This window comes from Apium graveolens, chromosome 7 (genome assembly GCF_009905375.1).
Source record: "Apium graveolens cultivar Ventura chromosome 7, ASM990537v1, whole genome shotgun sequence".
NCBI classification, from domain to species: domain Eukaryota; kingdom Viridiplantae; phylum Streptophyta; class Magnoliopsida; order Apiales; family Apiaceae; genus Apium; species Apium graveolens.
In genome coordinates, this window is record NC_133653.1 from 13,803,574 (window position 1) to 13,875,662 (window position 72,089).

At 34.8% G+C, this 72,089-nt stretch overlaps 1 non-coding gene across 1 annotated transcript; it reads left to right on the forward strand.

Annotated features, from left to right (window-relative positions):
- Window positions 1-70,472: 70,472 nt before the first annotated feature.
- Window positions 70,473-70,579, forward strand: LOC141676384 (small nucleolar RNA R71). Its single transcript, XR_012556977.1, has one exon. It is a non-coding gene; the product is annotated as a small nucleolar RNA R71 (small nucleolar RNA).
- Window positions 70,580-72,089: the final 1,510 nt, after the last annotated feature.

A 72,089-nucleotide genomic window follows, 5' to 3' on the forward strand; every position in this document is an offset into this window, starting at 1 on the left:
TGAGGCAAGATCTGAAGAATCTGGGCTACTGCTAGGTCTATAGGTCCTGGGTTTGCATTCTAGTTGGTATTATCTTGGTTGTTGTTGTTGGTTTCTTCATTCTGGGTGTTGAAAAGGTTATTTCTTCTGGGAGGCATTTTCTATAAAGAATCATACAACTTATTTAGCCTTTAAATCAAATTTTTTGCATAAAAGAAAAGTTTTGTAAAACAGAAATATCTATTTTTGAAAACAGTTGTAATAGTTGAACTAAGTAAATTGCATGCTTCTTTACAAGATGTAAACAATTAAGGGGTTAGGGTACATGGTATCACAAGAGGTATAACTGGTGCAATAAGTAAAGTAAAGTAAGACAGGTGCAGTAATGTAAATGACAATGCTGGAAAGGAAAAGGTAATGATATATATAGATCAAAAGTTTTAGGTAGTACAAGCGTAAAAATGCTTCAGAAGTAAAAGCAAAAGGGTACAATAAACCTAATCACTAGTTAGTAGATCTAGTCTATAAATACAACCCAAAAGTCTACTGATACATACTACACACTACTGTACATAATAAACAACCACAACAACATCGCTTAGCATCTCCATCACTGTATCTCTGTCTCTCTGGCTCAATGCAAGTTTGGACCTCCAATCTCCTCAAGCTCCTCTAGAACCCACTTAGCCCACTCCACAAGAAAGTCAGGGGTGATATCCTCATGAGTAGCCTCAGCAATCCTCACAGCAGCTGCTTTCTGAAACACCTGAAGCCTCTATCTGAGTCTCCTCTCTCCATACCCAATATCTCTGGTGCGCATAATATGCAATAACTCCTGAATCCGACCCTGTAGGTGTCGCTGCTTCATAAGGCAAGCCTCAAACTGATGATACGAAACATGATATGAAGAGAACTGAAAAGATATACCCGTAACTGAATGACCAGCAGACGCTGAACCAGCAGGTGGTGGTCCTCTGATAGGTGGCCTCATACCCAGAGGTGGAATGGCCTGCAGTGGTAGGGCTGCAACACAACTGGGGGTAGAATAACCAACACTGGCGGAGCAACAGGACGTGGATCTGAAGATGGACCTCCAACTGAGGGCTTAGAGTGGTCAGCTGGTACTGGGATGAAAGAGTCGGCCATCGCTGTTATCTGAAATCATATCGCAAAATAAGAATCTCGAACCACAACGCGAATCATACTAATACCTGTTATACCATTGCACTAAACCTCTTGACGTTCTATCTTTCTACTTCCTTACTTCTAATCTTAACCCTCTACCCATTCCCGTCAATCTAGGCTTGTGTCAGTGAGTTATAACTTGTAGCTCTGATACCAAAACCTGTGGTGCCCTCCAAACCCGGGTTAGAAGTTTGGGGTCCACACACACACACGCCTTATTTATAACTTGCTTATAACAATAATAAAGATAATAATAATAATATGCAGTGACCCTACTTACCAACTACCACAGACCGCAACAGGTTAAAGTATGCATGCAAGCCATACACACTTATATTACAAACGCCTCAATCCTAACTATTTAAACTTACAACTGAATATTAAACATTATTACAAACTACACAAACTTAAACTATTCCAAAAGTAGTTAGCTAGCTTATTCCGATCAACCCGAAATCCTAGCTCTCGCACTGGATTGGGGATCCTCGCTACCAACCGGTTCCTTCTTAAGTGGAAAAGAGTATAAACAAAATCGCACAACTGAGCTAACTAGCTCAACAAGTATTATTGACAATACTGAGAATAAATAATGATCAAGTAAAATGAGTTAAGGTATCAAATGAACAATAAATCATAATTTAGAAATGTTAATTACATTTTCATTTTAAAAACCAAGGTTAGGCTGCTGATCAGTCACGCACTAACCCCGAGCAAGGCACACAGCTCTGCTCTAATTATTGGATCCAAGGCACACATTGGCCTAACTTGACCACAAATCTGGTCTAAACACGAATTTGGTCCACAATTTTATAAAACAATCTAATTCTATCACAATAACAGAATAAACAATATAAAGCAATAAACTGATTCATAAACAACATTGGATTTCCAAGCATGAGATGGTTTCAATCTTCACAAGAAAACAATATGGCAATCACAAAGAATGGCTATCAGGTGGTGAAAGAATTGTATAATAAAAGAATCAAAGTTTCAGAGTTACAAGGATTTGGTCTTTCAATGTATAAGGTACAATGGTTTGAGTATGTAAGTAATCCTAGTTCAGTGTTCAGTATTTAGTTTCTATGTATTTGTGGAGTAGTATCGTATATCTGTGGTTCGTATTCGGGTAGTCAATAATCAATGGTTCAGAACTAATAAGGTTTACGGCTCAAAGATCAATAACTAGAATTAATGTTTAGGGTTCAGTGCTTCAAAGCATTTACAATATAAAACAGAACTATCAACTATTCACAGTATATCTCGAGAAAGTTCAGAACACTAGCCTTGTATTAGTTTGCTACACTCTACTAGCTTTCAATCACAACCTCTTACTCCTCGACTACTTGCTTCCCTTTCCTACGCCTTGCCTCTTCTACTCACATAGCATAAGTATCTATCAATACTCAACTCATATGATTCTACTCGATATAAGTTTCTATCTACCCTTCGTTTTACCCAAATCCGATTTACAGATTGAAAGATACGATCAAACCAGTCATATAACGTACACAACGCATTTAACACGTTAATCAATGCACATATAATGCATAACACGTAAGATGTTTGATTGAAAATACTTTTCAAAGAAGGTTTAATGTTAAAAGGATTTTTCAGATACTTAATATGGATTTTTAAACATTTTTCAGAATTTAAACGGGCCGTTGAACCATTTTTGAAACAATAAACAGGATTCGGTTGGCCGATTCTGGCTTCAAAATAATTTTGTAATAATTATCGAGCCTTGAAAACAATTTAGAATAATATTTTAAAGCTCGAAACTATTTTTCAGCATTTTAAATCAAAAATAAATAATTAAATCTAATTAAATAATTAATTAAAATCAATTAATAATTAATTAAATCAATTAATCAATTAATTTTCAAATTAATTGACTAATTAACTAATTATTTATTAACTAAAATTAATTAACTAGTTAATTCAAATTTATTTTTGAATTAAAAATAATTTTTGGAATTTAAATAATAATTTTTAGAATTTTTAATAATTAAAAATGAATTTATGTAATTAAAATAAATGGAAAATATGATTTTAAAATAATTTATAAGCAACAATCCTATTTTTACAAATTCTGGAAAGTTCAGGAACCAAACTTCATCGTTTTCAAAAGTACAGGGACTAAAGTGCAATTTTACAACCCCGTCGCCGAAAAACCCCCTGTCTCGCCGGAGACGGCGTTCCCGGGATCCTCACACCTCCACAAGCTCCAGATCACTTCTCCTAATCACCAGGAACACAAACCAACAATCAAATCCTTCTAATAACCCCGGAGTTGGCCATAAATTGGCCGAGAAGTTCGCTGGTTCCGGCGAACTTTGTTTGCTTTGATTCGAGCAAACCAGAAATCGTCAGTTGTTGTAATATACATAAATCGATTGCAAATTCAACAAGGAACACGATACAATCAACAAAAACATCTAATAACCCCTAGAATAAAAAGCCCCAAATTTCAATTAAAAACATTCATACGGGTTATAAACCCTAATTTTGAAATTCGAAAATTAAACCCAATTTTGAAATGTTATTGAACTCCAAATCAGTCATATAATATATCAAAATCATCAGGAAGAAAAGATCTACAACATGCAATCATCAAATCATCCAAACAATCATCCGAACAAAAATTCATAATTTTAATAAAATAATTCGAAAATAAATAAAAATATATAAAATAAAGTTTAATTTCTGCAGTTCTGAAACTTGAAGAATCTGATAGTACTCCTTAAATCCTTCGTTTTGGTTACTAGATCTTCCCGAGCAGATTTCAATAACACCTCGAAATTATAGTTTGATTCTTAGAAGGGTATAAGTAATTAGGGTTTTTCTCTATAAAATTATATAATTACTGGCTACAAATGATTTTCTGTACAAAATAAAATACGGTAAGGGCTATTTATATTTACGGAATATCGGTACCTCGTTGAATCATACCATATATAAAATAGTACGTTTATTTATAAAAACAGATCCAAAATGGTACCGGTTTCAGGATAATTATCCAAATCTGTACAATTTATACTGCGGTCTTGGTCTCAGCGCCTGGTTACACATATTATGAGGTGATATTTATAATAGTTTAATAAAAAGATCTCGTTTATCGAAAATACGAGTTTTATTGATTTACCGAAACAAATTTTGTATCGAAAATATTGTGCCGGGACCCGCACAGGACAAACCGTATGCCGGATCGAAAAAGTCAAAACATGGAATATGCTCAGAATATTGCAATTAGATTAGGAAGGAGTTCTCGGAAGAGTTTCGGGTTATAAAAACGTAAAAACGGGTGAAGTCAGCTGGTTCCCGATTATATAAAATGATTTAAGAATACTCAGAAAAAGAATTTATTAAATCCATAAATTTTTTATAAAATCATAAATCAACATAAAAATAAATAGAAAGATATGACAATTATCTATATTTTATTTTGGACATATAAAAATTAAAATACTCAATTTATATTATTTTTAATCACCCAAACACATATACCACTTAAAAAATAATTCACAGAATACATATTGAACATGCATAATATTTATTTATTAACCAAAATAATTTCACGATATATCCCAGATATTACACTTAAGAGAGTCACTTCCAAACCAACAACCAGTACTACATCTTCAATGACAACATTTCCAGAAATTAACTTTCCATATCCCATTGTAAAACCTTTGTTGTTGTCTCCAAAACTCACAAATGGGCCAGCCATCTCCTCAAACTGTGATAGCAGGGCCTTATCACATGTCATATGTCTTGAGCATCCACTGTCTATGATTCATATGACTTTCTTAATTTTGTCCGGCACAAAATGAGGATTAAGTGTGTTTAGCTACCCAAGCAGTGTTGTGACGGCCTCAACCCGGGGTCAGGAGTTGATGTCACTAAAATATAAAAAACCACAATTTAAACTGCTAATTTAACATTATTATAACAACACGACCCCAATACCAAGATCCGATATAGGTTCAAGTATTGTTTAGGATACAAAACTATAACTAACTTATTCAACAAGCCTGAGACTCTAACTTATTACATAAACTCTTCAGACCTCATAGTCTGATACAAACTACCTCAGAGGAGTCGGGACCGGAAGAGGCTGAACCCTATTCTGCCAAGGTCTGATAGGTCTTCTAGGCATCTGCAATATATAAATACAAAACAAGCTGCAAGGGTGAGAAATCAATTGCTCAATAGTACCACTATATGAATAACAAGTAAAGCAGTTTATAAAAACAGTTATATGAACAGAAATCATAACTTGTTTACGAAAACAAGTTAAAAAAGGTATAAAGTGGATATCAACAACTAGCATGCTCTATAAAAATATATCATCAGTTGTGTGTTGTGTGAATACCAGAGTCCAATTTTAGTATGTCATTTTCATTTATAAATCCACTGTTCCATTACAGGAAACACAAAGTCATCTGTTCCGTTACGGGAACCACTAAACCAAAATCAGATATATAATTGGACGAATCCTAAGGATAGCTGATCAGTCCATCCCACCACAAACATATTCTGGAACTCAGAGACTAGCTAGGTCTCTGTCACGCCGGGACTAAGCGGTTCAAATAGGGCGCGCAACCGACTTAGCCTCTTACGCAAACCCTCTGGGCCGTTACGGGCTTCTTACGCAACAATCCAATATCTGATCCGTTTTATCTAGTTTCCAAAATTACTTATACCTATCAATTTTAAATCAATTATATCACAACACACTTCCCAAAACCTTTCTAATTTTAATCACAATTTAGATATAAGCATTTTCAGAAGTTACTTTCCCCAAAACATAATTTAAACGAATATTTTTAAATACAGGGGATACATAACTTAAAACATTTTATGCCACTACGATATAAAACAACAGTATATTCATATATGCTAACCTATAAAAGAATGGTCATGGGTACTTGCCTTGTGAAGCTTTTCAACGAACCCTAGCTCGACTTTAATCTGACTTCAAATCTCGAGTCCTTCGACTGGAACCTACGGAATAAAAATATCCTATGTTAAACGACCAATTATGCTTGACATATCCTCGCTAGACACTTTATCCAGACAATAATAATCCCCGACTCGCACTTATATGTAATAATATAGTACACGTAGCAATCCGGGTTCATTTAGTATTTATTTACAAATATGTACGCTCGACTCGTATTTTGTATTTAAAATAATTTTCAAAAAAATTGGACAGCGACTCCTCTATTTCTAAGCCTACCCGTCGAAATATAATCGACGTCAAATTCCCAACAAATCACAATCCACAATTCACGACTCGTAACACATATATTCATTTTCATTCGAAAAATAATTTATACAAGGCATTTTATTTATTTAGGACTCACATAAAAATCATCATTGTTCACCTTCCGCTCGTCGAAATTCATCGCGGACGGCGGCAAAATTTTCGGGGCACCCGCATATTCGGGTTCCAACTCAAAAATTCCACCGATTATTAAATTGAATTCTTGCACGAAATTATATTTAATTACGAATAGTAATCATTTAATTCCTGCATAATACCAAAATTCCAAATTAAATAAGCCCCAATATGCTGCAATTCGAACAACAGTGACAACAAAACAACATCACACACTCGCACACATGCGTGCGACACGAGTGCAACACATACAGCCCAAAAACACACACACGAGCACAGTATACACACACACACAAGAATTACACACACATTACATGCATATATACACGAATATGTATATATATAGATATCAACAGAAGCAATAAATCGAATCACTCAGGCCATAAATCGGAAAGAGAAACGGGGCCGGAAAATTACCACAGCGGCAGCAGAATCGCCGGAGAACGGGAAAACCAGGGAAGAAAGAACGAAAACAAAGAAGAACGGGAAGGAAGAAGAAGGGGAAAGCAGAACAGAGGGAAATTAAGGGAGTGAGAGAGAGCAGGAGATCGAGAAGAGAGAGACGAGAGGTAGAGATGAGAAAGTGAACAGGAGTAGGGTGGGTGGTGGGTTTAGGGTATTTTAATATTTTTTTTGTTTTATGAGATGCTGGCACGTGGAAACAAAATTACTGAAAAACTGCCAAGTATCAAACTTTAATTTTATAAACCCGATTCTGTCATAGAACTGCAATGAAAGACGTAAAGCTGCGCACGAAAATTGATCAGAAAAATTTTGAAATAGCTTAAAAATATCATAAATAATTTGAAGTTACTAAAATAAAATTTTCAAAATTCTTAAGCTATTTTTGAAACGCAACTCATACCTGTATTTAACGATTAAACGAAACAACGCGCTGGTGAATTTAATCCCAAAAATTTCCAAAATAATTTTAAAATTCTCAGAATATTAAAAACTTAATAAAATATGAGTTTCATAATTTTTGAAGAATTCTGAAATTAAATATTGATTTTGCAAATAAATACAATCAGGAAATCATTTAAGGATAAATAATTAATGAAATATTGATCTCTAAATTTTAGAGACAATCCAATATTTATGAAAAATAAATTTGCCATAAAAATCAATATAAAAAGTAAAACAAAAATAATACAGTTCAACAAATAATTATATGGATAATCCTCACAGACCAACAATCACATATAAATAATAATTAACAAAACACAGCTTTCAGAATCCATTTACACATTTTATTTATTAACTATCCAATAAATACACATTTAAATAATACAAAAAAATGTACGAGTCATTATATCCTTCCCCCTCAAAAAGATCATGTCCTCAAAATCTTAACTAATTAAACAAATGAGGATTGTCAAGAATATCTGACTCTAACTCCCAGGTAGACTCTTCTACTCGAGGATTTCTCCAAAGTACTTAACTATATGAATAGACCTATTATTAAGGACTCGCTCCTTACGATCTAAAATCTGGATTGGCTGTTCCACATAAGACAAATCTGACTGAAGCTCGATTGGTTCGTACTCAATTACTTGATTCGAATTCGGAGTATACGGCTTCAACATGGATACGAGGAACACATTATGAATATGCTGCAATTGTGGCGACAATGCTATCTTGTAAGTGACCTTTCCTATTTGCTTCAAAACTTCAAATAGCCCTATATACCTTGGGCTGAGCTTACCCTTCTGTCCAAATCAAACTAACCCCTTCCAAGGTGATACTTTCAACCAGTGATCCCACTTCGAAGTTCTATCTTTTCGATGCAAATCCGTATTCTTCCTTTGTCTATCGTGGGCTGCTTCTAACCTTTTATGAATCAATGTCACTGCATCTTTTATTTGCTGAACTAGTTCAGGTCGTAGCACTTTCTTTTCTCCTAGTTCATCCCAATACAATGACGATCTACACTTACGTTCATACAAGGCTTCGTAGGGTGGAATTTCGATGCTAGCATGGTAACTGTTATTATAAGAAAACTCAATCAACGGTAGGTGATCATCCCAGTTTCCCTTGAAATCCAAAACACAAACCCTTAACATATCTTTTATTGTCTGAATCTCACTTTGACCATCTGTCTGAGGATCATAAGCGGTGCTCATATTTAGCTTGGTTCCTAGACATTCCTGGAACTTAATCCAAAACCTTGAATTGAATCTTGGGTCTCGGTCTGATACGATGGACACATGAACTCCATGTTTGGTTACTATTTCATCCAGATACATCTTAACTAACTTTTCCAGAGAATATCTTTCGTTGATAGGGAGGAAATGTGCTGACTTTGTCAATCTGTCGATGATTACCCAAATAGCTTCATGATTAGCTCTCGTCCTTGGCAATCCCACTATGAAATCCAATACAATCTCTTCCTATTTCCACTGTGGAATCTCCAAGGGTTGGAGCAATCCACTTGGCCTTTGATGTTTTGCTTTTACCGTCTGGCACACATGACATTTGCTAACCCAATTTGCAATTTCCTTCTTCATTCCTGGCCACCAGAAATTCTGCTTCAAGTCCTGGTACATCTTGGTACTTCCTGGGTAAATAGAATACCTATTATTATGAGCTTCTCGTAAAATCTCATTCTTCAATTCAGTCACATTGGGAATCCATATTCTTGAAGAAAACCGGAACATACCTTTGCTATCCTTTTGAGTATAAACTTCTTCTCTAGTCAAATTATCCAATTCTTCATTCATAACTTCCTCTTAACACTTTCTTATTCTTTCCATCAATTCTGGCTGAAAAGTGATTTTATACAATTGCTCTTTATTATCTTCTGGCACTCGAACTTCAATTTCCAGCTTTTCTAAATCTTTGACTAGCTCCTCAAAAGCTTTGATCACATTCAATCTTTCCTTCCTTCTTAAGGCATCTGCTACCACATTGGCTTTGCCCGGGTGATAGTTGATGGAACAATCGTAATCCTTGATCAGCTCCAACCATCTTCGCTGTCTCATATTTAAGTCCTTCTGGGTAAATATGTACTTTAAAATTTTATGGTCCGTATAGATTTCTCACTTTTCTTCGTACAAGTAGTGTCTTCATAGTTTCAACGCGAACACTATTGCTGCTAGTTCCAAATCATGCACTGGATACTTATGCTCATAGGGTTTTAACTGCATTGATGAATAAGCAATAACTTTATCATGTTGCATTAACACACAACCTAAACCTTTCAAAGAAGCATCAATGTAGATCACAAAATTTCCTGTTTCATCTGGCAATGTTAGCATTGGTGCTGACACTAATCTCTTCTTCAACTCCTGGAAGCTCTCTTCACATTTCTCAGTCCAAACAAACTTTTCATTCTTCCTGGTCAGCTTGGTCAATGGAGTTGTAATCTTAGCAAAGTCTTTTACAAATCTCCGGTAATAACCAGCTAGTCCAAGAAAGCTTCTAACTTCTGTCGGGGTCTTTGGTTGCTCCCATCTGGATACAGCTTCAATCTTTACTGGATACAGCTTCAATCTTTATAGGATCCACTTTGATACCATCTTTACCTACTATATGACCCAAAAACTGGACTTCATCTAACAAAAATTCATATTTTGAAAACTTAGCGTACAACTACTTCTCTCTCAGCCTTTGCAAGGCAACCCTCAAATGTTCGGCATGGTCGTCTTTAGTCTTCGAATAGATGAGGATGTCATCAATAAATACAATAACAAAATTATCCAAGTACTTCTTATACACCCGGTTCATTAAATCCATAAAAGCTGTTGGTGCATTGGTTAATCTAAATGACATCACCAAGAACTCATAATGTCCATACCTGGTTCTGAATGCGGTCTTTGGTATGTCTTCAGGATTAATCTTCAACTGATGATAGCCCGATCTTAAATCAATCTTTGAGAAATAGCTCGCTCCTTTAAGCTTGTCAAACAAGTCATCAATCCTGATTCCTGAGTAGGGGATACTTATTCTTGATGGTTAACTGTTATTCCCTAACAATACAACAAGAATTACAGAAGGGGGGTTGAATGTAAATCTGGCTACATTTTCAATTTAAAGAATGTTCTAACTTGACAAATATAACAGTGTTTGATTAGCAAAGGTGCGGAATAAAAGAGTGATGGAAATCAAAATACTAGGTAATAAAAACACAAGCTTTTAAAACTTTCTGATGGATTTGAAAGTATCCACCATATATATATATATATATCAAATTGAGAACTATGTGAAGCTTTGAATAGCTCACAGCTGCTTACAAGTTTGAACAACTAAACTACAGAGAAATGCTTATAGAATACAGCTTGGTATGTTTCTCTGAAAATAAGCTTGCTTAGTTAATTGTTCTACTTGCTACACTTGGTTTATATATCACCAAGTTTACATGATAATAAAACAAGATAATAAAACAAAACATATCTAGTCTAACTCCATGCTGCTTCACTACTCTATTCCACCATTTTTGAATATCTTCACAATTGCATGGAAATGGTAATGCTCCTTTGTTCGTAAATTTCTGCTTAACAGGCTGCCACATTCCTTTTGCAAACACCCAACGCATGTGACTGTGTTGTCACTGTCAACAGCTATTTGAATTTGATCATCCGTCGGGACTATGCTTGTCATCCGTCGGGAGCTTTGTTGATCATCCGTCGGGAGTCTTGTAGGTCATCCGTCGGGAGTCTATATGCCACTTGACTCTATTTCACTTATATAGAATTACAAGACATCTCATATTTACAATTAATCAACCTATTCTGTATATCAATCTAGTAGTCAACATGACTTACAGAACCCTCAACAATCTACTTGACTAATACAAGTTATTTGCAGAATGTGCTGCAGTTCTTATTTGTTACATAAGCTACTCACTCGATGGATGTCAATTTGTCATCCATCAGGACTATAAAGATCATCCGTCGGGACCATATTTGATTATCCATCGAGTGCTACAAATTTCACTAAGTTAAATCTACTAAGGTGTTTTGTTTAGCTTATCATCAAGCTCACAACATATTCCTAACATTAACTTATTTAGTTCCCGATAATCGATACACAACCTCATGCTTCCGTCTTTATTCTTTACAAATAACACTGGTGCGCCCCACGGAGATACACTTGATCTAATTACTCCCTTATCCAAAAGTTCTTGAAGTTGCTTAGCTAATTTTTTCATTTTCACGGGGGCCATACGATAGGGAGCCTTTGAAACTAGTTCTGCTCCAGGAATTAAATCAATAAAAAACTTGATCTCACGATCTGGTGGCAATCCTGGCAACTGATCTGGAAAAACATCTGGAAATTCACTAACTATAGGAATCTCGTCCATATTAGGTGCATCTTTCTCAGTGTCTACAATATGGGCTAAGTAGGCTTCGCATCCTTGTCTCAACAATTTATTTGCTTCCAATATCGAGAGAAATTTCTTTTCTTACTTCTATCCTTGATAACTTATCATGTCATCATTTTCTGTATACATCACAATTTTCTTTTTCTTATAATCAATATTTGCCTTATGCTGGGATAACCAATCCATTCCTAGAATCATATCAAACTCTCCTAACTCGAATGGTATTAGGTCCGCTGAAAAGGAATGCCCGCGGATTTATAGTTGACACTTAGGGAAAAATTGGCTTACTGAAACTCTATCCTAATTAGCCACTTCTATGGTCAAGGGCTCAGTTAAGTCTTCCAACATTAAATCCATTTTACTTACACATTCTTTTAATATAAAGGTTAGACGCTCTCGAATCAAACAAAACTTTAACAGATACAGAATTTAGAGAGAGCGTGCCTACAACTACATCTGAGTCCTGAGCATTAGATCTCTTGGTCATCTTGAAGGTTCTGGCTCTAGCTGTGCTGATTGCTGGTCCTTGGGATGCACTACCTCCTACGCTGCTCTGAGTAGCGACCTTACAGTTTTTGGCAATATGTCCAATCTTACCACACTTGAAGCAGGTAACTCTGGGATTCCCTGAACTATACTCTGACGCGTAATGGCCTTTCTGATCACATTTAAAACATTGGACGTCCTTTCTGTATTGGCCACTATTCTTCTTTCCACACGACTTACATTTCACTACTGGTTTGGTTGACTGAGCTGGGGTAGAAGCAACTGAGGTGACACTTGGTCTCACCTGGGGAAAACCTTATCTTCTGAATCTCTTGTTCCTATTTCGGCCAAACCGCCTCGAAAACTTTTGACTGGATTCTTCTTGATCCGCCTTGTCAATAACACTGTCAAACTTTCTCTTCTTGTCGCTCTTTTTCTTGGAGACAACCTTCTGATCACTCTCAATCACTAGAGCGGCTTGAACTACGGAATGGTACGTCTTGAGTTGTAACGCCATAACTCCGCTACGAACTTCAGGCTTCAATCCTTGTTGAAACCTTCTTGCTTTCTAAATCTCTGTGCTCACATATCCAGGAGCTAATCGGGCCAATTATGTAAATTTGGCCTCATATTCTGACACACTCTTTCCACCTTGTTTCAATTCCAAAACCTCAACTTCCAATTGATTCTGTAAAAAATCGGGAAAGTACTTCTCCAAGAATAATACCGTAAATCTGGTCCAAGAAATAGGACCCTCTCCTTCCAATGCACGCGTGGATTCCCACCAAAAATTTGCTTCACCCTTGAGAAAATAAGTAGCATAATCTGTTTTAGAATCATCACTTACTTGAATAAGGGTAAAAGCCTTCTCCATTTCTTTAAGCCGGGTTCTAGCGGCAACCGGGTCTACTTCACCCTTAAACTCTGGAGGTTTGACAGACTGGAAGGATTTGAAACTAACGGTTTGGTTAGGCTCTCTTGGCTGGTGTTGCTGCTGAAGCTGCAGCTGTTGTTGTTGGATTTATTGGTGTTGTTGTTGTATGAATTGATGATGTTGTTGCTGCTATTGCAGAAATTGCTGTTGCTACTGCTGGAATTGTTCTTGCTGCTGAGCCATCTGATTAGACTGTTGGCACAGCAAATCTAGCAATTCACCCATGGCTGGGCTCCCAACAAAATCTCTACTAGAGGAATTGGACGGGATATTCTTCTTGGGAGGCATTCTCCTGAAACACAACAAAAAGTTTTATATGAAAATTGTGCCCCCGGGTAGCAACATTTTTAAGCATCAAGAGAACGCTGCCACAATAAAATATTCCCCTCCTTATTTAATTGGGGTCCGTGATGCATAGCTAAATTTAACAAAACCAACAACAAATACAACAATAACAGTAACAGTAATAACAATGGTGCAAAAATAAAAACCAACAACAACTTTTATATGAAAGAACTACAATACAACAGAAGTATAAATATCCAACCAACAGCTACAGTACAACACTAATAATAGAACTGAATATACAACAAAATTGGCTGTCATAACAGCCTCCGCTTAAAACATGCTACCACAACATTATATACATATAAAACAACAACAGAATTCCTGAAAACCAACTCTGAGCTCTGTCGATCACTGCTGCCCCTCTGCTCTAACCACTGCCACTACTAGCTACCACCAATAGTGCCTAACTCGAATACTAACCAGTTAACCAGGTCCTGATACTGAATAACCCTGAACTCGGAGCTAATAAAATGGTCAATAGACCTAGCTCTCTCAATAGCAGTCTGAGTCAAAAACCTCACTCGGGCCTGAATATCAGGTGAAGGGACAGGGATGCCCTGAAAAGGTCCAACTCGTACCCGGTCAATATGCACGGCCAGCTCCGGGCTCTGCTCTCTAATAAAGGACATGTTACCGCCCGCTGACACGATATGGAATCGGGGAGGAAGCACCTGTAGGAGCAGATGGAGGGACTGGAGGTCTAGAGGAAGAAGAGCCGGGTCTACAACCTGGTGGAAAGTCCCTAACAACAGATATTAATCTCTGTACCCAGCGAGGACGGGCACTAGGTCCTGACATGTCTTTCGATACAAACGGAGGAACTGGTGGGGGAGGAAAAGTAGTCTCCTCAGCTACAACATCTAAGGTCCTCTTTAAGTCTGAGCTGTCTGAGTCTGATCTGTTCTCCCGGGATGGAGAACTAGAGATCACTATAGGCCACTGTTAACAATATAAATATACAGAAAAGACACAATAAGGTTAAGACAGTTCTATCAAAACATCAATAGATGCCAGGGTAACGCCTTCGGAACCCTCGACTGACTCTTAGGTTTTCTCCGCTACATGAGTTGTTGACTCACACCGAAGGACACAATTTCTATACCTTTTAACTCAATCCCTAACCTAAATCAGGGACTTAAACCTGCAGCTCTGATACCAATTGTGACGGCCTCAACCCCGGGGTCAGGAGTTGACGTCACTAAAATATAGCAAACCATAATTTAAACTGCTAATTTAACATTATTATACTAACACGACCCCAAAACCAAGATCCGATACAGGTTCAAGTATTATTTAGGTTACAAACTACAACTAACTTATTCAACAAGCCTGACACTCTAACTTATTACAGCAACTCATCAGACCTCATGGTCTGATACAAACTACCTCAGAGGAGTCGGGACCGGAGGAGGCTGAAACCCTATTCTGCCAAGGTCTGATAGGTCTTCTAGGCATCTGCAATATATAAATATAAAATAAGCTGCAAGGTTGAGCAATCAATTGCTCAACAGTACCACTATATGAATAACAAATAAAGCAGTTTATAAAAATAGTTATAGGAACAGAAATCATAACTCGTTTACGAAAACAAGTAAAACAGGTATAAACTGGATATCAATAACTAGCATGCTCTATAAAAATGTATCATCAGTTGTGTGTTATGTGAATACCAGATTCCAATTTTAGCATGTTATTTTCATTTATAAATCCACTGTTCCATTACACGAAACATAAAGTCATCTTTTCCGTAACGGGAACCATTATATCAAAATCAGATATATAATTGGACGAATCCTAGGGACAACTGATCAGTCTATCCCACCAAAAACCTGTTCCGGAACTCAAAGAGTATTTAGGTCTCTGTCACACTGTACTAAGCGGTTCAAATAGGGCGCACAACCGACTTAGCCTCTTACGCAAACCCGATGGGCCGTTACGGGCCTCTTACGCAACCATCCAATATCTGATCCGTTTTATCCAGTTTCCAAAATTACTTATACCTATCTCTTTTAAATTAATTATATCACAACACACTTTCCAAAACCTTTCCAATTTTAATTATAAGTTAGAGATAGGCATTTTCAGAAGTTACTTTTCCCTAAAACATAATTTAAATGAATATTTTTAAATACAGGGGATACATAACTTAAAACGTTCTATTCAACTACGATATAAAACAACATTATATTCTTATATGTTGACCCATAAAAAGAATGGTCAGGTTTACTTGCCTTGCGAAGCTTTTCAACTAACCCTAGATCGAATTTAATCTGACTTCAACGCACGAGTCCTTCGACTAGAACCTATATAATCAAAATATCATATGTTAGATGACTAGTTATGCTTGACATATCCTCGCTAGACACTTTACCCTGACGATAACAATCCCCGACTCGCACTTATACGTAATAATATAGTACACGTAGCAATCAGGGTTCATTTAGTATTTATTTACAACTATGTACGCTCGACTCGTATTTCGTATATAAAATAATTTTCAGAAAATTTGGACAGCGACTACTCTATTTATAAGCCTACCCGTTGAAACATAATCGACGTCAAATTCCCAACAAATCACAGTCCACATTTCACGACTTGTAACACAAATATTTATTTACATTCGAAAATAATTTATACAAGTCATTTTATTTATTTTATTTGTTTAGGACTCAGATAAAAATCATCACTGTCCACCGTCCGCTCGTCGAAATTCATCACGGACGGCAGCAAAATTTTCGGGACACCAGCTTATTCGAGTTCCAACTAAAAAATTCCACCGATTATTAAATCGAATTCCCGCACGAAATTATATTTAATTATGAATAGTAATCATTTAATTCCTGCATAATACCAAAATTCCAAATTAAACAAGCCCCCATATGCTGCAATTCGAACAACAGAGACAACCAAACAACATCACACACTCGCACACACGCGCGCGGCATGCGTGCAACACACACAGCTCAAAAACACACACACGAGCACAGTATACATACACACAAGAATCATACACACATCACATGCATATATACACAAATATGTATATATATATATATACATATCAACCGAAGCAAAAATTGAATCACTCAGGCCATAAATCAGAAAAAGAAACGGGGCAGGAAAATTACCACGGCGGCAGCAAAATTGCCGAAGAACGGGCAAACCGAGGAAGAAAGAATGGAAACAAAGAAGAACTGGAAGGAAAAAGAAGGGGAAAGCAGAACAGAGGGAAAGTAAGGGAGTGAGAGAGAGCAGAAGATCGAGAAGAGAGAGAGGAGAGGTAGAAATGAGAGAGTGAACAGGGGTACGGGTGGGGGTGGGTTTAGGGTGGTTTAGTATATATATTTTTTTTGTTTTATGAGATGCTAGCACGTGGAAACAAAAGTATTGAAAAAGTACCATGTATCAAACTTTTATTTTATAAACCCGATTTTGTCATAGAACCGCAATTAAAGACGTAAAACTGCGCACGAAAATTGATCAGAAATTTTTTGAAATAGCCTTAAAATATCACAAATAATTTGAAGTTACTAAAATAAAATTTTCATAATTCTTAAGCTATTTTTGAAACGCAACTCATACCCGTATTTAACGCTTAAACGAAACAACACGCGGGTCAATTTAATCCAAAAAATTCCAAAATAATTTTAAAATTCTAAGAATATTAAAAATTTGATAAAATATGAGTTTCATAATTTTTGAATAATTCTGGAATTAAATACTGATTTTACAAATAAATGCAATCAAAAAATTGTTTAAGAATAAATATTTATGAAATATTGATCTCTAAATTTTATAAAATCTCAAAAAGAAATACTGAATTTATAAAATCATAAAAATACTTTTAGAGACAATCCAATATTTATGAAAAATAAATTTGCCATAAAAATCACTTTTAAAAGTTAAACAAAAATAATACAATTCAGCAAACAATTATACGGATAATCCTCACAGACCAACAATCACATATAAATAATAATAAACAAAACACAGCTATCAGAATCCATTTACACATTTTATTTAATTAATCATCCAATAATTACACATTTAAATAATATAAAAAAATGTACGAGTCGTTATAAGTGTTGGATACTTTCTTCTTGTTAACAAAATTTGCAGAATTAGAATGAGTTGAATTGACTTCTTTGAGGTCTACTCTCAGCTTGTGGCAACTTGTCATCACTTTCTTGTTGTAAGGGATGTAATCAAATTTATTACACAAGGAATAGGGATCTTAGTATTTGCTTCATTATATTTGCATGCTCCCAATCTTGACTCACTAACAGCCTTTTTATAAAGGTGAGTTAGATGATTTGTAGAGACACATTTCTGACACTGCTTCCTAGGAGCATCTGCAACAAATGCAAAATTATTGCTCTTGTTTATCCCAATCTTTCCATTTCTGTTTTTCTTCTTCTTTCCTGTATTCTCAGTCTTGACCTCCTTTTTTGGCTTCTAGGGGCTTTGATCCACCATGGGCTTCTTCTCAGTTTTAGGAATTGTAGTTGTTTCTGTGCATTTCTTCTCATTTTCCTCATCATCAAGTTCTTGCTTTATCACCAACTCCTCTTCACTGAAACTGACTTCACATGCCTTGAACAAAGGTAAATCGACCTTTCTTAGCATAGCTGGGACATTTTCTTTTACAGTTGCTTTGCCCTTGTCACCTTCATTCTTTTTTGTTGTTATTTAAGGCATCATAGTCAAGGCCAATGGCTATATTGGCACATGGATTGTTCTTCGCATGGTACTAACCCACTAACTGAGAAGCATTCCTAAATGATTTCAATTTCACCTCATTCTTTTCTATCTTTTCCCTCAACACAGCTTCTATCTCACTAGCACACTTCAGCTTGTTCTTTAGATAGTCATTTTCTTGCTTGACAATCTCAAGTTCAATAAGCTGTTGTTCCAAATTTTGCATCTCAACTTTAAATTTCTCATTAGCTTTTAACAGCCTACTAACCTCCTTAGTAGCTGCCACCATGCTAGTGTATGTGGAACATCTTTATGCTCATTTTTTCAATAGTCTCTTTATATTGACTTGTATTTAAATCAATAGTAGTAAGGGTTGGTACCTCTGTTTTTGATGAGGATGACTCTCCTTGCTCCAAGGCTATGAGTGCATAATTTCCAACCTCCTCATCTTCATCATTTTCAGAATCATCCCAACTCTTTCTTTCTGCAATGTAAGCTTTACCCTGTTGCTTTTTCAAGAGAGCTTCATACTTTGCCTCCAACTCACGATAGGCTTATCTTTCTTCACCTTTTTAGGCTTCCTGCATTCAATAACAAATTGGCCCAATTCATCACAACTGAAGCACCTTATTTTTAATATGTCAACAGATTCAGTCTTGTATCCACTTTTACCACCAGGAGTGTACCATCCCTTTCCATTCCAGTTGCTGTCCTTGTTAAATGTATGTGCTTTACTCTTGAAGAACTTTGGCTTTTACACTCTAATATTAGAGAATTTCTTAGCTAGATAAGCCATGGATTGATCTAACTCATCCAGTTCATCCAATGTATAAAACTCATCTTCTTAAAGTTCTAGAATGACTTGCTTCATTGGTTCCTTGTTCTTTTACTCAATGCTTGAGACATCTGGAGCCTAGATCTCTAATTCATCATCAGATGAATTGTTATCATTAACAACTAGTGCACTTGTTCCATCAACAATGTGCACCTGACCAGTTCTTAAGGATTTTCTTTGAATCATTACCAGTTCATATATTTTCAAAATCCCATATAACACCTCTAGTGACATCCTGCTCAAGTCTCTTCTTTCCCTTATGGCTGATATTTTCTATTCAAGATGGTCAGGAAGGGTGAATAAAAATTTCAAGTTAACCTCCTCAGCTTCATAGTACTTGTCATGAAGCTACAAGTCATTAATCAACTTATTGAATCTTTCCAACACATCAATAATACTCTCCTTTGGTTTTGCCATAAAACCCTCATACTGAGTCACCAGTATTCTTCTTTGGTTTGACCAAAGTTCCTCTGTACCTTCACACGGTATCTCAATCTTCTCCCAGATTTGCTTGGTTGTATCACAGTTGACAATATTATTATACATAACATTGTCAAGTGACTCTATCAAAATTAGTTGTAGCCCAGTGTCAAGAGAGACATGTTCTTTCTCAATGTCTGTGTATTTTGAAGGATCTTTAGGACCATAATGAGATGGTATGACCATGTCTCCATCTGTAGGTTCTTCAATCCTTTCCATAGGAGTGAAAGGTCCATTCTTTAGAATCTAGATGTACAAGGGATTTGCCATCCTTATAAACAACATCATCTTCTTCTTCCATAATGTGTAGTTAGTCTTATCAAAGGTTGGTATCTTTATGTTGCTTATCTTTTATGTATTCATTCTTCCAAGATCTTTATCTGTTTACTTTCAGATTTTGCTCTGATACCACATGTTAGATATTTAATACAACACATAGGGGGTGAATGTATTTTGGATATTTTAGCCTTTTTTGAACTATTTTGGATGGTGAATAAAGAAGATTAATTTGTGGAGATATTGTGTTTAAAGAATTAATAAAGCATGCACAACAAACACAGTATTTTCAAAACTCGCTTAACTTTGTATTAAAATTAAGTATGTCTTGCTATAAATTTCTGGGTTCTTTTGTAAGTAAAGAACTCAGCTTCTATCTTGAGAGAGTTACAAGAAAATTTGGATCTATTTTTTTATAACTAAAACAAAGGACCAGTGTTTACTTTATAGATTAGTAAACACAGGTTTACACAGCATGCAATAAGATGTACTAAACCCTACTTTAAGTTAGCTCTAAAGCTTTCCATTTCTGGCTTAGTGAATCTTTGCAAATCGTGTAGGTCTGTGACTTTCCTTTGTCAGTTAATCATGACCCTTGATCTTGCACTCTTCAAACTGCTTTTGTAGACTTTTCAATTTAAGTGATTAGATCATTTGTTGATTGATAATCTTGAATCTTTAACTTGTCTGTATTCTGTACTTGAGATTTATATCAAGATCTCCAGTTTGTGGTATAGAGAATTGACATCTTGATAAGTATAATGGTTTATCGAGATTCCTGAATTCTCTATAAGTGTCTTTGACTTGTCGAGGTCTCTGAGTTCTCTATAAGTGTCTTTGAATTGTCGAGGTCTCTGAGTTCTCTATAAATGTCTTTGACTTGTCGAGGTATCTGAGTTCTCTACAAGTGAACTTGGCTTGTCGAGGTCTCCAAATCTCTGCATGTAAAAATGGCTTGTCGATATCTCTGAGATCTTTATATTCATTTTGACTTGTCGATATCTCTGAGATTTCTAATGAGAAATTGACTTGTCAATATCTTCAATCTTTATATCTTCATTTGACTTGTCGATATCTCTGAGTTCTCTATATGCAGAAATGACTTGTCGAGATCTCCAATCTTCATATCTTCATTTGACTTGTCGATATCTCTGAGACTTCTCTATAAGCCATTTTGAACTTCTCGATAAGTCATTCTGGAGTTCTCGAATGATTTCTCTATATGACTTGATCTGTGACTTGTAGATATCTTGACTTAGAACATTTTTCCTAAAACAGATTTATTCAACTCCAAGCTTCTTCACTTTTTCTCTTAGGCATGATCTTGTTGATCTTCTTCCAGAGTTTATTCTTAGGCTTGAGACTGTTTGCAGATAAATACTCCAGTATGATCTTTAACATTTTTATAGACTCAAGTAATACAATACAAAATACATATTTGGACTATTATACAACTAAATCTTAGGGTTGTCAATATGACTTAGTCTTGTTATAATACAGACATGTCTTGCATAACGTACTGTTATCATATACCATAGTCCATCGCTATATATCTCCACAATTTTTGCATTACTTACTCCGGATGACATAAGAGGGGAAGATGTATTAAGCACTCGTGATAAATAAACTCGTCGTCGTCTTCACTTTGCATCTTTCCATTAAACACCAAAACCTATACCTACACGTACATTCAATCACTTGGTTTATATAGTAATCTTAATTTTATTAGATTGAAGAATAATTATTAGATAGAGCTTCTATAAAACAATGATTGTTCCTCTTCTTAGATGATTAATATTTAAGTAGTCAGTGAAAAGAGAATGAATTCGCTTTGTACCTAAAAGAACTATGTCTTGGTACTGGATTCTCCCTTTGTGCAACACACTACGTGAATAAGAGAGGTATGTAGTGCACTGCAGTCACTACAAGAAATTTGAATTTTACCTACTAATTCCGAAGGCGGCTGCCGATGCAAGAAATTTGGAATTTACATGCCAATTGAAAATGTTAATAATCTTTTCTTCAACAAAATGTTCACAACGATCACATTATTTACAACAAGCACACCAAATAATATTCAAGTATCACACATGTCTGAAATATTATTTACTATATATGTTTAACATCATCTCACGGATTCCTCGTATTCGGGTTCAATATGACATTTTCTATATCCAAGGCAAGATTTTCTGACTTGCTTTATTACCTAAAATAAGCAAACTACAGAACATAATTCCCTAATTAAATTTGGTAAAAGAATAGTAGCATGTAAGTGATGCAAATTAGCTACTGGTACACAAACACTCAATCTGAAGTGTCGCTGATGTCATGCCCCTCGTTCATTCTACTAAGACCAGTTAAATGTTGCAGGAACTCAACAGTTTCACACGATCTCATGTTATTTATAGGGTCAGATTCAGAAAATACCCACTGAACCAACAGGTTCTCCAATAAAGTTTGATAAGCTCGAATTCGGCTCGAAAGTTCGATTCGATTTTCCCAAAATTGACAAAAACTTGAAATAAGATCGGCTCAGCTCGAGTTCGATTCGATTAAAAATATAAAATAAAAAATATTTATATTAAAAAAATAAAAATAGTTAAGGCTCGATAAGGCTCGCGAACCTCATGAGCCGAGTAATTTGAAAATAATCGAGCCGTGCTCGAGCTTTTCAAATTTTTAACCGAGCCGAGCTCGAGTAGCTCACGAACAGTTTGACTCAAAAAACGCCACTGCTGGGGATCAAACCCGGGTCACCCGCGTGACATGCGGGAATACTAACCCATATACTACAACAACTTGTTTATATTAGAAACTTTGTTAGCTACTAAATATGTTTATTCAAGGTTAACTTTATAACCCATTGAATGCATAACTATATGCATTTTTCAACTAATCTATTCTTTTATACGAGGATAAAGTAATTGCATCTCTTAATTTTAGGTTTTTTTATGCTTCCTTGACTGCTTCTCGGTGAACCTCACTAATTTCTTCGTGACGTACTTCAACCTCAGGTTATCCAGAAAAACCTTACATTTACAAATTAGTAGTTTTTTTTTACTTTTTGTATAAAAATATACAAAAATTCACCAATACTTCTAGATAAGTATATTGAAGCTGCGATCACTAAATTGAGATATTAATATTGGTTGTTTAACTCAGCTTTGCATTGTAATAAGTGATTGCATGATTTGTTTATGTTATTTGTATATACTAGTATAATAACCAAGGCACGGGTCATTTTCAAGCAGTATGTATATGTGTGACTGTGTGAACAATAGATGGGTTCCAATCAGGTATAATAATCACACTAATAATCACACCGACAAGTACACCTCATGAGAAAATTAGCTATCAATATGATGCATTATTTAAGCATCAGAGTTGTTTGTAGTCTTAAAACCCATGTAAAAAATAAGAGAAATGCTACTATTGCATAAATTTATATGTGATATGAATATTGTCTAGTAGAAAGGTACGCGAGTCGACAATGATGTATGTTGTACGAAATGACCTTAAATTTTGAATGTACACATTTTTCCGATATTGTTAATGTATAACAACGGGATTTTGGAGCATGACTTCATTCTACAAAGAGTCATCAAAATAGAATTGGTAAATTAATTTCAGAATATTCATTCAAGACCTCCACCACATGTTAAAATTTTCTGCACAAAAAGCCTGTTAGGTAATGTTAAGGTCTTTGTCCCAAGATCATCCCTAAACCGGACAACTAACCTGCAAATGGAATAAATATATAATTAATCTGAATTCAGCATATTTAACTAAATAGGTGAAGGTACTTAAATATGTCAAAGCAAATTGACGGAACTTTAAAATACATGACCAGGTTGTTTGAGTGTCATTAAAATTTATTATCATTGTGTGAATAGGGTGGCATCCTCGACATAACTACACAATATTTCCTTCAACATGGCAATAATGTTTGCCTTGCGAAAGCAGCTATAAGGGAGATGTTAAAATTTTACTTATAGTTGGGTCATTTGTAGGGAACTTGTTAAATAAGAGTTCAATTGCAGTTGTAAGAGAATGACTAGTATTGTTTACTTACATTTTTGTGTTCTAAATCTTTAACTATGGCACATTTTGTCATAAAAATAGTTATTTTGCATAGTTCATTTGAGTTTACAAACTTCCTTATTGTGAGAGGTGACAATGTTTTAACTGGTTTTGCCATAAAGTATACTGGAGCAGAAATGTCGATCTATTTTTAAAATGTGGCTTTTGGTTTACCATTATTGTATATTGGGACTAACTAGTTTATCTAATTTACTATTAGCAACCAGAAGTTTAAATAAAGGCATTATGCAGGGGTTGATCTCGGTGTATTCTGAAATATTCCTACACCTAAAAGCTAGTTAATGGTCATATTTATTAAGCACCTACAATACAATAATATAAAGGGATGAACATTTAAACTTATTCAAGGTTATACCTCTCCTTACTAGGTTAAAGGACATAGAACTTTAAGGGAGCCCTATTTTGATATTGATAGATTAAATTTATCATGTCCCATAAGTATGCCTTTATGAACACTCATCAGTTTGTTACTCCGAGTACAGGAGATTGAACCCTTGATGATGTATAAAATAGTTAGCATGCAACTAAAATAAGTTATGTGGTTTATGTGGAGTACTACTATTATGGCTTTTTAGCTGCCACATATATAAAATCATAACCTCAAACTGTGCAGAAGTGTAGGTTTGTACGAAGGCAAAGAAATTGAAATGGTCTTGCAAACTTATTAAATATAATTTATTTATATATAATACTTTTAAAGTGCAAGCAGGTCCGCTTAGTATCCTATTTGAGGTAAGCTTATGGATGGGATATGTAGACTAAGAGCATATCAAACTACGCATATGTGACAACTATAGACTTAAAATAATTAAGTATGTGACAATAACTGTGCTAGAGAAAGAATGTTCTAGTGCATATCACAAATCTAATGAGTAGAGCCGAGACCTTGTCAGTGTCATACATCTTACTAAATGTTAATCGAAATTGAATTCACTTGCGTAGTTTATCAGCGCGAGAGTGAACTTGAAAAAGACATTAAGTAAAACTCAAATAAAAGAAAAGAAGAAGTTCAAGATAATATTAAATTATACTACAAGCGAGCTCACCTAACGAAGTATCATGCTCGTCCTTTAAATTGAAGAAATAAGGGAATAGAATATTGTGCAGAATATCAAGGTTAAAAAAATCATATATGAAGTTAATTTCTAGGTTAAGAATATTATATATGAGTTATAACAGAGCTCAAGGGCAAAGCTAAAGAGATACACAACTATCTACGTGATTAAGCAAAGCTTTGTGGGGAGTCATCTAAAAACAATATGTTTATTTCATTGGTTATAATTGTTAGTGTTTGTGCCCTAGAGACAACACTATGATATTTTAGTTTAAAATATTTGGATTATTAATATTTATGTTTTATTTATTATTCCTTTTATAATTTATTCATTCTTATTTTACTGCGATATAAATGTTAGATTAATAAATGTCCTTGGAATATGATATGCAATTCTATATCTCTAAGTACGTGACTTAGAAATGAGATTATGAGAAAAATATCATTATTCCTAAAGGTCCCTAGTCGAGTATTATTATAGGGGACAATAATAATAAATTAATACTAGTATGTTTGTTGACTGATGATCATATCTCATTGATCATTTGTGTGGTGATACTAAAGTCAAAACACAGGAACATGTATTAGATACATGGTGCTGGATTGATCCGTTGTGAGATACTACATGTTTAAAGTATCATAAGTTATTCTCACAGTCATAATGATGTAATGGTCCTTAGACCTGAAGTCTTTATATTTCATTAAAAGTTATTCTTGACCGGGTAATGATAAAAGTGGACACTGGGTATATTATGAATCATATGAGAAATATGAATGATCTAGATGGGATTTAACCATTCTATTTTAGGAGTGATATTATTGGTCTCTTGTGTGAGCTAGACTATAAAATACGTGGTGATTCAACAAGATTTGGAACTCCATTAATCCTCCATTAATGAACTCTTAAAGATTCTTTAAGGTAAAAATTCTTACTGCGAATTAAATATCTATTTTTGCATGGATCATGCGTAGGGTTCTGATTTATTCTAGTTTTAATTTAATTTTACATCATTTCCGTTGCATTTACGTGCTTGAACCTTTCAATAATTTACCTCATATATCTTCATCATAAACACCCTTTATAAAACTAAAGACACCTACCACATATAATTTAGCCAAAATTCTAATTAACTTTTATAGATCATTTAACGATTAGATCAGTAGTTATGTTCGACAAGTGTTCTCAATATCACTTCAATGTAAAAGTAGTTTTAATCATTAAACAATGTGAACAAAGGCCGCATGTAGTAATATCATACCCACAACTTGGATTTTTCTAATATCATTAAGCAATACAAAATCATCCAATATATGTTGAATGTTATTTTCTGTGTTTATTACTGGTTTCTGGATGAAGAAATCAGGGAAGAAGTTGAAATGATGAAAACATACAGCTATTAATGTGACTGTATTTATTGGTTTGGGTGTGATTGATTCTTCGGACGTGGAGCAGACAAAGAAGAAGGAAATAAAAAAAATCGTAGAAATTTTTGGAGTTATCTATTTAAAGTACCCCACCGCGTATCCTATAAGACTGTATAATATATAAACTATAAAAAGGAGTGTACAATTTTGTTTGGACCAGCACACAAGGCATCTCGACAAACACTTTGTCCTGCTTTCACGTACTTTTTGCTAATAAAGTTATGAAATTACCTGATATTAATATAGTTATCCAAATTGAGATAAATAACACTCCTAAAAGGTTGATTTATATCATATAACTACAAAGTAGAAATATTTTTAAGTACAAACGAAGAAATTTGTAGAAAAAAACAATGCCAATTTACAAGTTAAAATAAATAGCACTCCTATAAAATACAAATTAAAATATAATAGAAAAAATAATATAATTATTAATATTTCTATAGGGAGGCATGTGATTCAAAGTAAATATGTAAGTAAACAATTAATATAAGTCTACTTTAAAAAATATTGGTACACGTGATATTTAAAAAGAAATTATTACAAGAATACATACATATATGGAATTAAAAATTAGGGCAAATAAATATGAATATAAATATTGAAAAGTACCGTATACACATGATATTTAAAAAAATGTTATATTTTTATATATTTAGGAATTAAAATAATTAAATATAACTAAAATATTTTTAACAGTATCCATTGGTCATATCCTCATACATACTAATTAAAAAAATAAGTCCACCCGTTTGACCAATTAGCTAGAGTATTGAAATTTAAATTCTGAAACTTGGTTGTTCAAAAGCCTCGAGTTTATCTGCTGCTTGCCATATATTAAGAAGTGGCAGCCGCAGAGCTATAGTCTGAGGGACTAAACTTGAAAAAGGGATGTACGGTGCTAGTTTCCTTTTGGACTTTATTAATACATTAGTATGGTCATTTTTCAATGATATTATATGTATCATGCATTATGGAACAGTACCACTATTTGTTATTTAAATTGCAATACATGTCTATATCTAGTCTTTTATGATTGTAGCTTGAGTTTCGAAGTAACTGATTAGAACTTATTTACTCTCCTGCACAGTTTAATAGATTAAAATCTTAAGGTCCAGCAAATGTAATTGCATACAGAAAGAGAAGTACTAAATTCGATTTTCTTAAAGAGTTATTATAACTATATGTGTAATGCGGAATAAGTGAGTAACAAAAAGGAGTTTTAGTGACAATTTAGGCAAATCAAATTCCCGTGACAATGTAAGAGTTGAATACGGGTTTTTGTGATTATTATCCACTATTGCCTTAAAAGTATATTTGAAGGGTGGTAAAATTTGAGCTTTCACAAGTAACAAATAGATAAACATATGCACACCAGATATCCAAAAGTTGAAAAAGAAACAAAAACAAGAAACAATTAGAAGATGCCAAGAAAGAAAGACTTTAGATACTACCATAAAATATAATATAAGTAGCATTAACCACAATAGAGCACTTGAGCACGTAGCTGCACATAGACTTGTAACACCATATAAACGTCTCAAATTAATTGCTAAAGCATATACGCTTGTTCTGATCGAACTTTAACATCATTAAGTAGCTGCCAAAGGCCTAACAGTCATTATATGATTAAATTTAATCAATGTATACTTGTTCCGATCAAATATTCACCTCATCAAGTAGCTGTCAACGGCCCAACACTCATAGTGTTAAAAATCTGTAATAAAATTAATCAATATTGATCTTAATCAATATCGACACCTAGTGTTGTACATTCACACACATATAAATACACTCAAAAATAAAACAAATGAACTCGGGTACCTTTTAAACTTGAAATAGCGACAGAATTAGTATGATTAATATTGCACACTTTGAAGAAACAACTTTAAATGAAAAAAAGAGATAGATTCATATATCAAAACTAATTCACATATCAAATGGTATCATATGTAATCTAATAAAGAAAGTTTCAGAGAGACGGGATCTAAAAAGTCAAAAAATGCATGAACCCAGCTCATATTATACTATGTGCCAAATGAACAAAATATATATGTAAGAAATCATACATGCATGTTTATAAATAAAATAATTGGAGATAGATTACAAATTTCTTATACTACAGTATTTTTAGGTGCACCAACTTTTTGATCAGCAAGTTTTAACCCTTTGCAAATCAAGGGAGAAGTCTCTTTCTGCAAGGGCCTTCCTTTGTTTTTATATACACACACGTCATCACACCTTGGAAAATTGAGTTTCAATTCAGGAAATGATATATAAATTTATATTGAATGATAAACCTAAACATGTTTTGAGATTCATCTTTAGAAACACTAATCACCTATATCCATTTTAGGGTTGCCACTGTGAACCTTATATTGAGTTATTCAAAGAGATCATAAAAAATGATTACACACATTTCACGTAGAAGTTGTTCTTTATATTTAGATGATCAGAGAAAAATAATTTCTTTATAAATATCATCAAGCATTGTTAAATACTTATACAATGTAGAAATGAAGTAAAAGGAATTAATACATTCATCTCATGATCAAATACTACGATTCGAAGCAGCTTACTTGGCAGATGAATGTGCATGAAGAGGTTAACATACACTATAGTATTTTAAGGTCATTTAATTTTTACCCAGCAAGCATTAACTCACTGTTTAAAAAAAAATTATCATCATTCCAGAAACTCTTTAGTTACGGAAACTATATGTCATCCTTTATTCCTTGACGGGCCATCCTCAACCTTTTACTTCTATAATGTGTGTACAACTAATACAAGAATTAGAACATTCGGCACAACTAATATTCAATTTGGGATATTTCACAATAAGAAATTCGGTAATGACTTTGCAGTCGTAAGACACACTTTGAATTTTGTATTCTCACAGGTTTTCACAATTCATAAAGCATGAAGATAGTATTTAAATAAGCAGATATACATACACTTCCTACATTTCCCGTACTATAGTTGGCAAAATATATCAAGAAAAATTACATACATATAAAAAAATATCAATGATAAAGGCTAGCTTCTGTAGTTTTTGATGACGGAATATAATTATTATGTTTATTATTAGCATTATTTAATTAAATATCAATATACTTGAATAGATTAAAATATAACAGACTTAAACAATTATACACTCAATAAAGTTTATTATTAGTTTCAAGAATGATCATAATGAACCAATGAAATTGACGTATTCTTACATGATAGTACGCTTCAGCACTCGGTGATTCAGGGCAGTTGTTAAAATTTTAAAAAGAGAAAAATGATATTGTGCATGAGAAGACACAAGGGATCTTACTGGATATATGTATATGCATGTTTGTATGCATAAAATGGGCAACATGGAACAAAATGTCTGAGCAAAGTAGTATTTGTAGTAATATATTTGTAAAAGTATAAATCTCAATGATATGGCATTTCATTAAGATATTAGCGGCACATTTGTTGCACTTGTGCTATACATTCTCCACAATCGGCAAACCTTAAAATCAAGGTACAAGAAATAATTATAAATTTATATTGGTTCTCGTAGCAGAGCTAATTCACTTTAGTTATCTTTAATTCACATATCAAGTTCTCAAGTTATACAGTGTAGATATGAAGTTACCAGATGTTATGTTATCAGCGACTTACAGTTATGCAGGTGATTAATTTACCTCAATTTGTAGCTTTCAAATCTCATTTCAGTTGCTAAGTTGGACATCACCAATACATAATTATTGTATACCTTATGTATCAAAAATTTCTCAAACAAAGAGTTTTATGGATGGCTACCACGACTTGTTAGTACCAAAATTCGTAAATCTAGTTTGAAGGATGAAAAGATAACTGTATACATCATTTTTTATGTGAATATGGGTGTAAGCCCTTTCTTTCTACAAGAGAACATATAAATAATACATAAGTTCATGTATCATGTCAGTAATGGTGCAAGTTTTTAGAACTCAGAAAGCTTTGAGTGAATTAAAGTATTAGAAATTTATTTAGAACTTCAACAAAGACATGATCTGATTCCCAAAAATACAGAATTGGGCTTCAAATATCATTGACGTTCGGCAAAAAGAGGGAGAAATACAATCCAAATGATACAAAAAGAATGTAAAGCATGGATACGATCATGTAATTACCGGGAATGGCCGTAGAATTCATAGTGTTCATCGAGACGTCGCAGGAAGTTATATGTTAACTCCATATTATATTTAGTTCTCTAATTCTTGAATTTCTGAGTCCCGGCTCCCGAACCTGAGATATAAGTATAGTTCTGATATGCAAGATAATCTGGACTCAAATATACATGCACCACATACGATAGAATTTAATAATAATTTGCAATCGGGGAAGTAGCAGTGGGAAAACCAGAAATGATGGAGAAGCTGTGGGGTTGCAGGTTAATTTATTTGGGCACACAGGAAGCCAATTGGATATGCAATGTTTAAATGACAGGAATGTCATATTAGGAAGAGGCAAGTCATTTCAGCTTGAATAAATTATCTCAGGTTTTTTTCTTGAATTTCTTGTCTCGTGATTTTCTTGATTGCCCTACATATAAACTATGAGCAACTAATTCCACCTTGCGTTGAGCTTGTTGTCGGAATGAGCTTCGACAGAGGACCAGACATGTTGTTATGCAAGACATGCCTGTACATAACAAGACTAAGTCACATTGACAACCCTAAGAATAAGTTGTATGATCATCTAAATTTGTATTCTGTAATTGTATTTCTTGAGTCTGTAAAAATGTTAAGTAGATTAGACTGGAGGATTTTTTTGTGAACAATCTTCAAGCTAAGGAATAAACTCCAGAAGAAGATCAAATCCTGATCATGCCTCAGAGAAGTGTATAAGCTTGGATTTGAATAATGTTATTTTAGGAAAAATGTTCTCTAAGTCAGATATCGACAAGTCACAAATCAAGGAATATCGAGAAGTCTGTCGAGTAGTCCAAAATGACTTGTAGATAAATTCCAAGAGATATCGACAAGTCAACGTGCATGTAGAGATCTCAGATTTCGACAAGTCAAAAGAAGTTTATGTAGAGAACTGGAGATATCGACAAGTTATTTCTTCATGTAGAAATCTGGAGATATCGACAAACCAAATCTTCATGTAGAGAGCTAGAGATATCGAAAAGCCAAATCTTCATACAGAGAATTAGAGATATCGACAAGTCAAAAGTCTATGTAGAGAACTGGAGATATCAATAAGTCATTTCTACATGTAGAAAACTGGAGAACTCGACAAGTCAAATACATATGTAGAGAACTCAAGATATCGATAAGTCATTATACTTATCGATATGTGACATCTCTACTAAACAAAAGAGATCTCGACAAACTATCTCATAATTTAGAATGTAGATAAATTAAATATTCAAGATTATCAGTCAACAAATAATTTTATCACTGAACTGGAAAGACTACAAATATAGCTTGAAGAATTCAAGATGAAGGGCTAGAATTCAATGGACAAAGGAGGGTCACGGACCTACAAGATTCTGCACAGATTTGTTAACACTGGAAATGAAAATAGACAAGATAGCTTTAGAAACTGTGTTAGTACATTTTAGTGTAAATTTTGTAAACCCGTGTTGTTGGTCTATAAAGCATGCACGGGTCCTTAGTTAAGAAGCATCAAATAGATCTAGAAAATTAGCTTGGATTCTCTCTCAAGATTTGTAGATGAGTTCTTATTTCTAAGAACACATATTTGTAGTAAAACAAATTTGATTAATACAATCAGGTGAGTTTTTGATATTTTGTTTGTCTATTTACAGTTAAACATTTTATTACTACAAGTTCATATATTTTTTGTTCAAGTATAAGCTAAACACTTTCAAAGTTAATTAAAATCCAAGAAAACACATTCATCCCCCCCCCCCCTCTGTGTTATATTTCACAAACACAGGGGCTTCATCAATTTTTATTGAAGACCCTGTGCAGGTTACAAATGCACCTTCATGTGCACAATAGTCTTCACAGCTGAAAGGTTTGAGGGTAGTACTTTTGAGGGGGTGTTAGGGCGAAAAAATGCGCTAATTTACACGCAAGTAAACGCGTTCGCAAGTAATATAAAATTCTTTCTAGTTCGTTCCCACATAGACTCTTTTAGGTAAACTTCAATTTATGCACTTATGCAATAATGGTATGGTTATTATTCAATGCTAAGATGATAACAAGTTGAGATTGTTTATAACTACGAGATTATACTAATTACTTATATAACATAAACATGGGATTCTAACTTCATTAAATACTTCATTCAAAGTCATTGTTCTTAACCTTAGCATGCAATGGTGATGACAACTAATCAAATAACACGAAACTAGTAAACGCCAACTCTCGTTGTACGAATACCCTACTACCAGACATCCACAAAAGAGATAGAAGCTGAATAGATTCTAAGTATGTTGAGACCCTATATGTCTATAGAATTTGACAACATAACGGTTTAATGCACAAGTTATCTATCATGATTATATAGGGCAAGTAAGATGGTTAAAATTACCTACGAATCATGCATAACAATTATACATGAAACTATGCTAGCATGGCTAGTTCTAAACCTCTATATTCATTGTCGCTTCAATAGAGATTAACATGTTATCTTATATGTCAGCTACGCACATAAGACGAATAAGCACAACCAATACTAGGATATCAATCAATCACCACACACCAAGATATTGAAATAAATTAACTATAGAAATTCATAAGTAAATCCGTTAGAACCCCACGATAACGATTAGTTCATAACCGAACTCATCGTCACCATGGGTTCTAATGAAAGCATGATAATAAACAATATAAGAGTACTAGGGTTCAACGACAAATCAAAAACAAGCATCCAAAGTACAACTATAATGAAGAAAATAAAAGTCTTCTTCTCCGTTGCCGTCTCGTGCTCTCTAGATCTTCTTATTGCTCTCCATGGTCTCCTTGTTGTTAAAAATGACTTATTATTGAGTATATATAGACTTCTAGTAGACCTGGGCTTTAAATTCTCCAAAATGAAGTCAAAACAGGAATCTGGTTGAACGGACCAGCGCGGCCGCCTCGCATACCAGCGCGGGCACACGCTGTGTCTGGAAGTCTGGCACGGCCGCCCCGCATACCAGCGCGGGCGCGCCGTGTCACTGATTTTTGCTCCAATTTCTTCTTTTGCTTGTAAGTTGAGTTCCTCTTATCAGAATTCGAAGATCCAATAGTCCATGCAAAGCTCTCGAGATCCTCTATAATTTGGGAATGGCCATGACTTCAGATTCTTGACTCTTTTTATTATATATTCAATAAAAGCTTCATTCTTCCTCCAACTAATGCCTGAGATACAAAAACACAAAAACACATCAAAAATACCAACAACTTGAGTTCAAAACACCAACTTAAGCTTGTAATGAAGCGTTCCAAGTAGATTTAAAATCCACTTATCACACCCCCAAACTTGAATCGATGATTGTCCTCAAGCATAAACAGACTCAAAAACTATAAAACAAACCTAATGCATGAATGCAACTACGTGAATGCGACTAAATGACAATGCAATCGATCCCCTCAGAATAACCATAACCAAATGAATAAGCCAATGCCTCTAAGAATGCAATATCTCAAAACAGAGTTCGAATAAATCTCACAAATCAACTCACAAACCAGAACGTGAGTGTGTGGAATGCTTAACAGAAATACTCTCGATACTAGATCAATAACTATCTTCCATCAAAATAATCATAAGTTTATAAAAAGAATAGACGTTAAACGCATAATGACTCACAATACCTTATTTCTACTATAGTTATACAAGGATTCACGCTATTATTGAACACATAACAACATGCTTCTTTGACCGTGCACTGAATGAGGTCCCAAAAGACTTATGCTAATAATACCCATGTAGCGAGCGTTAAGTTAGGGGATCCCGGAATATAAAAGCCTTAGGTCACTAGGCACAATGTCCCTTAAGAACTTAATAACTCGAGTGTTAAAGAGCCCACTCGTGATCAATTATGCATAACACATATTTTTTTTCTTTTTTTTTCAACAATTTCTGAATGAGTGTGTTTCGCTCCATCTCATTCAACCCTAGACTACTCATAAAAATATGAGTCGTCTACTAGCCATTTGACGCCTAGCCTTATTCACAACTAGCAATGAAATCCTGCTTTTCACCAGTTTAAAATTCAGTGTTTTTTTGCCATAACGAGAATACCAAAAATTCTAAATATAAATTAGTGATTAAATCTCAACAAATAACAAATATGATCATGATCTAGCTCAAAAGCAATCCTATAAGACTTTGTGATTTTTTTTTGGGCATGAAAATCAATTCATTAGACTTAAACAACCCTTTATTCGTCATCACCACAATCAAATCAACATCAACTTATCAATCAAAAATAGCTCAACCTAAGGGATCATGTTATATGCATGCAAATGCAACTATATGAACTCACATAAAAACAAAAACAAACATGTCCTATATGAATAATCATGCAAAAATATAAATGAAATACAACTAAACATGTGTTTTTTATTCTTTTTCTTTTTTCTATTTTTTTCTTTTTTTTTCAACAATTTCTGAACGAGTGTGTTTCGCTCCATCTCGTTCAACCCTGGACTACTCATATAAATATGTGTCGGCTACTAGCCATTTGACACCTAGCCACAACAACTAGCAATGAAATCCAATGTTTTTCTCCAATTTTTAAATATCCATGTTATTACACCATTAAGAGAATATCATACATTCTAGATATAAACAAGTGATTTAACCTCGACAAACAAAACATGACAATGATCTAGCATTCAAGCAACCTATAAGACTTAGTGAAATTTTTATTATTTCTAGCATGCAAATCAACTCGATAGGACTTAACATCCTTCTATACGACATCACTACACTAGCATCAATATCACAAATCAATCGGTAAAGTAAACTTAAGGGATCATGTTATAATGCAAATGCATGAAACTATATGCGAAAATACTAACATGCAAAATAAATAAGCACAAATAAAAATAAAAAAAAACTACATGACAAACTACATGAAAAATATGCAATAATATGAACTAAATTATCAGGAATATGCAACTATATGGACACACACAAACATATATTCCTTAACACACTCAAATCAACCTTTTATTCGTCATCACCACACTCAAATCAACATCAACTTATCAATCAAAAATAGCTCAACCTAAGGGATCATGTTATATGCATGCAAATGCAACTATATGAACTAACATAAAAACATAAACAAACATGTCCTATATGAACAATCATGGAGAAACATGAATGAAATACAACTAAACATGCAATATGAATCTATATGAATCTATATGGACACACACAAACTAATCCTTACATTATCACCCCCAAACTTAAAATTTTCAATGTCCTCATTGAAGGTAATAATAAGAATTTCAGGCATACCTAGTTAGTGGGAGGATCACCCTCTTCGGGTGGAGGATCAGGTGGCCAATCAACCTCGACACCAGTGTCTCAGAAAATAATACCACAAGCGTGTGTCAAATCCTCATCAAAACATCGGTGGATGTCATGCATGGCCTCAATACACCAAATCAACCTTCTATACTGCGCATCACCTGTTAGATATATTTGTGATGTCATGTCTAATATGATTTGTGTTTAGTTTTCAGATCTTACTTAACAGGACAAATCATTACTTAACTGGAAATCAGTACTTATAATGGAGTCAGGACTTAAGATATCAAAACTTAAGTTGTTAGAACTTAAGTTATCAGGAGATATTTATCAGGAGATAATATCAGGACTTAAGGAGACGTTCAGATAAGGAAGGCGGCTGATTGAAAAGAAAGAAGATCAAGACAAACATAAGAAGAGATATGCATGGAGAAGAATTCTATGAAGAATAAAATACTTGGAAGAAAAGATAACTGATTGATATATATTAGGAAGCAGAATTGTATTCGATATCAATTAGAAGATTATCTTGTAACTATGTAGTATATAAACACAGGCATAGGGTTTACACTATATGTGTTATCATAATCGAGATTATTATTCATTGTAACCCTAGCAGCTCTTGTGATAATTTGTTCATCACTGAGAGAGGACAGTTCTTTGTAACAGAGTTTATTGTGTTGAATAAAATCTATTTTCTGTTACTTGAGTTCTTATATTCGATTTGATTATAGTAAACACTGTATTCAACCCCCTTCTACAGTGTGTGTGTGACCTAACAAGTGGTATCATAGCAATGTGTTAACATACATACAGTAAAAATCCAAAAACAATCATGTCTGAAGAAGTACAAACTCCAACCAAGCCCATCAAAACTGAAGAAACTCCAAAGACTCAAATCCATAATCGATATGAGACTATTAGGGTTCCCATTCTGAAACCTTTTGAGTATTCCATATGGAAGGTGAGGATGTCTATGTTTCTGGAAGCTACAGATCCAGAATACCTTGACAGAATTAATGAAGGACCACACAAGCCAACCAAGCTCTCTGTTGTAGTTGCAGATCAGCCAGCACAGACTTTACCAAAGGAGAAAAGTGAATATACAGCTGAAGATATCTCATCTATTGCAAAGGTAAGACATTTGTTGCACAGTGCCATTGATAATGTCATGTCAAACAGGATAATTAACTGCAAAGGAGATATGGGATGCCTTGGAGACAATATGTCAGGGAACTGATTCAATTAAGAAGAACAAGAGGACTATACTCACTCAAGAGTATGAGCACTTTGACTCAAAACCTGATGAGACATTGACTGATTTATATGATAGATTTGCCAAACTCTTGAATGATCTGTCACTGGTGGATAAGGAATATGATCTTAAAGATACTAATCTGAAATTCCTTTTAGCTCTTCCTGAAAGTTGGGATTTGAAGGCCACAACTTTAAGAGACAACTATGCTCTTGATGAAACTACTCTTGATGAAATTTATGGTATGCTCAAGACTTATGAACTTGAGATGGATCAAAGAAGTAAGAGGCATGGGAGAAATTCAAGGACATTTGCTCTTAAAGATGAGGAGGAATCCCCTAAAATGGCTGTCTCAAAGAAAGGCAAAGGAAAGGCTCTCATCATAAAGTCTGATACTGAGTCATCAAGTTCTGATAGTGATAAGGATTCAAAAACTGAAAGTCTGTCTGAGATGGACCCTGATGAAGAGATGATGAAGCTGTGTGCCCTTATGGTTAAAGGAATCACAAAGATTGCATATAGGAAATTCAGAAGGGGAAAGAAGTTTTCCAGGAAAGGTGCAAGTTCTGATAAGAGAGGTTTTAGAAAATCTGAAGGCAAAGGAGGAAAGTCTGACATAAGAGATTACTCAAATGTCAAATGGTACAACTGTGGTGAGAAAGGCCACATATCTCCTGATTGCAAGAAATTGAAGAGTGACAAAGGCAAGGCACTTGTCACAAAGAAGAAAAGCTAGACAGACACTTCAGATTCTGAAAGTGAGGTGAACTATGCCTTGATGGCAAATGCTGATAGCAGTTCTGAAGCTGCTGAGTTAAAGGTACCTCATACAACTTATGCTTTTCATACTGATGATATTACTGAGTTGAGAAGATATCTTAAAACCATGTTCATTAGTTATAGAGATCAAACTTTAACATATGAAAGATTAACTTCTGAAAATCTTGCTTATAAAAAAAGAATGATTATTTAGAAAAAGAGTTAGTTATGTTCCATCAAACTCAGAAAGATAGAGATGATGCTTTCTATGTTAGAGATGAAGTGCTTAAAATGAATGAATCTCTAAAAACTGAGTTAGAAACGGAAAGAGAAATTATCATGACTTGGACTAACTCTGGCAGAACAACTCAGAATTTGTTAAGTAGTGGAAACTGGAAAGAGGGCTTAGGTTATGGAGATGATAAGAACAATAAGGGAACTGTATCTATCTTGATTGATCATGTCAAACAAAAAGTTCACCAGATACACATGGGTGTATTTCTTGCACACAAAAAGTGAAACTGCATCTATCTTGCTTGATCATGTCAAACAACTGGATAAATTGGTTAAAGACTCTATGAAAATCATAAGAAGTGATAATGGCACTGATGTAACGCCCTCCAGACCCAGGGTATAAGTCTGGGGGTTACTCGTCAATCACCAAACATGTACAATCTGATTAACAATTAATAAAGAAATGAATCTAAACCCCTTTAACACTAACCAGGATCTTTTTAGGTTGAAGTATGAAAACAAGAACCACTAACTATTTTTATTATAAATCAAATTCAAAATCTCACAAACTCTCTTTATTACAAACCATTTTGAAATCAGTTTTAAACTAAGTTCATCTTTTATTCAAAAATACACACACATTAACTATCTACACTCCACCTGTTCGGGCAACTCAAAGCTTTCTTCCTGGATTGGGATCAACACATTGGGTATGAGAGGATCCCGAGGCTTGACCCGTTTCTTTACCACTCGAGTCCTGATGGGTTTCATATTCCTTCTTAACTGAAAATAATAAGGTGAATAACAACAAAAAGGGTGAGCCAAAAATTGCTCAACAAGTCCGCAAAATATAAACAGTGTTAAAGCATTTTAAATGAAACCGTAACCCGGGTATATCTGCAAAGATATAACCCCGCGAGAATAGAAAGAAGGCCATTATCGGCGAATACAACGAACTAAACTGGACTCAAGTTCGCATCTATACCCTACTGATCAGCCAGGATACAGTGCAGATCTATATCTCACTATATAGATCCCGTTGGGTGTTGGATTTTTAACGCAGCGGGGTCATGGCAAAATACTTTTACACATACAAAATCCAAATAAAAGCATATAAATCGTGAATAAAAATTCGAGGGATCGAATCTAACCTTTAAAAATAATTCGGAGACTACGATCAGAGATCCTTAGCAGTTGCTCCTCAAGTGTGAAGCACTCCACCGGTATCCACCAAGAAAACGAAGTTAAGGAGGAGGAAGGAGGTGGAGAGAATTGGGTTTTCCAAATTTTTGGGTTTTCGGGTTTCGATGGGGTTAGAATAAAATTAGGGTCTATAATAGTGTATTTATAGGCAAAATTTTTAGCTGAAATTTTTCCATAAATATTATTATTATTATCCCATTTATTATTCTCATTAATAATTAAAACACCTTTTAATCATTAATCCTTTTTCTAAACACTTTAGAAATAATTCTCTCTCTTGATTTAATTTCCCAAAATTAAATCCTTTAATTAATAATATTAAGAACTTTTCTTAATTATTTTATAATCAATTAAATCTCATTTAATCAATTATTAAATTTTCCAATTAATTATTTATTTCACAAATAAATAATTATTAGCCATTATTAATTAATTCCTCCACCATTAAATCATTCTCTTTTTATGGTGTGACCCTGTAGGTTCAATATTAAGCCGGTAGTAGAAATAAATAATAATAAAACTATTTTATCAGTATTTATATAAATTCTCTAATTTATTAAATATGATTAATTAATTAATCACATTTATTCTACATCGTGAGTGATGCTTCTCAACATATCGCGACTATCCGGATAATATGAATTCACTGCTTAGAATACCAAGAACCTGTCAGTGAATAGTTACCGTACAATAAACTCCTTCTACCCTACAATGTTCCGATTAAATACAAAGCATGGATCTCGTGTCAAGCCTATCTAATTCAATCACTTGCTTACCATTTACTATGCGTAGTTCTATGCAAATTAGAAACTCCTTTCTAATTTCATTCACTCTGGCCAGAGATTCCTGAACTAGCATAAGTGGATCAGCCTTGAACATTCGCTTCCTTCACTGGAAGGGGTAGATCCTTTATTAATCATACACTATCTTCGTGTACAAATTCCTATACTCAGAAGAGCCCTAATAATTGTCCCTGGAGACTAAGAACTAAACCAAAGCATAGTTCAGTGTACACAAGATGACTATGATGACCTCAAGTCTAAGGATACTTGTACAACTATCACTAAGCGAACAACTGCTGACACGTGAGTGAACTCCATCAGTTGTTCAGCTGGGCGAGTCATGTTCAGTGAACTTATTCCATAATAAGCACCTACATACTAGTTATAGTGTCACCACACAATTGTCTATGAGAACAAACATCCTTCATAATGAAGCAAGCATAGTATGTACCGATCTTTGCGGATTATTAATTACCAGTTAGTAATCCTATGACCAGGAACTATTTAGGTTTAGAGTTATCATCTTTTTAGGTCTCACTATTATGATCTCATCATAATCCATAAAAAGCTTTACTCTAAACTATGGTATATCTTATTTAAACACTTAAATAGATAAAGCCCGTAATAAAAACAAAACAAGTCTTTATTAATATCAATGAAATCAAAACAGATTACATAAAAGTTATTCCTAAATCCTAATACACGATTAGACTTAGGACATATTCCTTTCAATCTCCCACTTGTACTAAAGCCAATCACTCTGGTATCTAATACCCATCTTGACGATCAAAATGACTTTCATAAAGTAGCTTTGTGAGTGGGTCTGCTATGTTGTTATGTGTGTCAACTCTAATTCAATACAATATAAGAAATGTTACCGCGCTCCCACTAACCCTTTTGTAGACGCATGGTTCATCTGCGTTTTTGATAAAATCAAACTCTTTGATTGTCTTATCAAAATGAATGTTCCATCTTTCGAGAAGCTTGCTTTAAACCACATATGGTTCGCAGCAGCTTACACACTAGGTTTTCATTTCTCTTGGAAAGAAAACCATCTGGCTAATTGCCAGATCTCATAGTCATAGTAAGCAGCATTCGCAAGCAAAATCCGAACTGATTTTAACAGGGCTACAGGTAAAAGGTTTCATCAAAGTCAATCCATTGCCTTTGTTTGAATCCTTTTGCCACAAGCCTGGCCTTATAGGTCTCCACCTGGCCATCTGCTATAATCTATCTTTTGTATACCGTATACATAGATTCCATTCTGGATTTCATGGCACTATGCCATTTCTCTGAGTCAACACTACTCATAGCCTCATTATAGGTCACAGGGTCGTCATCATTAATGATCGACAACTCATTGTCATTCTCAATGACAAGGCCATATTACCTCTCAGGTTGGCGAGACACTCTCCCTGACCTATGAATGGGCTGTTCCACAAAAGGTTGTTCAGTCAGAACAGGTGTTTCCACTTGATCCGTAGTAGTTTGTGCTTCTTAAACTTCATCAAGTTCAATTTTGCTCCCACTGTTTCCTTCAAGGATAAACTCCTTTTCCTAGAAGGTAGCATGTCTGGATACAAATACCCGATGATCGGTGTAAAAGTAATACCCTAAAGTCTCTTTAGGATAACCCACAAAACTACATTTTACGGATCGATATTCCAGCTTATCTGGGTCAACTTACTTGACATAAGCTGGACATCCCCAAATCTTAACGTGTTTAAGACTCGGTTTCCTTTCTTTCCATATCTCATACGGAGTTTGAGGAACAGATTTGGAAAGCACCTTATTCAGTAAATATGCTGAGGTTTCCAATGCATAACCCCATAGGAATACTGGAAGATTTGCATAGCTCATCATGGACCGAACTATGTCTAACAAAGTTCGATTTCTCCTTTCAGATACCAATCTGGAGGAGTCCACCGAGAGATTATACAATTTACTTTGAGATAATCTAGAAACACTCCATTCAAGTATTCACCACCTCGATCTAATCGAAGAATTATAATACTATGTTTGGTTTGTTTCTCCACTTCATACTTATACTCTTTGAACTTTTCAAAGGCTTCAGACTTGTGTTTCATCAAACACATATCCGAATCTAGATCTATCATCTATGAAAGTAATGAAGTATGAAAATCCACCCATGGCTTGCGTAGACATTGGTCCACATACATCTGTGTGTACCATTCCTAGCAAATTTGCAGTCCTCTCTTCATGTCCACTAAATGGAGACTGCAGTACCACTATAAAGTGAGATTTTCATCATCCCTTTTCTTTTATTAGTTTGTTCAATCTGAAGTAAATTATGTCACATATATACAGACCATTATTTAAAGCACCATGTCCATAAAGAATATTATCTCTAAGATTAGAACATTCATTATTCTCAATAATAAATGAAAAATCCACCCAAGTCTAACATGGGAATAATATTCCTCACAATCGAGGGAACAAAATAACAATTATTTCAAACAATAGTCTTTCCCGTAGGCATATGTAAATGAAATGATTTTACATCTTCAGCAGCAACTCTTGCTCCATTTCCATCAGTAGAATCACCTCCTCTTCCTCAAGAGTCCTACTTCTCCTTGGTCCCTGCAACAAATTACAGATGTCAGAACCATAGGCGGTATCTAATACCCAAGTAGAAATTTGATTTAATGACATATTCACTTCTTTCATGAACATACCCGAATCAGAAGCGGTAGTCTCACTACCCTTCTTCTTCTTCATTTCTGCAAGGTAAACCTTGCAGTTCCTCTTCCAGTGCCCCACCTTGTTACAGTAAAAGCAAACAACTTTGCTCTTGGGGTCTTCAGCTTTTGGTGGAACCGGCATTTTCTCACCTACTTTCTTCTTCTTGGAAGGGTTCCTCTTCCTTTTCTTAGGATTGGAACCTTCACCAATTAGAAGAACAGAACTCTTCTTAGGGGGAAAGTTCGATTCCGCAGTCTTCAACATGTTGTGGAGTTCAAGCAGGCTGACATCCAACTTATTCATGTGAAAGTTCACAACAAACTGCGAGAACGAACTCGAAAGCGATTGCAAGACCAAGTCTTGGCTCAGCTCCCCATCCATGGCAAAATCAAGTTGTCCAAGACGTTCAATCAAATTGATCATCTTAAGTACATGGTCATTCACAGATGATCCCTCAGACATCCTACAACCGAACAGCTCCTTCGATATCTCATATCGAGCCGTCCTCCCCGCTACATCATACAACTCTTGTAGATGTATTAGGATAGTGTGAGCATCCATATGCTCATGTTGCTTCTGTAGCTCAATGTTCATGGAAGCTAGCATGATGCATTGAGCAACATTTGCATCATCTAACCACTTACGATACACAACATGTTCATCATTATATACATCATTAGCAGGTTCAGTAGGCTTAGGTGAGTCAATCACGTATTCCAGCTTCTCAATCCTAAGAACAATTCTCAAGTTTCGAAGCCAGTCAGCATAATTAGGACCAGTCAATTTGTGAGCATCTAGTATGCTCCTGAGTGATAATGCAGAAGACATAACGTACAAAGTAAATCTGTAAATGATAAACACATAACAACACTTAGCAAATATTCGATTTCATTTCAAAACACTATATGAATCGGGTCTTTATTCATAAGTGGCTCCCACTAGTTTTCCTAATTTATTCAACCCCCTACGTGAAAAATTAAGCATTCATAATGCTAGTGGGATAGGGATCCTACATTCCATTACACAACCCCGGCTGTAGCACGAACCGCCATGCAATGTTCAATAGGCAGACAACTCTTGTGAATTACATCTCATGTTATTCCCTAATCAAACTTTAGCCTCTTGAATAATTGAGTCTCGGCTGTAGCACGACAAACTCAATATTCTAAGTCAAGTCTAACCCAACATTTCGTACAGTTGAATCAGTCCCCAAAGGCCCACGGCTGTAGCACGTACCGACCTTTAGATTCTTATTCAAAGTACACATCTCTATGTAATAGACAAGTATTTCTTATTTCGAAATCAAAGCCCTCGGCTGTAGCACGAACCGGCAATGATTCAAAAATAAGAACTACTTTCTATCATGTTGGAAGGCTATGACCGACACAAGCCCGTTGTATCATTGGCCAATTACTACTTGATATTATTTAATTTTAGAGGGATTATGTTACGTTACAATCATAATCATATTATAAAGAGATTCTTCCTTTTAAATTAAATATTTCAAATCAATAATCAATAATCAGATGATTCCCAGATCGGGTGGAGCATTGTCAAGAGGCGTCACTTAATAACCCTTTCTTACAGATAGAAATCTGTTATTGACAGAATTATCCTTTCTCTCATATCGAAAATTCATATTCAATTACGTGTTTCACAAACACAAGAATCTCATGATTGTATTCATAATATTATTCTTAAGGTTATGAAACAATTTCACTATACTAGGTTGTCTAACAAACGCCTTATGTTCATTTAAGTTCACCTAAATCTATCATCGCATGATAAACTAAGCATATATCACATATATCAACATGAATAAACATCAAGGTAGGCATGTTAAATCATCTAGCACATTAGTCTAAGCATTATACATCTGTATGTATCACATGAAGCATTTAAAAGCAACTAAAACAGTCAAAAACAGCTTAAAAACACTTCATGGAAATATAAACAGTTCAAAACTTTTATATAAACTAAAATTGATCACTCCATTAGATCCGTCTCGGAAAAACGAATCCAACGGTATATTGCACGCCCAAAACGGAGTTACGAAACTCCCAGAAAATCAATTTTAAAATCAACAGAGGGCTGTAACGCATTACAGGAACGCGTTACAAGCCCTGTAACGCATTCCGGTGATGCGTTACACCCCTTTTAAGCCATTAAAGGGTGTAACGCATTCCGTGAATGCGCCACAGGTGTGTAACGCATTCCCGGAATGCGTTACACCCCTATATATATTTTTTTTTCTTTCTTTCTACAGCCGCCTGACAGATTCCTTCTCGGTTAGCGTGCCTGACATCTGTGCTTCTCTTTCTTTCTCCGTACCACAGCAGACAAGCAGCAGTATGGATAATATATATATACTAACAATTAATATATATATATATATACTTATTTAATTACGAATTTAATTGTAAAAACTTCAAAAATTCATAATAAAAAATCTATACATCATAAAATTATGAAAAAAATACCCAGACGATCTACAACACTTGTAGAATCCAGATCAACATTCAAAATTATTCTGAGAAACGATTTATCATCAGAAAAAATTAATCCATGATATAACTTGTAAAAATCATAATTAATTCATACAAGCACATAAAATCCTGAAATTTTAACCACAGATCTGTATGCATACAACCTATGCTCTGATGCCATTGTTGGATTTTTAACGCAGCGGGGTCATGGCAAAACACTTTTACACATACAAAATCCAAATAAAAGCATATAAATCGTGAATAAAAATTCGAGGTATCGAATCTAACCTTTAAAAATAATTCGGAGACTACGATCAGAGATCCTTAGCAGTTGCTCCTGAAGTGTGAAGCACTCCACCGGTATCCACCAAGAAAACGATATTAAGGAGGAGGAAGGAGGTGGGGAGAATTGGGTTTTCCAAACTTTTTGGGTTTTCGGGTTTCGATGGGGTTGGGATAAAATTAGGGTCTATAATAGTGTATTTATAGGCAAAATTTTCAGCTGAAATTTTCCCATAAATATTATTATTATTATCCCATTTATTATTCTCATTAATAATTAAAACACCTTTTAATCATTAATCCTTTTTCTAAACACTTTAGAAATAATTCTCTCTCTTGATTTAATTTCCAAAAATTAAATCCTTTAATTAATGATATTAAGAACTTTTCTTAATTATTTTATAATCAATTAAATCTCATTTAATCAATTATTAAATTTTCCAATTAATTATTTATTTCACAAATAAATAATTATTAGTCATTATTAATTAATTCCTCCACCATTAAATCATTCTCTTTTTATGGTGTGACCCTGTAGGTTCAATATTAAGCCGGTAGTAGAAATAAATAATAATAAAACTATTTTATCATTATTTATATAAATTCTCTAATTTATTAAATATGATTAATTAATTAATCGCATTTATTCTACATCGTGAGTGATGCTTCTCTACATATCGCGACTATCCGGATAATATGAATTCACTGCTTAGAATACCAAGAACCTGTCAGTGAATAGTTACCGTACAATAAACTCCTTCTACCCTACAATGTTCCGATTAAATACAAGGCATGGATCTCGTGTCAAGCCTATCTAATTCAATCACTTGCTTACCATTTATTATGCATAGTTCTATGCAAATTAGAAACTCCTTTCTAATTTCATTCACTCTGGCCAGAGATTCCTGAACTAGCATAAGTGGATCAGCCTTGAACATTCGCTTCCTTCACTGGAAGGGGTAGATCCTTTATTGATCATACACTATCTTCGTGTATAAATTCCTATACCCAGAAGAGCCCTAATAATTATCCCTGGAGACTAAGAACTAAACCAAAGCATAGTTCAGTGTACACAAGATGACTATGATGACCTCAAGTCTAAGGATACTTGTACAACTATCACTAAGCGAACAACTGCTGACACGTGAGTGAACTCCATCAGTTGTTCAGCTGGGCGAGTCATGTTCAGTGAACTTATTCCATAATAAGCACCTACATACTAGCTATAGTGTCACCACACAAATGTCTATGAGAACAGATATCCTTCATAATGAAGCAAGCATAGTATGTATCGATCTTTACGGATTATTAATTACCAGTTAGTAATCCTATGACCAAGAACTATTTAAGTTTAGAGTTATCATCTTTTTAGGTCTCACTATTATGATCTCATCATAATCCATAAAAAGCTTTACTCTAAACTATGGTATATCTTATTTAAACACTTAAATAGATAAAGCCCGTAATAAAAACAAAACAAGTCTTTATTAATATCAATGAAATCAAAACAGATTACATAAAAGTTATTCCTAAATCCTAATACACGATTGGACTTAGGACATATTCCTTTCATTGGGCACCCAGGCACTACGACCCATCTCAAGAATCCGGTTATGTCCCGGTCCTTAGGATTAAGTAAACTTAATCCCCAAAGTATCATTATCCAGTCCCTGGAATAGCAACCGGAACAATCGGTATGCTTTGACATATTCTAATCACCAGAATATATTAACAATTGTGTGTAGCAATTGGAAAATGAATAATAAAGTCAAATGAAAAGGATAAGAAAGAATCGAAATGAAAAGGATAAGCAAGAATCGAAATGAAATATGAACAAGAGAAATAAAATAGTGCAAGCGTGATAAGAATCTGAAGAGAATATCATTATTCTGAAAATAGAATAGGGGAGAAACTTGCCTTCTGCGCGACTCACTGCAATTAAATCACCTTCGTCTATCACCTACTCAACCTGCCTTACTGGCTTAGCTTATGTTAGCACAAATAGACTGGTTAAGTTAGTTCGTACTTCAATTGCATCTTGAATCGACTTCACATCATTCCTATTGTCTACCCATGCGCTTATGACTAACTCCTATATTATATAATAGCAAGTAAAACTCGATTAATCATATAATACACATAAGCACATAAACACATAAACACATAATCATTTTTATAGTTAAAATAATTTTTAGAATATAAATCGACTCGTTGATCGCTCCACTGATCACCATCTAACTCGTTTCTCATTTTTCCAGAATTTTTCGGACTCTTCTCGGCACGCACTTCGACTGATAATCAAAGAAATAACAAAGTCAACAAATTTCTAGAAGAAATTAGGTCTTAATATTATTTTTAATGAAAAGAATTCATTTTTCTAATTCAAAGAGCTTTCGTTTCGCTCAAATCGGACTAACGGTCTAATTAATATCAATTAAACACTGATAATTCAATTTATTATTCAATATAAATAATTATTACTATTTTTTTAAACCCTAAAATAATTTTTAAATAATTATTTAAGAAAAAACAGAGTTAAAAAATGATTTTTCTTTAATTTTTTGAATTAAAATGAATATGTTATGATTTATTAAAAATTATTTGATTGATTATCAAAGTAATTAATTATTTTTAAATAATTAATAATAAATAACTAATAAATAATTAATATATAATTATTTAATAATTTAAAATAATTAATCCCTAATTATTATGATCTATTATAATTTATTACAAATATTTACAATTTATTATTTCTTACTCGATTAGATCGATTATTTACAAATAAATAATCGATATGATTAGCTGTTACGTTATTTATCGAATAAATAAGTTATTATTCGAATCTTATTCTAATTCAACAATCAACTACTCGTATAAATATGAGTTACTCGCATTCCTCGCATAATTATTGAACTACTACGATTGTTATTACCGTTTAATCGATTATCTGTATTTAATTATCTGTTATGAATAATTATTCTGATATTCTTCGAGTAATTAACTAATACTTTAATAATAATCTATTTATCGTTCAATTACTCGTATTATTTCACTAATTATCGAATCTTTAATCATAATATTCGATTAATTTTAATCCTTATTTATTAAGTAATTACTTAATTACTAAATAATAAATAAATAGATAAATGATTAGATAAGTAATTAAATAATTAAGTAAATAACTAAATTCAAATTCCCAAATTAATAAAAATAATTTAGGAATTATTAATAATAATTTTCAGAATTTAAAACTAATTTTTATTAGATTTATAGAATTAATAAAACTGATTTTTTGATTTTATAAAATATAATTAAATAATTGAAATTCAGAAACACAAACAGGAAAACAGATTAGGGGTTTTCAGGATCAAAACCGGGTCATCGTTTCGGGTTAACGGGTCGGTAATCGGGTTAGTATAAACACGGGTCAACCCGCCGGTTTCTGCAGCCACTCCGACCACTGGCCGAGTTTTCCGACGAGTTCGATTCACGCTCCCAGGACCTCATTTCCCCAATTTCTGATGCCAATCGATTCCCCACGGCTGCAGCAACTTCACCGCCGTATCACCTCTGTTCCGTCGCCGTCCTACCTCCATCTCCGGCCAACATCCGAAGCTTTCCGGTGGCTTCATCGGAAAACAACCCCCCCCCCCCGAAAACGCAACCAAACTTCGCAAAATTTATCGCAAATCAAAGATACAACCTCATATAATCATTATCAATAACCAAAACCTGTCAATAACATCTATAAATTACTAGAAACAAAAATCAAAAATTCGAAAAACCAAGAACTCGTTCTTAGTCTCCCAGAGGTTATATAATCAAAATAAATATATGAAATCACTCCTAAACTCGAGATAAAGCTATCTGGATCAACCAAAACATCAAACGATTCTTAAATTGAAAACCCCTAAATCGAACATGAACCCTAAGAACACGAATTGAAAAACACGAATTGTGAAATTGATAGTATAATCAGGTAGTAGAGCTCAAGAGCTTTCGATTGACTACTTACATGTCTGATTTGGAGGTCGGAATCACAATCAAATCGCTGGTTGAACTCAAGAACACCAAACCCTAATTTCTGGAAATTGGGGAAAATTGCAGAATTTTCTGATTTTTAATTAATTAATTAATAATAATTAGGGTATTTATAGCTGAAAAATTAATACTCCTAAATAAAATTAAGGGGCTAATTATACATCTAATAAAAATATTTGGCCCTAATTTTTATAATTTTTGGGTATTAAAATTTAATTTATAATTATTTTATATATACAATATATATGCCAAAATTTCCCAAAAATTGTGAATAATACAAAAATGAAAAGAAATGGTATAAATAAAAGTCCTATAATTTTATACAAATAAAAATGTGATTTTTGTGGGGGTTTTAACACCCAATGGGGCCCGGAAAAGTCATTTTTCGCAAAACGAGAAAATTTATAAAATGTCTAGATGTTCAACATAATGCGATGGTAAAAGCCGTTTGATGAAAAATAAGGCCCATTATTTTATTTGAAATACTTGCTTTAAAATCATGGTTTGGGTCGTAAAACGTTTGAAATGAAACTTATGAATGCAAAATAAAATATCTTAAAAATACCGGAATGACACGGAATACACGTAACACATAACAATTAGGGTTTGACAGATAATTTCACATAAATGACACATTAACACACATAATTTATTATAATTATAATATAATACAGACATAAATTTCTCAGACGTTACATCCTTCCCCCCTTAATAGGATTCTGTCCTCAGAAACTCACTATAAAAATAAATGAGGATATTTCTCTAACATTTCACTCTCAAGTTCCCAGGTTGATTCTTCAACCATAGGATTTCTCCACAAAACTCGCACTAAAGATACAGACTTATTTCTCAACACTTTCTCTCGCTGATCTAAAATTCTTATCGGCTGTTCTTCAAAAGACAAATCAGGTTGGATATCTATCGGTTCATACTCAATTACATGCCTAGAATCAGGATTATATCGCTTAAGCATCGACACGTGAAACACATTGTGAATATGTTGCATATGAGGCGGTAAAGCTAATTTGTACGCAACTTTTCCCACTTTCTTCAAAACTTCAACAGGTCTGACGTATCGTGGCTTCAATTTACCCTTGTTACTAAATCTGGTCAATCCTTTCCATGGCGATATTTAGAGTAATACGTGTTCTCCTTCCTGGTAGTCCATATCCTTTCTTGCTTGGTCTGCATATTTGTGTTGCCTGTTTTGTGCTGCATCGAGTCGTTTCCGAATAAGTTCGATCTTTTCTTTAGTTTGTTGGATTAATTCTGGACCCAAAATCTTGCGTTCTCCAACTTCATCCCAATGTACTGGTGATCTGCATTTTCTTCCGTATAATGCTTCGTACGGTGGCATTCCAATGCTTGCGTGATAACTGTTATTGTAAGAAAATTCAACAAAAGGTAAATGCTCATCCCAACTGACTTCGAAATCAGTCACACAAACTCGTAGCATGTCTTCAATCATTTGGATAGTTCTTTCACTTTGCCCATCGGTTTGCGGTTGATAAGCGGTACTCATGTTTAATTTAGTTCCAAGACTTTCCTGAAATTGTCTCCAAAATTTTGAATTGAAACGGGGATCTCGATCAGACACGATAGATATTGGAACTCCATGTTGCATCATAATTTCTTTGAGATATATGTGCACTAGCTTATCGAGTGAATATCTTTCGTTAATTGGTAGAAAATGTGCCGACTTCGTTAGTCTGTAAATGATTACCCATATTGCATCATGATTTGCTTTAGTCCTTGGTAGTCCTACCACAAAATCCATCGCAAAATGTTCCCATTTCCATTCTGTAATATCTAATGGTTGTAATAATCCGCTCGGACGTTGATGTTCCACTTTGAGACTCTGGCATGTGTAGCATTTACTTACCCATTCTGCTATTTCATTCTTCATATTCGGCCACCAAAAGTTTTTTTTCAGATCACAATACATTTTTGTACTTCCTGGATGAATGGAATACCTCGAACTGTGCGCATATCGCAATATTTCTTCTTTCAATTCTGTCATATTAGGGATCCAGATTCTCGATGCAAAGCGTAAAATTCCTTTATTATCCTTCTGAGTTGTGATTTCTTCTCCGGTTAAGTCGTCATCCTGACTCATCACTTCTTCTTGACAGCGGCGAATCTTCTCTAGCAACTCTGGTTGAAAAGTCATAGCGTAGATAGCTTCTGTAGATTCGTTGGGAACACGAATTTCAATTTCCAACCTATCAAATTCCTTGGCTAATTCTTCACATGAAGTTAACCAATTTAATATTTCTTTCCTGCTTAGCGTATCTGCCACAATATTTGCTTTCCCTGGATGATAACTGATCGTAACATCATAATCTTTAATCAATTCCAGCCATCGATGTTGTCTCATGTTCAGTTCCTTTTGCGTAAAGATGTACTTCAGACTTTTATGATCTGTATAGATTTCGCATTTCTCACCATAGAGATAGTGTCTCCAAAGTTTCAACGCAAATACGATCGCTGTTAATTCCAGGTCATGCGCAGGATATTTCTGCTTATGAGGTTTAAGCTGTCTCGAAGCATATGCAATGACGTTACCATGTTGCATCAATACACATCCTAATCCGCGATATGAAGTGTCGCTGTAAATGACGAAATTCCCATGCTCGTTTGGTAGTACAAGTACCGGTGCGGTTACTAACCGATTCTTCAGCTCATGGAAACTTTCTTCACATTTGTCATCCCATATAAACTTTTCACTTTTTTGAGTTAACTTGGTTAATGGCGTTGCTATTTTCGCAAAATCTTTGACAAATCTTCTATAATATCCTGCCAATCCCAAGAAACTTCGAACTTCTGTCGGTGTCTTTGGTATTTCCCAATTTAACACGGCTTCAATCTTCACTGGATCGACTTGGATGCCTTCTTTACTGATGATGTGTCCTAAAAATTGTACTTCCTTCAACCAGAATTCACATTTCGAGAATTTCGCGTATAGTTGCTCCTTTCTCAGAATTTCCAAAGCTATCCTCAAGTGTTCTGCATGTTGTTCTTCCATCTTTGAGTAAATCAAGATGTCACCAATAAATACAATCACAAATTTGTCCAAGTATTTCTTGAATACTCTGTTCATCAGATCCATGAATGTTGCTGGCGCGTTAGTCAAACCGAATGTCATTACAAGAAACTCGTAATGTCCATATCTCGTACGAAACGCAGTCTTGGGAATATCTTTAGCTTTAATTTTTAATTGATGATAGCCTGATCGCAAATCTATCTTCAAAAACCATGCGGCTCATTTTAGTTGATCGAACAAATCGTCGATTCTTGGTAAGGATACTTATTCTTAATAGTGAGCATATTTAATTCCCGATAGTCAATGCATAATCGCATACTTCCATCTTTCTTCTTCACGAACAATATCGGTGCACCCCATGGGGATACACTAGGTCGTATGATGCCTCGGTCTAGAAGATCTTGCAGTTGCGTTGATAATTCTTTCATCTCAACTGGAGCCATTTGATATGGAGCTTTCGAAACTGGTTCTGTACCTGGTGCTAGATCAATCGTGAACTCAATTTCTCAATCTAGCGATAACCCTGGAAGCTCGTCTGGAAAGACGTCCGGAAATTCACATACAACTGGAAGATCTTCTATTTTGGGACTTCCCTTCTCAGTATCTAATACATAAGCTATGTACATCTCACATCCCTGTCGAAGCAATCATTTGGTCTGCATCACTGTAAGAAATTTCTTCCGCTGTTTTTTGCCCTTGAATATTACCTTTGCATTTTCCGCAGTTCGCAATTTGGCTTTTTTATTCGCGCAATCGATATGAGCATTATGATACGCTAACCAATCCATTCCCAAAATGACATCAAACTCTCCTAGCTTAAAAGAATCAAATCTACAGAAAAATGATGTCCACCTATCTCTATATCGCACTCAGGACATACTCGATCTACTGGAACTTGGTCGTCATTGGCTAATTTTATAATTAACGTCTCGCCCAACCATTCGATTTCGCAATGTAACTTATCAAGAAATTCTTCAGAAATAAATGAACGAGTAGCTCCAGAATCAATTAATACTTTTGAATCAACGGAATTCACCAAAAGCGTACCTGCAATTACACTAGGACTCTGCACTGCTTCTTTCCTTGTCATGTTGAAGGTTCTTGCTCTGGGTTGATTAGGCGGCGGTGGCGGAGGTAATGCCAATACTTTCGGACTACTGGCTGCTATTGCGGGTCCTTTACAATTTCTAACGATATGCACTTTCTTTCCACATTGGTAGCAAGTAATTTCTGATGTCTTTCCCGTTGGATATTCATTAGAATAGTGCCCTTTCAGCTTGCATTTGAAACATGTCACATTTGCTTTGATACATATGCCGGTGTGTTTGCGTCCACAAACTCTGCAGAGTGGGATTCTGAAAATTCCTTGCTGTTTGGGAGCTTGAAAACGATTACCTGTTTTCTGAGTACCTGGTCCTATCCTTTTGAAATTCAAATTTGTCCGGGCTTGAAATCCCGACTTCCTGCTGGAGCGGTCTTGTAAACTTCCCTGTCCTCTATCCCTTTGAGATCTTTCACTTTCCCCTTCGATGATCAGGGTTTTTTGGACTACGGCGGTATACGTCGTTAATTCAAAAACTGCAACTTATCCATGGATCCATGGTCGCAATCCCTCTTGAAACCTTTAAACTCGTTTCTCTTCAGTATCCACTTGTTCTGGGACAAACCTAGCCAATTCAATAAATTTGGCTTCATACTCTGTCACGGACATACTTCCTTGCTTCAGTTCCAAAAACTTTATCTGTATTTGATTTCTAACCTATCGAGGAAAATGTTTCTCTAAAAACAACTTTTTAGACCTATCACATGCAATAACATCTTCACCCTCTAAAGCCTTTTTAGATTCCCACCAATAATTTGCATCTCCTTTCAATAAATAACTAGCAAAGTCAGTCTTATGGTCTTCACCCACCTTGACTAGCGCAAATGCTTTCTCTATTTCTTTTAACCAGGTGGTAGCCTTAATAGGATCGGCTAACCCATCAAATTCTGGAGGTTTAACCGACTGAAACTGCTTAAAAGTAACAACAGGTAATGCTGGTGGTATCTGGGGCTCAGGACGAAGTGGCTGTTGTAACATTTGTTGTTGAATTTGTTGTTGTTGATGTTGCATCTGTTGCTGCATCATTACCATTTGTTGTTGCATCAGATGGAACATTTGGTTCATGGTCTCATTAGTCTGTCCATCGGAATTGCTGTTAGAAGTCTCAGTCCTAGTCTTTCTTTTTGGTTTCATCTTCTGATAATAAAACAAGTGATATTTCTTTAATAGTTTAATAAACAATTGACAGTATGTAAGAAAACAATTTATCATGTATTAATAACATGATTTAAATAAAGAAAACAGTTGCTGAATATAAAAACTGGAAATGTAAACAGTTAAATAAAATGGTTGTGCTTTTCTCTTTTTCTTTCTTATTTTTCAACAGAAATTAAAATAGGAAAAGCTGTAAAACAATAAAGTGAAGGTAAATGATGTAAGACTGTAAAGACTAAAATTTAAATAAAAGAAATTTGAAAAAAAGTTCATTTTATATATATGACACCAGCCTCAGGTGTAAATGCTTGATACAAAAAGTCTCGCTCTGCTGGTTATCACCACGGCTACAAGTCACACTAACTACTATCAATCAAACTACTACTACAGGTTAAACTACTAATACACACATACACACTACTCACTATGTTATACTATGTTGCCTCTATATACATCTGTACTCTGAAGTCACTATCTCAAAACCCAGGCGGAATACGCCTCAGCTCATCCCTAAGTGCCTGGACCAAAGTCTGTGCCAAGCGGAATGTCCAGTAGAACTCTGTGAAAGAAGGCGGTCCTTCATGGGTCAAATCATCGAGCTCCCAAGTGGCACTCATCAGAACCGACTGCAATCTTTGTCTCATATAGTAATCTGAAAGTAGGGCCGCTAACGGTCCTCTGTCCCTCTGGTCAAACAGATGCATAATCTCTCAGCATTGTGCTCTCCAATACTCCACATCATCCCTCATAACTCTGTACTCATGGTATGATACCATATGCGGCTGGGCAACCTGACCTACTGACTCATATGAAGGAACCCTCGGTATACCTGCACCATGTTGTGGTAATCCTAACTGTAGATCCACATCATGCTCTCCCATCCCCTCGCCTGGAATCATCTGAAATACATCCGACTCTGGGGCATGCACTGGTATAGGAGGTAACACTGGTGGTGGTGGTAACTCTGGCTCAATCCCCTGTATAAACTGATACTCAACTGGTAAAGAAACCATCGGCTTAAAGAACTCAAATGGATCGAACATCTCTATAGGGTCCTGGGCTATCCCCTGTACTGGTGGTACTGGCTCCTGTGGCAATGGTGGTGGAGGTGGTAGAGGAGGAAACATGTACTCAAATACTGGAGGTATAACTGGTGCTGCTGACCCGGTGACTGTCCTCTCAGATTACGCAGAATAACCAAAAGATGCCATCTGATAATATACCAAAGGAAGAAGAAAGGTCACTAAACCATCCTAAGATTTATACTTTCCTATTCTAATCTGACCTAAATCCTAACACTACTCTTCCTATTTGACTTTTCCTATCCTATGTGATCTCCCTATCTTATCTTAACCCTAATGTTCTTGTTTTCAGTGACCAAACCTACAGCTCTGATGCCAAACCTGTAACACCCTCCAAACCCTGGGTATAAGTCTGGGGGTTACTCGCAAATCACCAAACCTGTACAATCTGATTAACAATTAATAAAGAAATGAATATAAACCCCTTTAACACTAACCAGGATCTTTTTAGGTTGAAGTATGAAAACAAGAACCACTAACTATTTTTATTACAAACCAAATTCAAAATCTCACAAACTCTCTTTATTACAAACCATTTTTTAATCAGTTTAAACTTTCATCTTTTATTCAAAAACACACACACATTAACTATCTACACTCCACATGTTCGGGTAACTCAAAGCTTTCTTCCTGGATTGGGATCAACACCTTGGGTATGAGAGGATCCCGTGGCTTGACTCGCTTCTTTACCACTCGAGTCCTGATAGGTTTCATATTCTTTCTTAACTGAAAACAATAAGGTGAATAACAATAAAAAGGGTGAGCCAAAAATTGCTCAACAAGTCTGCAAAATATAAACAGTGTTAAAGCATTTTAAATGAACCCGTAACCCGGGAATATCTGCAAAGATATAACCCCGCGAGAATAGAAAGAAGGCCATTATCGGCGAATACAACGAACTAAACTGGACTCAAGTTCGCATCTATACCCTGCTGATCAGCCAGGATACAGTGCAGATCTATATCTCACTATATAGATCCTGTCGGGCACCCAGGCACTACGGCCCATCCCAAAGATCCGGTTATGTCCCGGTCCTTAGGATTAAGTAAACTTAATCCCCAAAGTATCATTATCCAGTCCCTGGAATAGCAACCGGAACAATCGGTATGCTTTGACATATTCTAATCACCAGAATATATCAAAAATTGTGAGTAGCAATTGGAATATGAATAATAAAGTCAAATGAAAAGGATAAGCAAGAATCGAAATGAAATATGAACAAGAGAAACAAAAGAGTGCAAGCGTGATAAAAATCTGAAGAGAATATCACTATTCTAAAAATAGAATAAGGGATAAACTTGCCTTATGCGCGACTCACTGCAATTAAATCACCTTCGTCTATCACCTACTCAACCTTCCTTGCTGGCTTAGCTTCTGTTAGCACAAATAGACTGGTTAAGTTAGTTCGTACTTCAATTGCATATTGAATCGACTTCATATCGTTCCTATTATCTACCCATGCGCTTATGACTGACTCGTATATTATATATTAGCAAGTAAAACTCGATTAATCACATAATACACATAACCACATAAACACATAATCATTTTTATAGTTAAAATAATTTTTAGAATCAAAATCGACTCGCTGATCGCTCCACTGATAACCATCTAACTCGTTTCCAATTTTTCCAGAATTTTTCGGACTCTTCTCAACACGCACTTCGACTGATAATCAAACAAATAACAAAGTCAACTAATTTCTAGAATAAATTAGGTCTTAATATTATTTTTAATGAAAAGAATTCATTTTTCTGAGTCAAAGGGCTTTCGTTTCGCTCAAATCGGACTAACGGTCTAATTAATATCAATTAAACACTGATAATTCAATTTATTATTCAATATAAATAATTATTACTATTTTTTTAAACCCTAAAATAATTTTTAAATAATTATTTAAGAAAAAACAGAGTCAAAAAATGATTTTTCTATTATTTTTTGAATTAAAATGAATATGTTATAATTTATTGAAAATTATTTGATTGATTATCAAAGTAATTAATCATTTTTAAATAATTAATAATAAATAACTAATAAATAATTAATATATAATTATTTAATAATTTAAAATAATTAATCCCTAATTATTAGGATCAATTATAATTTATTACAAATATTTACAATTTATTATTACTTACTCAATTAGATCGATTATTTACAAATAAATAATCGATACAATTAGCTGTTATGTTATTTATCGAATAAATAAGTTATTATTCGAATCATATTCCAATTCAACAATCAACTACTCGTATAAATACGAGTTACTCGCATTCCTCGCATAATTATTGAACTACTAAGATTGTTATTACGGTTTAATCGATTATCTGTATTTAATTATCCGTTATGAATAATTATTCTGATATTCTTCAAGTAATTAACTATTGCTCGAATAATAATCTATTTGTCATTCAATTGCTCGTATTATTTCACTAATTATCGAATCTTTAATCATAATATTCGATTAATTTTAATCCTTATTTATTAAGTAATTACTTAATTACTAAATAATAAATAAATAGATAAATGATTAGATAAGTAATTAAATAATTAAGTAAATAACTAAATTTAAATTTCCAAATTAATAAAAATAATTTAGGAATTATTAATAATAATTTTCAAAATTTAAAACTAATTTTTATTAGATTTATAGAATTAATAAAACCAATTTTTTGATTTTATAAAATATAATTAAATAATTGAAATTCAGAAACACAAACAGGAAAACAGATTGGGGGTTTTCAGGATGAAAACCGGGTCATCGTTTCGGGTTAACGGGTCGGTAATCGGGTTAGTATGAACACGGGTCAACCCGCCGGTTTCTGCAGCCACTCCGACCATCGACCGAGTTTTCCGACGAGTTCGATTCACGCTCCCAGGACCTCGTTTCCCCCAGTTTTTGATGCCAATCGATTCCCCACGGCTGCAGCAACTTCACCGTCGTGTCACCTCTGTCCCTTCGTCGTCCTACCTCCATCTCCGGCCAACATCCAAAGCTTTCCGGTGGCTTCATCGGAAAACAACCCCCCCAAAAGGCAACCAAACTTCGCAAAATTTATCGCAAATCAAAGATACAACCTCATGTAATCATTATCAATAACCAAAACCTGTCAATAACATATATAAATTATTGGAAACAAAAATCAAAAATTCGAAAAACCAAGAACTCGTTCTTAGTCTCCCAGAGGTTATATAATCAAAATAAATATATGAAATCACTCCTAAACTCGAGATAAAGCTATCTGGATCAACCAAAACATCAAACGATTCTTAAATTAAAAACCCCTAAATCGAACATGAACCCTAAAAACACGAATTGAAAATCGAAGATATAAAACATGAAATTGATAGTAAAATCAGATAGTAGAGCTCATGAGCTTTCGATTCACAACTTACATGTCTGATTTGGAGGTCGGAATCACAATCAAATCGCTGGTTCAACTCAAGAACACCAAACCCTAATTTCTGGAAATTGGGGAAAATTGCAGAATTTTCTGATTTTTAATTAATTAATTAATAATAATTAGGGTATTTATAGTTAAAAAATTAATACTCCTAAATAAAATTAAGGGGCTAATTATACATCTAATAAAAATATTTGGCCCTAATATTTATAATTTTTGGGTATTAAAATTTAATTTATAATTATTTTATTTATACTATATATATGCCAAAATTTCCCAAAAATTATGAATAATACAAAAATACAAAGAAATGGTATAAATAAAAGTCCTATAATTTTATAAAATTAAAAATGTGAATTTTGTGGGGTTTTTAACACCCAATGGGGCCCAGAAAAGTCATTTTTCGCAAAACGAGAAAATTTATAAAATATCTAGATGTTCAGCATAATGCGATGGTAAAAGCCGTTTGGTGAAAAATAAGGCCCATTATTTGATTTGAAATACTTGCTTTAAAATCGTGGTTTGGGTCGTAAAACGTTTGAAATGAAACTTATGAATGCAAAATAAAATATCTGAAAAATATCTTAAAAATACCGGAATGACACGGAATACATGTAACGCGTAACAATTAGGGTTTGACAGATAATTTTACATAAATGACACATTAACACACATAATTTATTATAATTATGATATAATACAGACGTAAATTTCCCAGACGTTACAACTGAGTTCAAGAATATGATTATGGAAGAGTTCTGCAAAGACAAAGGAATAAAGCAGGAATTTTCTGCTCCTGGAACTCCACAGCAAAATGGAGTTGTTGAAAGAAAGAATAGAACTCTTATTGAACTTGCACGAACTATGCTTAATGAAGCAAAGTTACCAACCTACTTTTGGGCTGAAGCTGTGCAGACTGCTTGTTTTACTCAGAATGCAACACTTATCAACAAGCGTGGAAAGACACCATATGAGATGGTGAAGAGAAAGAAGCCACATCTTAAGTATTTTCATGTATTTGGATGCAAATGTTTTGTTCCTAAGAGTCATCCTGAACAGCTATCCAAATTTGATCTAAGAGTTGATGAAGGAATTTTTGTTGGATATCAATTTTCCACAAAAGCCTTCAGAGTCTACAATTTAAGAACAAGGGTTGTCATGGAATCTATCAATGTCTCTTTTGATGATAAGAAGATTACTGGACTTGAAGATTTCAATGATCATGATCAGCTGAGATTTGAGAATGAAGTTTTAAATTCTGATTCTGTAAATCCTGACAGTCTAAATCCTGATACTGTAAATTCTGATGGATTAAAATTTGATGTCATTGAAACTGTGGTAACTACGCCAAAGGAAAATGCACCTGTGCAGGGGGAGCATATTGAAGATTCAACCACATCTCAAGAAGCATCAGAATCTAGAACAGGCTCTTTAAGTTCTGATTCATCAAGTTCTGATGGGCCAAGTTCTGATAATTCTGGAAACTCAAATTCTGAAGGATCCAACTCACAGAGCATAATTTCAGGGGGAGCATCATAAAATGTATATGGAGACAGCATGGATTATGGGGAGCATCCAGTTCTAGAGATAACCTTCCATCTGCAAGGAAGTGGACTAAAGCACATACATACACCTGACTTGATTATTGGAGATCCTGAAGCAGGCATAAGAACTAGAACAACAACATCAAATGAATGTCTCTATTACTCTTTTCTTTCTCAGACTGAACCAAAGAAAGTGAAAGAAGCTTTTCAAGATGCTGATTGGGTGCAAGCAATGCAGGAAGAGTTGAATGAATTTGAAAGAAATAAAGTCTGGACCCTAGTGCCAAGACCAAAGAACAGATTTGTTGTTGGTACGAAGTGGGTGTTCAGAAACAAAACTGATAGTAATGGCATAATTACAAGAAATAAAGCAAGGCTGGTTGCAAAAGGATATTCTAAACAGGAGGGAATTGATTATGATGAAACATTTGCACCAGTTGCTAGATTGGAATCCATAAGGATATTTTTGGCTTATGCTGCTCATAAAAAGTTTACAGTCTTTCAAATGGATGTAAAAAGTGTTTTTCTTAATGGAGAATTAGAAGAAGAAGTATATGTTGAACAACCTCCAGGTTTTGTAGATTCAAAATTTCCTCATCATGTCTACAAACTTGATAAAGCACTTTATGGCCTTAAGCAAGCTCCAAGAGCATGGTATGAGACATTAGCTCAGTTTTTTCTGGAAAGTGGATTTAACAGAGGGACTATTGACAAAATATTGTTCTATCTCAACCATGGAAAGGACTTACTTTTGGTGCAGATATATGTTGATGATATCATTTTTGGTTCTATAAATGACAGACTTTGTAAAAGGTTTGCCAAGCTAATGCAGTCAAGATATCAAATGAGTATGATGGGAGAACTTAGCTATTTTCAGGGCCTTCAAGTCAAGCAGAATGAAGAAGGAACTTTTATTTTTCAATCTAAGTACACCAGAAATTTGTTGAAGAAATTTGGAATGCAAGATTGTTCAAGTGCATCCACTCCTATGGCCACTGCAACAAAATTGGATAAGGATACTGGTACATCAGTAGATATTACTGATTACAGAGGTATGATTGGCTCACTACTCTATCTAACTGCAAGTAGACCAGATATCATGTATGCTACATGTCTTTGTGCAAGATTTCAAGCAGATCCAAGAGAACCTCACTTAACAGCTGTAAAAAGAATTTTCAAGTACCTTAAGGGTACATCTGATCTAGTATTGTGGTATCCTAGAGAATCATACTTTAAGCTAATAGGTTACTCAGATGCAGATTTTGCAGGATACAAAATTGACAGGAAAAGCACAAGTGGAAGCTGCCAATTTCTTGGAGGCAGATTGTTTTCTTGGTTTAGTAAGAAACAGAAGTCAATTTCCACATCAACTGCAGAAGCAGAGTACATTGCTGCAGGAAGCTGTTGTGCACAGATTCTTTGGATGAAGAATCAATTACTGGATTATGGGTTAACATATTCTAAAATCCCTATTTACTGTGATAATTAAAGTGCTATTGCTATGACAGGTAATCCAGTTTAACACTCAATGACAAAGCACATCAGCATTAGGTACCACTTCATTAGGGAACATGTGGATGAAGGTACAGTGGAATTGCATTTTGTTCCAATAGATCAACAACTAGCAGATATCTTCATAAAACTATTGTGTGAAGCTACTTTTACAAGATTGGTAAATGAACTTGGAATGGTTTCAGGTTCTTTCTCTAAATCTGCTTAGTTTATGTTCTGATACATCAGACTTTATGATCAGTATTTACAGATATTACTATTTTTGTGTATTCTGTGCTTAATTTGAAATTTTCTAAGTGATGATTGTTGTTTGATGTGAATTTCTAAACTCTGATAGTGATATGAATGTTTCTGTGACTATTCAATCCAATGAGGATAACTATGCTAGATGTTGACCTAGTAGTTTTTAATATACTAAAGATCCCATGTTTGAAGTAATTGTTTATGTGGAAATCTTTTAACACTAGCAAATTCTGATACTGAGCTTAGTTGAAGTTTACTTTTTGTATCTTATTACTAAGTCAAAAACTAGAATAGTGCTTCTTATCTGTTAAATTCTGATGTTAGTAAATCTGATGGATGTACTAAGTGCTGATAAGCCTCACTTATCAAAAGAAAAAGAAAAGAAAAGAAATAAATAGCAGGTACTCCTTTGAGATCTAGAGTAAAATATGGAAGGGAAGATCCAAGTGCATTGCTGGTATTAAGTAATATGCATTAGAAAAGCAAAAAATAAAATTTTCTTGGTGACTTTTCACATTCTCTGATTACTGGAGAAATACTCTGATAATAGCATAAATTCTGATAAGCAGTTGTGACTCACTTACACTGAGAAGCCACTGTAAAAAGGAATTTCAAAAGATGCATAAAATGAGCACAAAACAGTTGAGGTGGACTCATGCATGAACTCATTCTATAGTAGACTTCAGAATAATGACAGATTTTGAGCAAAGTTCTTAGTTATGCCTTATTTCTAAGATGTACTGAAGTGAATCAGACTTTACTCTTTGTCTAATATTTAGCTTATTGCACACACATACACTCCATATGAATGATGAAAATTACTGTGGTGATAAATGTTGTTTTCGATGAACAGTTTAAGTGTCAGTTGCATAAATTCTGAGGATAAGTTCTGATGGAAGTTCTGATGATTAAGTTCTGATGTACCCATATCAGTATTTGTGTGAAGAATTACAGAAATAAACATTCACTTTTCGAGTTAAGGAGCCATATTCTGATGACTTTTAAATCCTGATAATAATCAAGTTCTGATGCTAACGTGGCAGTATTTATTTACTTGGTTTATTTTTTAGTCATTACTTAAATGGTCATATTTTTACAGAATATTGGTTTATGTGAGATAAATCAGTCATAATCATTATGGGTTAGTGGTTAGTGTATATGTCTTGAAAACCTACATGTGCACAGTAATTGTTATTATTTCCCATGCCTATTAACTCTGGCTTTAGATCGTTTAATGACTGCTATTATTACACATTGGTTTAGGGAGACGAGGTATCATTACTTTTACCTGTAACTATTACATATTCCTTGCGTCTCTTGGTATTCTATTGGTTATTTAAATCAACTATTCATTCCAGCCAATACATCTTCCATTTTCTCACAAACTCACTCTTTTTATATACTCATCAAAAACATGGTTCATTTCAACTTACTCCTGAACTATGATACTTTTAATATCGAGTTGAGTTGTGATGATTGGTGACAGGAGTGGCATGTAACTGTCATTCCTGAAGAGATCTGGAACTCAGTTCCACAAGAGGTTCACACACACCTCTTATTCTTTTATATGGACTATCATCTCCATTGTGATCGTCTAGAAGAGGAAAGGAGAGAAGCTCTCCGTCAGCAAGAACAAATCATTCGTCTTGCAGTGCTCTTCGTCACCAGCAAAAGAAGCTAGTCGTTAGGTCTTCTTAGACTAGGACTAAGGCTGTTGATGTTAAGATTTTAAGATTAGGTCTATCTTGTACTTTTGCATGTAATTGATAAATTTCATCAAATTTAATCATCTAATATGTGAATGAAATTTTATTTAATTGCAAGATTTGATCTTTGTTTCTCAAGTTCTGTGACTGTGCATGTTTTAATTGCAATTTGTTAATCTTTACTTCATCAATTTTAAATTTTATCTTGTGATGAATGTTTGATTTAATAATGGTCAATAATAAATTTTGATGATTTGAGAAAACATTGGAGGTACAGGTTCAACCATCAGAACCTGTTGTTGTAGAAGCTGAGAAGATCACTTCTCAGAAAGATACTGAAACTGGGAGTTCTAGGCCCCTCAAAAGGCTTAGAAAGATAAATACTGATGATGAATCTCCCAAAGTCTCTAATTCTGCAAAGAGACTTAAAAATCAAAGAGCCAGGAGGGCTGTAAGTGTATCATCACACTCTGAAGCAACTCTGGAAGAAGCAGCTAAGGAAGGGGGTCAGGAATCTCTGATCCCAACAGAACCTATAGTCATTGAATTACTTCCTATTGCTGAATCAGTTCACAAGTCTCCTATTCAAGAACAAGAGGAAATTCCAGAAATATTGTCTACACCTCCTGTGTCTCCAATAATTGATCAAGTACATACTGAAGACCCAGGTACAAGTGCTGAAATTGATATTCATACCTTGATTATGCCTGAGGTTATGTACTTGGAGGCTCCACCAACTCAACTCACTCCACCAACAACACCAATTCAAGATGCTGATTTCACTGAAGATATTCCAACCACACCAATTCTGAATCTGGATGATGACAATCAGATTTTAGGTGAGCATCAAGATTTGGCTATTGATCATAACTTAGTTGCAGATCAGCACTTAGAGGATGATGTTGAAGCCTCTATAGCCTCACATACTATTATTTTATCAGAGGATGATGATGCTGCAGGCTCTGTAAGTTCTGATGCTGTTAATGCTGAACTTACTGGTGAAGCTGCTGAAAATGTAGATGTTGATACAAATATAGATGCTAATGCAGCTGGTCCATCGAGACATGCACCTCAACAAGCTCCATGCAAAGCTGATTTAGTCAAGAAGTTTGTTAGAGGGGATGCACTAGTACCTTGGAGTGAAACTCCTAGAGGAAAGGAGTGGACTAAGGAATGGAACACATTTAGTTTTGTTCCTTCTGAAAAAATTCTTGCTGAGCACCTTGCCAAAGCTGATGAAATGCTGATAAATAATGATTTCAAGGCACAGTTGAGAGTTACTGCAATGAGTATTAGGCACCTTCAAGGTCAACACTCAATAACTCATGACAAGGTGAATAAAATTCAAGAATATTTGATCCAGCAAGATATGAATATAAAATTGGAAAAGAACAGATTTTTCAAGCCAGCCTTTGACAGAATTGGGTATATTGAAAAGACTCAGGAGAAGCAACAAGATCAAATTTCTGAAATTCTAAAGAATTAAGCTTCTCAGCAAACTCAACTCAATGAGATCCAATCCTCAGAGGAATTGTTTGTCTCTCTTCTTTTACCTGCTGATGCCAAAAAGGGGGAGAAAGTAATTAAGTCCAAATGCAAATCTATTAAATCACTGAAGGGTAAGGATGATGGAAATGATGATCAGGGAAACTCTGGAATGGGTAGAGGTCATGGTCAAGGCAAAGGTTTTTCATCAAGTAAAGCTGGAACTACAAGTCAAAGAACAAGTTCTGATACTGAGAGAAGAATAAGTTCCGATACTGGTAAAAGGATAAGTTCTACTGAACATCTGGAACATAATGAAGAGATTTCAAAGAGATTATTTCTCAAAAAAAACCCTGGAATGGACTTTGAAAGTCTAAAGGAAGAAGAAGCTAGACTAAAAATAGAAAAAGTCAACTCCAAATCTAAAGCTTCTGTTGTTGAAAAGAAACTTCCAAAACCTAAGGGTATTGTGATTAAGGAAAGGATAATTTCTGAGGCAACCAAATCCAAATCACAAATGGAGATAGATCCAAGATCCAAGGGCAAAGAAAAATTTGGTGAACCTGTAAAGGTATTTGTGCCAGTCATGGATGAAGAAAAATTTGATGAAGATGCTAGTCTGATTCTGAAGAAAAAGTATATTCAAACAACCTCTGACATAGCTCATGTTGTTCAAGATCAGGATTTAGTAAATTCTGATATGACAGTGAAGCAAGCAACCTCTGACATAGCTCAAATTGGCTTGATATCAGAAGATAAGGAAAAGGAAACCTCTGATATTGCTCATGTTAAACCTTCAAAGATGCTACTACCAGGATTCACAAAAGCTCAACAGACTCAACCTTTGAAGACTAAATCAAGTGGTTTTGAAGTAAGAGTTGTTACAGGAAAGGAAGCAAGAGATAAATCAAGATTGGGTAGTTCAAAAGAGAAGAGAGTAAGCAATACTACCAATGATCCAACTTCCTTAAGTGAACCAGGTGTAGGAGCAACTCCTGAGAGATTGAATCAACTTGAATCTGTACAAATGGTTTACCATTCTGTTTTGGAAGAAGATATCATGTTATATTTTATGACAGATGGGAGGGTTTTCCAGATCAGGGAGAATGCAATTTCATTGAAGTATTTTGAAGAACTGGAACATGTTCTATTTCTGCTTCCAGTGAAAAACAGATCAACAGATGGTGCTGCAGGGTGTTTAAAATTAAATATTCAAAGACAGAATAAGCTTTACTCTGTAAAGTTTGACAGCCCATACTGTCCCAAGTACAGATCTCACAGTGGAGAAATTGTTGAAATGAAGCCTAATACTGCTAAAATCATCACTACATTTTCTGGTATTAAGGGACTTGAATTCAATCTTGAGTCTGACAGAGCCTACATCATCAGACTAGATCAGGATATAAGGAAAGCTAAGATAAATGATCTCAGGGCAGCTATTTTTCAAACTGGTGAAGATACAGTTGAATTGAAAAATGCTAAAAGGAGAATGATCAATGAACTTGAATATGTTGAGAGATGTTTGTTGAAGAACTATCTCAGAACAACTCCTGATATCAAAGAGATCAGAAGTTGAATCCAAGTCAAAGATCTACAACTGCTTAAATTCTGAAGTGTATACAGACTAAAGCTGATATTAAACCTTGAGGATGGTAAAGTTATAAGGACTGTAAGTTGTAGTTATCTAGTCAAATTCTCATGCATTTGTACTTAATGTTTTTAACATCATCAAATATCTGTTAAACTTGTATATTATGCTAATTTACAAGTTAGGGGAGATTGTTAGATATATTTATGATGTCATGTCTAATATGATTTGTGTTTAGTTTTCAGATCTTACTTAACAGGACAAATTAGTACTTAACTGGAAATCAGTACTTATACTGGAGTCAGGATTTAAGATATCAGAACTTAAGTTGTCAGAATTTAAGTTATCAGGAGATATTTATCAGGAGATAATATCAGGACTTAAGGAGACGTTCAGATAAGAAAGGCGGCTGATTGAAAGGAAAGAAGATCAAGACAAACATAAGAAGAGATATGCATGGAGAAGAATTCTACAAAGAATAGAATACTTGGAAGAAAAGATAACTGATTGACATATATTAGGAAGCAGAATTATATTCGATATCAATTAGAAGATTATCTTGTAACTGTGTAGTATATAAACACAGGCATAGGGTTTACACTATATGTGTTATCATAATCGAGATTATTATTCATTGTAACCCTAACAGCTCTCGTGATAATTTGTTCATCACTGAGAGAGGACAGTTCTTTGTAACAGAGTTTATTGTGTTGAATAAAATCTGTTTAATGTTACTTGAGTTCTTATATTCAATTTGATTATAGTAAACACTGTATTCAACCCCCTTCTATAGTGTGTGTGACCTAACATCACCGAAACCAAACCTATCAACTATCTGTTGCGCAAGAGAAGAAGTAGGCACGGGAGGAACCGGCCGGTCACCCTTGAGATTTTCATAGTATATTCCAACTATTGTCAGGGGGTGCACCTAAGAATGCATAACTCAAGTGATCTGTCAGTGGGTTGAGCTCAAGTATGGGAGCTTCTTCAATAGACGGCTCGAGACGCTCTTGAGAAATTTTCAGCTCTGCTAACCCAGAGAATCGAATGGCATATCCAACTTCCTCTTCCATGGAGGTGCATTCAAAACCTGCAGTTGCTCTGCTCTTTCTTCATCTTCAACAACTGATTCCCCTATTAAGGCTCTCTCTAAGGTATCTGACCTTGGCAATTGCTCCATCTCCGAATTCACGACAGAGTCGACAAGCTCTATTTTAAAGCACTGCTCTTTATCTGTGGGTAATATTGCCTTAACACATTAAAAGTTACCTTCTGATCTTGAACCTTCATCGTAAGCTCTCCTTTTTGCACATCGATCATAGTTCGGCCTGTAGCCAAGAATGGTCTTCCCAAGATGATGGGAATCTTATTATCTTCCTCGAAATCCAGAATTACAAAATTAAAAGGGAAGATGAGTTTGTCCACCTTAACTAAGATATCCTCCACTACTCGTCGTAGATAAGTGATGGTCCGATCAGCCAACTACAAAGACATGTTCACGGGTTTTGGATTAGGTAATCCAAGTTTCTTGAAAACTGACAAGGGCATCAGATTAATGCTAGCTCCCAAGTCAAACAAATACTTGTCGAAAGACAGATTACCAATGGTGCAAGGTATCGTGAAGCTTCCTGGATCTTTGAGCTTAGGAGGTAGTTTCTGTTGCAGCACAGTACTGCACTCTTTTGTTAGAGCAACGGTTTCCAACTCCTCAAGTTTTAGCTTCCGAGATAGAATACCCTTCATGAAATTAGCATAGGTCGGCATCTGTTCTAGAGCTTCAGCAAAAGGTATGTTGATATGCAGCTTCTTGAAAACTTCCAAAAACTTGGCAAATTGATTGTCAAACTTATGCTTTTGAAGCCTTTTAGGAAATGGCGGAGGTGGGTAGACCTGTTAATCCCCTGTATATTACCCTCAGGAGGATTAATTTCAACAGCTTTCTTCTTCGGTTCCACCTCATCATCCTTCTGCACAACCTTTTCAGCTACTATCTCATTTTCTGGAATTGGCAAAGGTGCAGACGCACTTGCATTCTGGACAGAATTTTCAGACTCTTCGTCTTGATAAATTTGAGTGTTTGCGACCTTTCCATACCTCAAGGTGATTGCATTAATATGTTCTTTGACTTCCCTCTTGCCTAGATTAGCTTCTGTATCACTTGGAAGAGTTCCTTGAGGTTGATTCAACAGTGCATTGGCAATTTGCCCTATTTGTTTCTCCAAAGTCTTGATTGAAACTGCTTGGCTTTTACACATAAGCCTCACTCCAATTCAGATCTTTCATTAACAGGTGGACCTGGACCTCCATGAGATTGTTGTTGCATCCCCTGTGGCTGAAACTGATGTCTTGGTGCAAATTGTTTTTGGAAACCAGGAGGATTGAATTGCTTGTTTCCATACTGTCGGTACGGCTGTTGCATTGCATTCTGATTATTGCTCCAGCTGAAGTTCGGATGATTATGGTTGTCAGGATGAAAAGGTCTGGAACTGGTTGTTGCGATCTCTGAAAGTTGCTCATAAACTAAGCTAATTCACTATATATAGTGCATTACTGCGTCGCATGCGAACCTGCACACAGCTCACAAACACTGGTTATTTGATTAACACCATAGTTAGCCAGAGAATCGATCTTCATAGACAACGCCTTTAGTTGAGCAGTGATAGTCGTAGTTGTATCCACTTCAAGAACTCCCGCTACCTTGCCCTGAGGCAATCTCTGGGTTGGATATTGATATTCATTCGCAGCCATCCTCTCAATTAGAGCATAAGCTTCCTCATAGCTCTTTGCCCATAATGTTCCACCTGATGTTGCATTGAGCATGGGTCTAGACTGTACTCCCATACCATTTAAAGCAATTGATGATCATCCAATCAGGCATTCCATGATGAGGACACTTCCTAAGCATCTACTTGTAGCGCTCTCAGGCTTCACATAGAGTTTTTCTTGATTGTTGCGCAAATTGAGTAAGAGCATTCCTGAGTGCAGCTGTCTTTGCCATAGGGAAGAATATAGCAAGAAAATTCTGAGCAAGATCCTCCCAAGTAGTGATAGAACTAGTTGGAAGAGAGTGTAACCAGCTCTTAGCCTTGTCCCTCAGAGAGAATGGAAACAGTCTCAGCTTCACAGCATCTTCAGAAACATTATTGAACTTGAAGGTGTCACAGATATCGATGAAATCCCTAATATGCATATTGGGATCTTCTGTTGGAGCACCCCCAAACTGGACTGAATTTTGCACCATCTGAATGTCATTGATCTTCGGTTGAGAATAATCCATCAAAGATTTTGGATTTGCTACTAGTTCTCCCATTGCAATGATAACTAGAGTACCTGAAACACACAACTAAGTAACTAGTAAGTAAAATATCCGAGTCAGTGAACTTTAACGACCATTGATGTCAAGCACATAAACTAAAAATTATACATAAACCTATGCTAGCATGGCTAGTTATAAACCTCTATATTCACTGTCGATTCAATAGAGATTAACACGCTATCTTATATGCTAGCTACGCACATAAGACGAATAAGCACAACCAATACTAGGATATCAATCAATCACCACACACCAAGATATTGAAACAAATTAACTATAGAAATCCATAAGTACATCCGTTAGAACCCCACGATAACGATTAGTTCATAATCGAACTCATCGTCACCAAGGGTTCCAATGAAAACATGATAATAAACAATATAAGAGTACTAGGGTTCAATGATAAATCGAAAACAAGCATCCAAAGTACAACTATAATGAAGATAAAAAAAGTCTTCTTCTCCGTAGCCATCTCGTACTCTCTAGGTCTTCTTATTGCTCTCCCTGGTCTCCTTGTTGTTAAAAATGACTTATTATTGAGTATATATAGACTTCTAGTAGACCTGGGCTTTAAATTCTCTAAAACGAAGTCAAAACAGGAATCTGGCTGAACGGACCAGCGCGACCTCCCCGCATACCAGCGCGAGTGCGCGTTGTGTCTGGAAGTCTGGCGCGGCCGCCCCGCATACCAGCACGGGCGCGACGTGTTACTGATTTTTGCTCCAATTTCTTCTTTTGCTTGTAAGTTGAGTTCCGCTTATCAGAATTCGACGATCCAATAGTCCGTGTGAAGCTCTCGAGATCCTCTATAATTTGAGAATGGCCTTGACTTCATATTCTTGACTCTTTTCATCATATTTTTAATAAAAGCTCCATTCTTCCTCCAACTAATGCCTGAGATGCAAAAACACATCAAAAATACCAACAACTTGAGTTCAAAACACCAACTTAAGCTTGTAATAAAGCGCTCAAAGTAGATATAAAATCCAGTTATCATTGGGGCTACTCAAATCCTCTCCAATTCTATTGGAGATTTCTCATGCAGAAACAACTCACCTCACAACCCTAGATGAAATTACTTTGTCAAGGAGTTCAATTTTCAATGATCCAACTATTGGGGAGGCAAGTACACAAACACTTTCAAGTGCGAGTCCCTTGCAAGAGGGACAATGGTTTG